Here is a 65667-nt window from a genome sequence, read left to right as displayed (position 1 = left end):
TTTCTTCTCCTGTGGAAACAAAAGCAAAACCCCTTCCCCAATGTAGAACATACCCAGGTTTCCATTCTGCGGTCAACACATGTTTGAAATAAACCAGTTGGTTTAGCTCAGGAGTTTTGTTTGTTGTCCAATGTCTCTCCAAAGCTGTTGTTCCTTTCTCATCAGCATTGAGAAAATTCAAGGTTAATAAAGCACTGTGCAAGCTATTTCTAGGAGTCATTGTTACCTGTTGCTATTTATTTAGCATATCCTTTAAAGTTCGATTGGATCTTTCTATGACTGCTTGGCCTGTAGGATTGTATGGTATACCTGTAACATGCTTTATATTATAATAAGCAAAGAACTGTCACATTTTATTGGAGACATATGCTGGGGCATTGTCTGTCTTAATTTGTACAGGTATTCCCATGATACCCAATAAGTTGGAAATGCTTCCTAACAACTTTTGAAAATCATTAAGAGTCTTCAAACGATCTCTCCTCAGTTGTACCTTTTGGGGTCTAATTTTTTGTAGCTCTATCTTATATCCTAAATAATTAATAGAATCTCCTCTTTGTATTTTTTCAGGAGCAATTCACAGTCCCCAGTGAGGCAAAACTTTTTTTACTTCTTCAAACATGCTTTCTAATGTGTCTAACTTTGGATCAGCTAATAGGATATCATCCATATAGTGATAAATTATGGATTGTGGAAACTTTACACAAATTATCTCCATTGGTTTTTGCACAAAGTATTGGCATAAGGTAGAGCTGTTTAACATTCCTTGTGGGAGGACCTTCCATTGATATCCCTTGACTGGCTGAGAATTGTTATAATTAGGAACTGTGAAGGCAAATTTTTCTCTATCATTTTCTTGTAAGGGTATGGTAAAGAAACAGTCTTTTAAGTCAATAACTATTATAGGCCATTCTTTGGGTAGCAGAGAGGGCAAGGGCATCCCAGTCTGTAGGGAGCCCATCGGCTGAATTACTTTATTAATAGCTCTCAGATCTGTCAGCATTCTCTAATTACCAGACTTTTTTTTAAATAACAAATATAGGAGAATTCCAAGGGCTGGTAGATTCTTCAATGTGTTGAGCATTTAGCTGCTCTTGAACCAGTTGTTCTAAAGCTTGTAGTTTCTCTTTTGTCAAAGGCCACTGTCCAACCCAGACAGGTTTATTAGTTAGCCATTTTAAAGGTAAGGCAGTTGGTACTTGTGAGAGTTCAACAGCAGTTGTGCTCTGTTTGTGTACAGCCTGAATGGTTGGTGACTGTTTTTTATAGCATGTTATGATATTATTCCTAGAAACATGCATTGGCCTGTATTCCTTTTCTGAGAGTGTAGGAATTTTAATCTGGGTATTCCATTGTTGTAACAGATCTCGGCCCCATAGATTTACTGCTACATTTGCTACATATGGCTTCAGCCTTCCTCTCTGTTCTTCTGGCCCTATGCATTCAACCCATCTCAAACTCTATTTTATCTGAGATAGGGTGCCAATTCCTAAAAGTTGGACATCTACTTCTTGAAGAGACCAATTTGGATGCCATGATTTTGGTGTAATTATAGTCACATCCGCACCTCCAGAACCAAGCCATTAATTCGAATTCTAAGCTTTGGTCTTTGTTCATTTATGGAAGTCTGCCAAAATATTTGTTTTATTGTGTTCTTTGTAAACTGTGATTCATCTATCAGAGCTGTTTTATCATCCATTGCAGTATCAGTTTTTACATTAGGCATTGGTTTATTCAGTTGTCCTAGAGAGGAATGTCTTCCACAGTGGCTGGGAATGTTCTTACCACATTTGAATTGGGGGCCTGCAAGAGGCCCCCTGAGGTGTTTCCCGCCAGTGAAGGGTTGCCTTGTATATCTATTTTTGATCTGCACTCACTGGTCCAATGTCGGCCTTTGCCACATCTTCTACATAATCCAGGAGGTGGTTGGGGTCTCCTGTTCAGGCTATTCCTAGAAGGAGTATTACTTCTAGGATTATCCCATGTACAGTTTTTTACTTATATGACCTGGTGTACCACATTTAAAACATTTGGTACCACAGGGCCTTCTTTCACCTCTGGGATCTGTCTCTCCTATCCAAGCCTCATTACTGTAGTTAAGAGACTCAACACCATTAGTATATTGAATCCATTCTTCCAAAGGAGCTGCCCTGATCTTTAATGGTGTAAGTATTCTTTTGCACTCTGCATTAGCATTGCTAAATGCCAAGGGCTCAGTTAATACTTTTCTTAATTCTTTATCTGACACAGCTTTTGTTATAGCTGTGTTCAGCCTTTGAAAAAAAAAAATCAGTGAAGGGTTCGTGTGGTCCCTGAAATATCTTTGTGTATACCTTAGTTGCTTTTCCAGTTTCTGGAATTTTTTCCCCAAGCATTTAGAGCTGCTGTATGGCATAGGGATATTGTATGCTCATCATAAATGGCTTGTACATTCCTGTCAGCGAAACATCCCTCACCAAGCATTTGATCTTGGGAGATCACAAAACCTCTGAGTTTACCTTGTTGCTCTAAATTTCTTGCCTCTTCTCTCAACCAGCTTTTCCACTGTAACTGCTGGCTATATTCTAGAACAGCTGAAATTAACTGATGCCAGTCATCTGGAACGATTCTATGTGAGGCAGACCACGAATTTAACATCTGTTATATGGAGTGTAACTACTGCTTCCTTTATATTTTTAAAGTCCCTTGTTGAAATTGGTTATAATGCATATGTCATATATGGCTTGGGGTGTGTGTCATCTGCTGGCTTCTCATGGATGATAACAGGATAAGCCATTGTATGAGAGCCATTTGGAGATGTTACAACCTGTATGGTCTTGCCCTTCTGCTTATTAGGTCCCTTGTCATGTTTACTGAGAGTTTCCTCCATGGCTTGTAAACGAGCACCTAGGAGTAAACCTCCTCTCTTGTAAGGGATTCCAGATTTCTCATGGAATCATGGAAGTTTTTATGTTCTTCTGAAACACATAATTCCATGGATTTTATCTTACCAATTAATGATAATTTTTCTTCCTTATATAGTGTCTGAGTAGCTACAACTTCACTCTGGAGAGTTAGTGTTCTATCCATTAAATATTCATATTTATTATCAATAAAAGCAATTTTAGGTACAAGCTTGTTTTGTAAATTCTGGTTAGCAGATCCCAGAGTGAGAATATTTTTATGTAAGTTCTGGTCAGCAGATTCCAGAGAAAGAATCTTTTTCTGTATGCCTTCATTGTTATCTTTGAAAGCCTGTATCAGTCCCAAAAATGACTCATCTTTGTTCTTATTATTAAGCCAGTGTTTGAACACTGTGTGAATTATTACAATGAATGCCAAAATGGTACAGGCCAGATATGACTTAGGGAGGTTGTATATTTCCAGAAAAATGTCATCCATCATACAGGCAAAAAGGTTTTTAAATTCTTGTGAGGTAATGTTGTCAGCCATATTACAAGAATTACTCAAAATTTGTTAGTCAGTTTTAAGGTGTAAAATGATCAAGTACTTTTACTTGAAATAAGCTTGCCTTTCCGTGGTTTGGGGGGGTGCAGTAGCGCTTTTCAGCCAGCAGGAGGCGTTGGTATAGCTCCAAAGCAGGGCCTGCTGGCGACCTTGGCTGGTGGCAGCTGAAGGCAGGAGCCAAAATGGCGGGGAGCCAACACTCAGGGAGGAGTGGGAACACCTCACTCACAGAGGTTTTCTCTGGTTTGGGGGCTAAGCTAGGGAACTGAGACTGGACTAGCTGCTCCCTTTTTCGGGAATGGAACCATGTAGGTGTTCCCTGGTTAAATGGAACTTTGCAGGCGGGTTTAGGTACAGGCCAGCCAGGGAGGAGGCTGAGGGTGGGAGCTGCCTAGGCTTTTGGAATTTGCCCCATGTGAGCACCAGATATTGGTGAAATTATTAAGGCCACTCCACGTAGTAAAAAGGGAGGTTTATTTTGTGGGGTAACTTACAAATGAAGGGATAGGTTGCAGGGTCTGGGAAAGGTATGGCGCAGTCCGGCGGTGTTCTCTAGAGAACTCTGCTTTGTCTACCTCCAGTGTCCAGGGTCCCAGAACCAAGAGAGACCTCTCCTCTTGATCCTGGGTCTTCAGCTTCCTCCCTCAGCCCTGCCTTGTGGGCATGACCATTACCGAAGCCTCAATGGGGGTTGGAACTTCCAGGCCAAGGCTGGGATGGCTACACACTATACTTTTCCTGGTTAAAAGAAACACACACACACACACACACACACACACACACACACACACACACAAACAACAACAAAAAAAAACCCAAAACAAAAAAACAAACAAACAACAACAAAAACCTCTCATCCATAATGAGGGATCCCAGATGTTCTCAGGAGAGATCCAGGGTGCTAGAGCAGAGGTGTCGTCACAAAAACTGACTGGGTGAGAGTGTTTGATGCAAATATCTCTGGTCTGTACAAGAGTTTTAAGTACCAATATCTGAGGCTCCTTTGCAGAAGAAGGGAAGTTACCTATTACCTGTGAAAGAGGCAAGGGTAAAAGTGTGCTTTCCTGGGAGTGGTCAGGTGCATTTGGGGTCCAGCGCTTGTGCGGGTGACAGTGGGAGTGGAAACCTGCAGTAGCTGGGTGAGGGCAAGCAACCCCACTCCTGATCACTGCCGTAGCCTGAGAGTGAGGAGCAAAGAGGAGCATGCAGGTCTTGGCCACCTCACCTTGTAGTGAGTGGGCATTTGGGCACAGGCTGAATGAGGGGCTACTGCAGCCCAAGGCTGACCAAGGCATCCCACTATAGGGAATAGGTTCCAAAAAGCCAGCTCATGTTCTAGGAACAGGTCCTGGTCCTACTGCTAGGGGCACTATAAACAGGCCAACCTACACAACAGTTACCCACATGCAGAGGGTCTAGATAGGTCCCATTAGGCTCCCTAGCTGTTGGTCTAGAGTATGCGAGCTCCCACAAGCTTAGGTCAGCTGTCCTCTGTGGGTTTCTCCATCATGATCTTGACACCCCTTGCTCATATAATCCTTCCTCCATCTCTTCAACTGGACTCCTGGAGCTCAGCCCAGTGCATGGCTGTGGACCTCTGCATCTGCTTTCATCAATTACTGGATAAAGGCTCTTTGATGACAATTATGGTAGTCACCAATCTGATAATAGAAGGCTAGTTCAGGCACCCTCTCCACTATTTCTAGGAGTCTTGACTGGGGTCATCCTTGTAGATTACTGGGAGTTTCCCTGGCACCAGGTTTCTCTCTAACCCTATAATGGCCCCCTCTATCAAGATATATCTTTCATTGCTCTCCCTCTCCATCCCTCCCTCAACTCAACCATCTGGATCCCTCACATTTCCATCCCCCATCCCTTCCCTCCCCCCCCCATTTACTCAGGAGATCTCATCTATTTCCCCTTCCCAAAGTGATCCATTCGTCTCTCTTAGGATCCTCCTTGTTACCTAGTTTCTCTGAGGTTGTGGATTGTAGCCTGGTTATCCTTTGCTCTACATCTAATATCCATTATGAGTGAGTACACACTGTGTTTGTCTTTCTGCATCTGGGTTGTCTCACTCAGGAAGATTTTTCTAGTTCCATCCATTTGCCTGCAAATTTCATGATGTCATTGTTTTTTTTTAACAGCTGAGTGATACCCTATTGTGTAAATATACCACATTTTCTTTATCCATCCTTCAGTTGAGGGATATCTAGATTGTTTCTACATTCTGTCTATTACATATAATGCTGCTATGAACATAGTTGAGCAAGTGTCCTTGTGGTATGATTGAGCATCATTTGGGTATATGCCCAAGGGTGGTATTGCTGGGTCAGAAGAATGATTCCCAATTTTCTGAGATATCACCATACTGATTTCCAAAGTGGCTATACAAATTTGCACTCTCACCAGCAGTGGAGGAGTGTTTCCCTTACTCCACATCCTCTTCAACATAGGCTGTCATTTGCATTTTTTATCTTAGCCATTCTGACAGGTGTAAGATGGTATCTCAGAGTCATTTGGATTTGCATTTCCCTGATGGCTAAGATTGTTGAACAATTCTTTAAGTGTATCTCAGTCATTTAAAATTCTGTTGAAAATTCTGTTTAAATCTGTACCCTATTTTTAATTGGATTATTTGGTATTTGATGTTTAGATTCTTAAGTTCTTTATATATTTTGGAGATCAGCCTTCTGTCAGATGTGAGGTTGAGGAATATCTTTTCCCATTCTATAGGCTTCTATTTTGTCTTATTGACAATTTACCCTACAGAAGTTTCTCAGTTTTAGGAGGTCCCATTTATTAAATGTCAATCTCAGTGACTGTGCCACTAGTCTTATATTCTTCTGAGAAGTGGTCTTCTCAGATATTATTAAGGACCAGCCTTATTAATCTTCTTCCTAGGGGCCCAGAAGAGAAGTTACAAATGGTGAGAATTATTTGGGGGGAAAAGAATCTAAGTGCACCAAGCTCTTTTGTCCATCTATTTTATTCCTCTGGGATAAAATTCTATCTACATAGTTTCAGATCTCTCTCTTCATTTATCTGCTGTCCCCTCTTGGTCTTCCTCATCTTAGTTCTATCTTAATTCTCTCATCTTAGTTCTGTCCCATCTTGGTCTTCCTCATCTCATCCTTACCCATCTCATTCTTCCCCATCTGGCTGTTCTTCATCTTCCATCTCATTCTTCTAGTTCTCCAGTAAAAATCCTCTCCACTCAAAGTCCTCAAAATCCTCTCTAAATCTCTGAGATTTACAGGTATATACCCATACAATAGCAGTGCTCTAACTAAAGCAAGGTCACCAGGCTTGAATTCTTACAGGGCCATAAAGGCAGACAAGAGTTTTCCTCAGGCAGTGACTGTCAGGTTTTATTTTACAACTCAAAGGGGGAGTAGTTAAAGGAGGAGGTCGACTGAGAGCTAAGATTGGTTAATATATCAAAAAGAGAATTTATGTGCTCAATCTACTTTTCTAGAGGTGGTTAGGTAAATGTTAGGAGTCTATAATGTTATTATAAATACCACTAAGGCTGTATAAGAAGGGAGGGTCTGAGCACTTGGGAGGCAGAAGCAGGCAGATCTTTGTGAGTTCGAAGCCACCTTGGTATACAGAGCGAGATCCAGGAAAGGCACAAAGCTACACAGAGAAACCCCATCTCAAAAATCAAAAAAAAAAAAAAAAAAAAAAAAGAGGGTCTGAGCTTAATTTACCTTAATTCAGGAGATTTCTTGGCCTTGGATGCTTGAAAGGTATTTCAGATAAAATACACTGTTATGAGTTCTTGGAAGTGTATATAGCATACAAGGAAATTGCTGTAGCAATTGGCTAATATATATACAAAAGCTAAAATATCACCAAGACTTCTTAAGCCATGGCTTGACCTTCAGAAAAGTCCTTGACTATTCCAAGTAGTAGCTTTTGTGATAGTAGCTGAGTTCCGTTACATTTTCCTGCTGCTTGCAGCATAGTCTCCTGTGCCAATGTGTTCAAGGCTACTTCCCACTTTCTCTTCTATCAGGTTCAGTGTAACTGAATTTATGTTGAGGTTTTTGATACACTTCAATTTGAGTTGTATGAATGGAGATAGATAGGGATCTATTTGCATTCTTCTATATTTTGTCATCCAGTTATGCCAGCACCATTTGTCAAGATGCTTTCTTTTTTTCCATTGTACAATTTAGGCTTCTTTGTGAAAAATCAGGATTTCATAGGTATGTGGATTTATGTCAAGGTCTTCTATTTGATTCCATTGATCCATGTGTCTGTTTTTATGCCAATACCAAAATGCTTTTATTAATACAGCTCTATAGTATAATTTGATGTCAGAGATGGTGATACCTCTGGAAGTTCCTTTATTGTACAGGATTTTTTTGGCTTTTTTTTTTTTTTACTAGGTTTTTTGTTTTTCTATATGAAGTTAAGTACTGTTCTTTCAAAATCAGTGAAGAACTGCATTGGGATTTTGATGAGGATTGCATTCAATCTGTAGATTGCTTTTGGTAAGGTTGCCATTTTTACTGTTAATCCTACTTGTCCCAGAACATGGGAGATCTTTCCATTTTCTGACATCTTCTTCAATTTCTTTCTTCAAATACTTAAAGTTCTTGTCATACAGATCTTTCACTTGTTTGGTTTGAATTACCCCCACGATATTTTATATTATTCATGGCTATTGTAAAGTGTGTTATTTCTCCGATTTCTGTCTCAGCCCACTTATCATTTGTATATAGGAGGGCTACTGACTTTTTTTTTTTAGTTAATCTTGTATCCTGCCACATTACTGAAGGTGTTTATCAGCTGTAGGAGTTCCCTGGTAGAATTTTTGAGATCACTTATCTATATTATCATATCATATTCTTCTGACTGGTATTGGTGGTGCTTGTGCCTATAGGGTCTGTTGATGTTGCAGGGGAGGGCTGGCCATGGGGAAGATGCTGGGGTAGGAAGGGTTGGGCAGTAGAGTAGGTCTTGCAGGTTGTGGAGGCCCATAAAAGTTTCCTAGTGATATCTGAGCTACATTAGAGTGCTACATTAGAGGATTGCCTGACCACATGCATGGTTATAAGGTAATTGGAAGGGTCTATATTTAGCTTAGCTAGATGGAGGTCTTTTGCTCCACCCCTTGGCCTTCCTATAAATAGCTCTTTAGAAGAGACAAGAGGCATCAGTGGATAAGAATCCAGGCCCCCCTGAGGTTATCCTGTGTTTCTATCTGTTTCTCTCCCCTCTAGCCAGCTATCTAAATTTCTTATCCCTCACTTCTCAACAGTACCCTGCGGTAAAATGTGAGAGCTGGTTTCCCAGCTAGCCTCCCATGGTAGGTTACAGAGTCCAATGAGTAGAGGTAGTGATGGAGTGGCCTGCCTACAGGACTCTTACTTTCTGGCCAGCTGCTGGGGCTGAGATAATGTGCCCTTGAGTTTAGGGCCTAGAGATTGGGGCAGTTTAGCTGGAAGACCAGTAACTTACCTCTTCTTCCAATTGGTGCAGGTGGTGCTTATGCCTCCAGGGGCTGCTGATGTTATGGGGAATTGGTTGGTGAGGGGGAAGATGATGAGTTCAGTGGGTATGGGTGGCATGTGGGTCTTGTAGGTTACAGAGTATAATGGGTGGTAGCAGTGGTAGATCGGCTTCCCCACAGGACTCTTACCTGCTGGCCAGCTGCTAGGGCTCAAGTTACCCTTTAATGGGGCAAAATGCCCCCTCCTAAACACTATTTGCTATCAATTTTTTAAAAAAAAAAAAAAACCTGCCAGGAATGGGTTATCTTTTTTGAAGTTTTTGGTCAGTGGGGTTCCATAGACTCACAAACATTACAAGCTATTTCCATTGTTTTGGTTATCCTCCAGAACTTCACAGTGAGACCCTATTGCTGAAAACATCATATACTTGAGTCATAGAACATGGAAAAATCAAGTTGTCACTACTAGCTATTTTTCATAGTGCTGGAATGTGGTGATATTTTATTTGTGCCTTAATAAATAAAGCTTGCCTGGAGTACAGAAGAAAAAGGCCAGCCATTATATGTAAACAAAAGTCAGGCAGCAGTAGCACACACCTTTAATCCTATCACTTAGCAGGCAGAATCTCTGTGTGGTGACACATGCCTTTAATCCCAATACCAACCATAGAAGTCTGGAGGTCTGGACAGATAGACAGAAAGTGACAGAGCTGTGTAGGAAGAGGAAGTGATGTAGCTGGGATAAGAGAGCCAATGAGAGAACAGAGAAGAAAAGGCATATAAATGTGAGTATATAGGAAGAAGCCCTCTTTGGAAGCTGTGGAGTTGGTACGGTAAGGTTATCTCATGGTCTGTGCCATTCCTCTGATCTTTCTTTCAGGCTTTAACCCAAATTTCTGGCTCCTTATTTTTTATTTATTAAGACCATTTAGAAATTCATCTACAATCAGCATCCAACTTATGGGGCAGGAATTCACACAAAAAGCCACTTGCCTGTAGCCTTGTGGGCCCTAGCTTGGCCAGAGCTGCATGCAGCTGGACCTGCATGTGGCCAGACCTGCATGCTGCCAGTCTTTTTGGCTTTTTTTCTCCTGGAGGGTGGTGGGCTTTCTTTGGATTCCCATTTTGGACTGCCACCACACTAGAAACAATGTTTATTCAAGGAACAATGGCAACAGAATGCCCCTCCCTTCTGGATTATAAAGAAGGTGTGGTAAGGGTAAACATTGAAACAATGAATGTGATCAACAAGGGACAGACAAGGTAATCCTTTGCCTCTGCCATTGGGAAACTCTCAGAGGGGCCTCATGCAGGTCCCCATGGCAAATTCAGTTCAGACTTTTCCTGCCATCATAGAAGAAACCCCTACTCAGAGCAATTAAATAACTAAATGTCTATTGGAATAAATCAGGCTGCTCAGGGTGATAGAACAGCTGTAGCAGAGAGAATAGGAAATTCAGGAGAAACCATAAAGCAATTTTTTGGCAAACTTCTATAAATGAACAAAGACCAAAATTAAAAATACGAATAAATGATGTTTTCTTGGAAGGTTTGGTAGACATAGGTGCAGATGTTACAATAATTGCATCACAATTTTGGCATCCAAATTGGTCTTTTCAGGAGGTAAATGTTCAGCTGTTAGGGACTGGAACATTATCTCAAGTGAAATAGAGCACAAGATGGCTCAAATGTATAGGGACAGAGAGGAAAATTAAAGCCATATGTGGCTAATATAGCTATGGATTTATGTGGTCATGATCTATTACAACAATGGAATACCCAGATTAACATTTCTCCAATCTCAGAAACAAACCATAAACTAACATGTTTCTGAGAGAAATATTAGGAGGTATTATTATAAAGAACAGTCACTGGCCATCCAGATTATACAAGAACAGGGCACAACAACTGCTGATTTTTCAAAGACACCAACAGCTCTACTTTTGAAATGGTTAACAGACAAGCTTGTATGGGTTCAGCAATGGCCTTTAACAACAGAGAAATGCCAGGCTTTAGAAGATCTGGTATAAGAGCAGTTAAATGCTCAGCATATTGAAGAATCAACCAGCCTTTGGAATTCTCCTGTATTTGTTATTAAAAAGAAATCTGGTAAATGGAGAATGGTGACAAACCTAAGAGCAATTAACAGGGTAGTTCAGCCAATGGGCTCTCTACAATCTGGAGTTCCTTTGCCTACTCTGTTACCTAAAGGATGGCCTCTCATAGTTATCAATTTAAAAGTCTGTTTATTCTCAATACCCTTACCAAAAAAAAGACAAAGATTTGCCTTCACCATGACTACTTATAATAATTCTCAGCCAGTCAAGAGATATCAATGGAGGATTCTCCCACAGGGAATGTTAAATAGCCCAACCCTGTGCCAATATTTTGTATGGTCACCATTGGAAGTAATTCATAAACAATTTCCTAAATATATAATTTATCATTACATGGATGATATTTTACTAGCTGATTCAAATGCAGATACTTTAGAATGTTTGAAGAAGTAAAGAAATTTTGCCTTGTTGAGGATTACAAATTGCTCTTGAAAAGATACAAAGAAGAAATTTAATTATTTAGGGTATAAATTAGGCCTACAAAAAATTAGACCCCAAAAGGTGCAAATTAGGAGAGATCGATTATGAACTGTTTTTTTTAAGTTTTATTCATTTATTATGTGTAGGGAAAAGGGGCTGGCTAGAGAAACCCACCCTGACCCTGGAGCCCAGAATTAGGGAAGGATGGCTCAGATAAAGCCAGTGAAAGAAACACAGTTTAGTTCAGATCAGAGCCATCTCTGCCCTTCCAACTGACTTGTGAAATCAACCAATCACAGAGCAGGACAGTAGAATCCTGGCCCTAGGGCCCAGGACCAGGGAAAGAAACACAGCCTGTGGTTGAGACCTGAGCCAGAGAAATGAATACTTTATCCCCAAACCCAGGAAATATGCCCTGTCTCTGAAACTAGTACCAAAATAACACTCTTGGCCCCTAGAATCAGAGCAGTGAAAGAAATGTGCCCTGGCCTTAGAGGCAGTGTCAAAAAGCCAAGAAAGGCCAGTGAAAGAAATACAGTTTGGCCCTGAAATCAGGGCCATCTCTGCCCCTTGCTCACAAAACTGGCCAATCCCTGGGCAGAAAATAAACTAACCAATCACAGTTTACTCCGCCCCCTAGACATTCTATATAAACTGCCCTGCCTGGTCAGTTGTGAGCTGTTCTCTCTACCCTGGTAGAGGCAGCTATTCTCCTGGACTCCTCCTTCCCAAATAAACCTCTTTCTCAAAAGAGTATTGGGTGAAGACCTTAATTGACTGGTGAGCAGAAGAACCTTGCTGGGACATCTCATAGTGGACTGAGCAAGGGGGAGCTGAGCAGAAGAACCTTGCTGGGACGTCCCATAGTGGACTGAGCAGGGGGAGCTGAGCAGAAGAACCTTGCTGGGACGTCCCATAGTGGACTGAGCAAGGGGGAGCTGAGCAGAAGAACCTTGCTGGGACGTCCCATAGTGGACTGAGCAGGGGGAGCTGAGCAGAAGAACCTTGCTGGGACATCCCATAGTGGACTGAGCAAGGGGGAGCTGAGCAGAAGAACCTTGCTGGGACATCTCATAGTGGACTGAGCAAGGGGGAGCTGAGCAGAAGAACCTTGCTGGGATGTCCCATAGTGGACTGAGCAAGGGGGAGCTGAGCAGAAGAACCTTGCTGGGACGTCCCATAGTGGACTGAGCAGGGGGAGCTGAACAGAAGAACCTTGCTGGGACGTCCCATAGTGGACTGAGCAGGGGGGGCTGAACAGAAGAACCTTGCTGGGACGTCCCATAGTGGACTGAGCAAGGGGGAGCTGAGCAGAAGAACCTTGCTGGGACGTCCCATAGTGGACTGAGCAAGGGGGAGCTGAACAGAAGAACCTTGCTAGAATGTCCCATAGTGGACTGAGCAAGGGGGAGCTGAACAGAAGAACCTGGCTAGGACCTCCCATAGTGGACTGAGCAAGGGGGAGCTGAGCAGAAGAACCTTGCTGGGACGTCCCATAGTGGACTGAGCAAGGGGGAGCTGAACAGAAGAACCTGGCTAGGACCTCCCATAGTGGACTGAGCAAGGGGGAGCTGAGCAGAAAAACCTTGCTGGGACATCCCATAGTGGACTGAGCAAGGGGGAGCTGAACAGAAGAACCTTGCTAGAATGTCCCATAGTGGACTGAGCAAGGGGGAGCTGAACAGAAGAACCTTGCTGGGACGTCCCCTAGTGGACTGAGTGAGAAAGTACTGGTAACACTGAGCTAGAGACTGTGGCTCTCCAGGAGAGGAGCAGGATTGCTGTGTCCTGTGGGGAGACCATCCCCCATCGCACCAGGTATACCCTGACTTTCCTGAAGAGTCAGGATACCCTGACTTTCCCAAAGAGTCAGGATACCCTTCCTTGCTGAAGCAATTCCAGGCCTGACTCTCCAGAGAAGTCAGAAAAACCTTCCTTTCCAAGGCTGGGCTATTTCTTTGCAGTCCCAGCCATCACAGCTGTGCTAAACAGCTCCAGGTGTCTGGGACACCTTCAGGGCAGAGCTCTTGTTCTGAGTAGCTTGAGGTGTCCGGAATACCTCACCTTCTAGGGCTGAATTATCTCCTTGCAGTTTCAGCCATCAATTTACTAACATTTTGGTGTTGAAACCCGGGACACCAAACCCAGAGTTTTTGCAGTTTACTTACATTATGTATACAGTGCTCTGTCTGCATGTATGCATGCAGGCCAGAAGAGGGCACCAGATCTCATTACTGATGGCTGAACTCAGGACTTCTGGAAGAATAGCTAGTGCTCTTAACCATTGAACCATCTCTCCAGCTCCCTGATTATGAACTCGTAATGATTTTCAAAGATTATTCAGAGACATTTCCCATCTATAAACTGTTGTTGGGGTAAAATATGATGAACTGAGTAATTTGTTTAAAACCTTAGAAGATGATAAGGATGTAACCAAAATGGTACTCAGAGGAATGAAATCTGGCAGATGGATGTGTTTCACTTTGCAGAACTTGGAAAATTGAAATATGTACACCACATCATTGATACTTCTTCAGGATTTCAATGGATGACTGCTCTGAGTTCTGAAAAACTGATTCAGTAATCACACATTTGCTAGTAGTTATGGCCATCATGGGTATACCTGCACAAATTAAAACTGACAATGCTCCAGCATATGTCTGTTAAAATGAAACAGTTTTTTGCTTATTACAATATAAAGCATATTACAGGTATAAGACATAAGCCTACAGACTAAGCAGTCATAGAAAGATCAAATAGAACTCTAAAGGATATGCTAAATAAACAGAAAGGGGTAACAAAATCCCCCAGAAATACACTACATAATGCTCTATTAACTTTGAATTTTCTCAATGCTAATGAGAAAGGAACAACAGCTGTGGAGAGATGTTGGGTAATAGGAAAAAAACTACAGAATTAAATCAGCCTATATACTTTAAAGATGTGCTGACCTCAGAATGGAAACCAGGATATGTGGTTACATTGGGGATGAAGTTGCTTTTGTTTCTACAGGAGAAGAAAAACTATGGATACCATCAAAATTGATAAAGGTTCAATTTGAACAAGAGAGACCTCTTTTTAAATTTTTTTAAATTAATTTCTATTCTCTCACCCCCAGTCCTCTTTCCCAAGCCACCCCACATCCCCACATCCCCCAAATTGAGGTCTCCCATGGGAAGTCAGCAGAGCCCAGCACACTGAGCCTAGGAAGGTCCAAGCTCCTTCCCACTGCACCAAGGCTGTGCAAGGTGTCACACCACAGGCACAGGGTTCCAGAAGCCTTCTCATACACCAGGGACAGATTCTGATCCCCCTACCTGGGTGTCCCCCAAACAGTTCAAGCCAAACAACTGTCTTCTGTACCCAGAGGGCCTAGTCCAGTCCGGGGGGGGGGGGGCTCCACAGCCACCAGTCCACAGTTCATAGGCTTCCACTAGTGTGGCCAGTCATCTCTGCATGTCCTCCCATCATGATCTCAATGTCCTTCGCCTGCAGTATCTCTCCTGTCTCTCATCAATTGGATTCTCAGAGCTCAGCCTGGTGCCTGGCCATGGATCTCTGTATCTGCCTCCATCAGTCACTGGACAAAGGCTCTATGATGACAGCTAGGTTATTTGCTAGGCTGGTCACTAGAGTAGACCGGTCCAGGAACCCTATGGATCACTGACAGTGGACCAAGGTGGGGTCAGCCTTATGGATTCCTGAGAGCCTCCCCAGCACCCTGCCTCTTCTTATTCCCATGATGTCCTCATCTATCATGGTATCTTCCTCCTTGCCCTCCCACTCTATCCCTGTTCCAGCTTGACCCTCCCATTTCCCTATGTTTTCATGCTCCATTCCTCGCTCTTAAGAGACCTCTTAATTAGAAGAGGTGATAGTTCATTGACCAGCATGACCATCCAATTTAAACTAACTTATACCACTAACAAATGCTTTTTATTTAATCAGATATAACTTGCCAAAAGGGAACCTCCCCCAAAGTTAGGCTTGGGGAAAGGTTTTTGGTTTTGTCTTTCAGGAGAAAGAAGGCTAAGGAATCTGAAGAACATTGGACAAATGAAACATCTGAAGAAAAAAGACAAATCATCTAGAAAACTGTCCCAAGAAAAAGAGCAAATTGGCCTATTGGTATAGAACATATAAAATTTCCTAAGTCTTCCTAAATATTTGTTTCTGCTCTTCTCTATAGACACTTAACACAAATGGTCTTTATTGTAGTCCCAGTTCAATTAAAAATTAAAGCTGGCTTTGGAGTTGGAGAATGGCTCTCTCCTTCTCTAAACCCAAGCATGTTTGTTAAAAGGGAAATGCAAAATCTCTCTGTATCATGTCAGAAGAAAGAGCGATCTGCCATGGGGCAGAAGAAAACCAAAATTAAAGGACTATTCTATTGCCACTATTCTCAATTCTTTGATTCTATTTTGATACTTTAAAATTTTTTTAAGGTATGAATTTTATATAAACATTTGTAAGATTAATACATATTTTTCAAACTTTTGTTATGATATTAATGGTCATACAGAGTACTAACTAATTCTAGAAAAAGAGCTTTATTTAGCTGCCTATAAATGTTTTTGTGTTGGAGTCTTTATCAGTTTTCTGCAGGGAATCATGACCACGCCTAACATTGAGATTGAAGTCTCCAGAACGATGATGGGGCCCCACAATGATGATTCCACATAGATAATAATAATACCACTAAGCTGACAAACATCACCCAAGGATCAGCTTTGTACTACAAACTGCACAGGACAATTCAAGATGGCTAGGTGAGATGATCCAGCTCCACAGACTTCTCAAGTGAGGACTTGAGATAAGCCTTGCACTTTCACATTGTGCAGAGACTGGACAACAAATGATACAGCTACCTCTCCTGGAACTTGACAATTAACCCAAACTTTTTCTTTTCAGAATTTCCTAAAGATGCCTTTGCCCACAAACAGCAGGAAGCAATTTAAAGAACATGATGCCCATATTCCCAAGAGACATGTCTGCTCCTGGCAGCATCAATCTACTTCAGAGAAGATATGGGCATTGAAGAAAATGCATATGGAATTAACTTTCATTGTGGCAAAAGTTAGCCACTGAGCAACAAAGTGCTCTTGCATCAACTGCTGACCATAAGTTATCCAAAATGGACAATCAGGATGCAAAACAAAGGACTGTCAATCCTTGCCAAGAGAAGTGTGGTTGCAGCTTTGGCAACAAGCTCCTCTGAGGCCAGAAGAATATGGCACCATCACCGAAGTGGCTTTACAATCCAGAAAAGGTACTGTGCTCCTTTATTTGAAGACAGCTGGACAGGCAGTAGACCAATGGCTTCTGGTGTGTAATGGAACAGTATCTGAGACAGTTATTCTTGAAGAAGTAACTAGGCTGATGGAGTCTAACCTCTCAATGGTAGAATGGCATTTAATAAAGGAAATGAAGCCACCCACAAGCCAAGAAGAATGGGAAGCTGAATTCCAAAAACACCAGCAATTTCCAGAATTTAAAATCCTGAATAATAACAAGACACTGGCAGAATTCAAGTTTATATGGGACATGGAATACTCGCACCAAATGTGAGGTCAAGCTGTAGGCCTTGCATACATCCTACTTCACAAATGAGTCTCAGATATGCTAAGCCTGTAGGCCAAAGATGATGCCCCAACATGCAGAGAAACCTCCAGTGACTGTCCAGGAAGCTGGCTGTTTCTATCATAACTCATTTTTTGGAAGTCACCTGTTTGCACTTCCTATTTTAGTAGGTAATATTATTTCCTTCTCAGGTCCCTGAGGAAATTGAAGATTAGATAGTTATAGTTACAGTTTTCCTTGTTAAGAAATTCAGAAAAGAAACTCACTAATAGGTGTTAAGTGTATAAGTTTGAAAGACATCATAAGATAGTTTTCTGTTGGTAATATAGTTAGGATAGAAAGTGAATTAGGTACATTTTGGATTCACCAAAATAGGACAGATAATGGAATATTTTCACTGTTCTATTTAACAGAGAGAGAACAGAACAGAAAAGGCATATAAATGTGAGTATACAGGAAGAAGCCCTCTTTGGAAGCTGCAGAGTTGGTGAGATGGGGTTAGCTTGTGGTCTATGCTATTCCTCCGATTTTTCTCGTAGACTTTAATCCAAATTTCTGACACCTTGTTTTTTGGGGTTTTTTTTTGGGGGGGGTGGGTTTTTTCGAGACAGGGTTTCTCTGTATAGCTTTGGAAGCTGTCCTAAATCTTGCTCTATAGACTAGGCTGGCCTTGAACTCACAGAGATCTGCCTGGCTCTGCCTCCTGAGTGCTGGGATTAAAGGTGTGTGCCACCACCACCCAGCTTTTTGAGTTTTTCTTTTTTTGGAGCTGAGGATCAAACCCAGGGCCTTGCGCTTGCTAGGCAAGCACTCTACCACTGAGCTAAATCCCCAACCCCTTGTTTTTCTATTTATTAAGACCATTTAGAAATTCCTGAACTCTGGAAGGTGCTCTGCATGCTAATGGAGAAGAAAAGTAATTGGAAAACTCTAAAAGTTACAACATTGACCAGCCTAACAGGATAGGCTCACTGGTGCAAAAATGACATGAATCTTATAGGAGTAGTCAATCTCTGTCTGATTGGATTTAGGGCCCACTGCACAAGAGGGAGTACATGCTTGGTACTATTATTGAGGCCAATAACTCATGGCTAAATAGGTCATAGGCCCTAGGGGAGAATTACAGCTATTATTCTGCTATATGGATATAGTATTAAATTGACTCCTCATGTCTTATCTATTGTTATAACTGCTAGAGTATGTCTTTCTGTATGCTGTGAATATATATTGTTCACATTGGTTAATAAATAAGCTGCTTTTGCTTATAGCAAGGCAGCTTAGAGGCAGGTGGGAAATCCAAGGAGAGAGACAGGAAATACAAAGGCAGAGTCTGGGAAGACACCAGCCTGCTGCCCAAGGAGCATCATGCCAGCAGACCAGTAAAGCCACAGAACACATGGCGATACATAGATTAATAGTTATAGGTTGAGTTAAACTATAAGAGATACCTAGTAAAAAGCCTGCAATAAGCTTTACAGTTGATAATTAATATTAAGCCTCTGGATGATTATTGTGTAAGCAGCTGAGGGACCATAGGCCCTGGCAGGACCAGAGGAACATGGGACCCTGGTGCTGGGCAGGACCTGAGAAAGCTTACAGCTACATTTGGTGCTCAATGTGGGGCTTGAGTTTCCACCTAAAACCTGAGAGAACTTAATAAGGGATTCTAAAATGGAACCAAAAAGAGCTTCCTACTTCATGTCTCATGCAAGCTACAAGGTGCTGCAGCATTCAGGCTTGAGCACAGGATGGTGCATTCCCGCTTCGGTACACAGAGGTGTCTCCAAGCTGCACAGCACACTGCATAATGGATTTAGCCTTTACTCATATAGACAAAAAGGGTTTACGGGACAGATGTATGCTATCTGATGGCAGCATGGACCCCAGAGTTGGTGGGGTAAGAATGACTCTCCTGGGTACCTCTGCCATATTGGAAAGCTGACATGGGCAGAGTCAGCAGCCAGGGCTGCCGCTTCAATCTTAGTCATGTTGCAGTTTGCAATGATCAGAAAAGGATTATACATACACAGAAGACAGATTCAGGTGGAATAAACCTCTAAATGTCTTACGTTTAGTGTAAAAATGTACATAGGCTTGAAAGAGAGAGGAAAAGAAGGATAGATAGTTAAATAAAGAAATAGATAATTTTAAAAAATAGAGTCTATAAGGAGACAATAAAAGTAATATAAAAAATAAGCCACATAAGGATGAAAATCACACAGAGATTTTATATTTATATTGTCTTTGGGATTTTTAATTGCAGAAAGACATTTGATTGTAAAGGATACTCAGTTAAACCAATATGTATATTTTAAAGGTATCTTGACTTCAAAATTTGTGTCTAAGGATATGTTGCTTTGGAAAAGAGGTTCTGCTTTTGTTTCCACAGAAGATGAGAACCTATGGGCTGCTTCCAGATTAATATGGTTCCATCAAGGAAGACCCTCTCCCCCAAGAAGTCTCCATATAATCCAACATCCAGGACAGCTTCAATTAGGTAGGTAATCTTAAAACACTTCAAAGACCTACAGGATATGGCATTTAAAATGTTTTAAAAACTTAGACTTTCTGGGCAGTGAGACACAGCTGCTCCTAGCAGTACCATTTACATCAAAGAGGATGATGGGTATCAAAGAAACTCCATATGGAGTTTGCTTTCTTTATGACAAAAACAGCCATTTGGGCAAGAAACTGCTCTTGCCTAGACTGCTTGATAATATGTTGTATAAACTGGACATACAGGACCCATAGGAAAAATGACCACTAAATTATGCCAAAACAAAGTGAAGATAGTTCTTCAGGTCCCTGCTTTGCAGAGGAGACTGCCAGATATTCTGCAGGACACAGGGAGAAGTAACTAAAAAAACTCTAGGACTATAGGATGAAGATGAATGCTCCAATATTGCAGAGGAACTTTGGGTGACTGTCTAGGCAGCCAGCTGCCTCTGTCATTCTAGATATTTGGAAGTTACTTACAATGCTCTTCCTGTTTACTTAGGCAATATTATATACTTCTGGGGTCTTTGGTGTAGTTGAAGACTAGATAGTTATAACTTTCCTTGGTTATGATAAAAGATAAATTAGACATGAGACTTTAGACTCAGAAATATAGGATAGATAATAAACTATTTTCTTTAATTGCCAAATACAAATAGATTAGATATTGTAATGGTAATTCTTGCTTGATAACTATTTGTTATATATAATTTTACTATATTAAAGCTAAAACCTTCCTTTTTGATTAGATAGAAAAGGGGAAATTCTGGGGGATGTCTTTCTGTATGCTGTGAATATATGTTGTTCCCATTGGTTAATAAATAAGTTGCTTTGTCCTACAGCAAGGCAGCTTAGAGGCAGGCAGGAGATCTAATGAGAGAGACAGGAAAGACAAAGGCAGACAAAGACTAGCCTGCTGCCCCAGGAGCAACATGCCAGCAGACCAATAAAGCCACAGAACACATGGCGATACACAGATTAATAGTTATGGGTTTTTCAAAATGTGGTTTAAATTGTATGCAGATCATTTTTAAAAATTATTTTTAAATATGAATAATATAAACTATCACTATAGACATGTAAAAAAAATAGTTATAGGTTGAGTTAAACTATAAGAGCTAGCTAGTTAGAAGCCTGCCATAGGCCATACAGTTGATAATTAATATTAAGCCTCTGAATGATTATTTTATAAGCAGCTGAGGGACCACAGGGCCAGATGGGACCAGAGGAATGCGGGACCCTGAAGCTAGGTGGGACCTGAGAAAACTTATGGCTACATATAACCCTAGATTACTGTGTCTCTCAGTCTTCATCAAAGAAACTTCTTTTAGCAGAAAATGCCAGTTAGTACAGAGACAAACAACTGGTCTGAGTGCAGAGAATAAGTCACTATAGAATGTTCAGTACTAATTGGGACATCTATACCACATCTCCTTTCCACTTGGGCTCAGGGATTATCACAGAAGATGGGATGGAAAGATTATAAGATACCCATAGTCAAGACTAATCCAAGTAAGCACACAGAGACTTATATTGTTTACAAACTGTATGGCCATGGCAGGCTTCTTGCTATCTAGTTCTTTTATCTTAAATTAACCCATTTCTGTTAGTCTATAAGTTGCCACGTGGCTTGTGGCTTACCAGTACCTTACATCTTCCTTTTCATAGCAGTGGCTGTCAGTGTCTCCCTGCCCTAGCCTTCCACCTCCCAGAATTCTCTTCTCTCTTGTCCCGCCTATACTTCCTGCCTGGCCACTGGCCAAACAGCATTTTATTTATACAGAGCGATATCCACAGCAGACAACTGCAACAAAACAGAATTTTCAAGACACAAGAAAGTTGGACACATGGACTCACATGGGTTGTGACAGTATGTATAAAACCAGTACAAATTTAATTCAAAGTACCATCATGGATGGGATGTGGCTATGAAATCCCACCCCTAGCTGAGGAGATACAATTGATGGCTTCTGCAAGAAGAAGAGGCAGCCTTCTTCAAAGATGTGGCCCCTGAGATGCTTGCTACCCATCCTCCAGTAGATGGTCTTACATCCATACACACATTAGCAATGATGGAGGTTAGAAGAACACATTAAATTGGGAAGGAATAGTGAGGGTAAGTTGGGGGTAGAAGAATTAGTACAGAGGGACTGTATTGGAGGTATGAACTGAATCAAAACACATTATATGGATATAAGATTTTCATATAATTTTTAAAGGTCCAAGAAAGAAATAATCACAAAATTATCACAAATAATTCTCATGGCTCAACTTTCTTTCATGCCAAGTAAGATAAAAATAGAAACATTCAGTGGTTTTATGTATGGGAAGGCAGATAGATGATTGTATTAATATTTTAATGGGAAACATTACTTATATTAATGAAGCAACAACCAGAGAGAGGGATCTTTTTGCAAACCAAAACTTACTTGGATTTGGAAGAAGTGGTAACTATTCTTTAAATGTTATTGTAAACAGAAAAAGTGAGGTGATGCTGGAGCTTTGAAATTAAACTCAATAGAGGATTCTTAGATCGGGTATGGTGGTACATTCCTATAATACCTGCACTTGGTAGGTAGAATAGGAAGATCAAGGGTTCAAATTTATCTTCAGTTACATGGAAAGTTCTAGACTATCCTGAGCTAAATGAAATTCTGTACCAAAACAAAGAGAGAGAAAAGAGTGATATTTCTCTTCAAGTTGAAATCTTATGTAATGCTGGAGACTTGAAGATTTCACTTGAAATCAGAAATATGAAGTTATGAGACATTACAGACAAGAAAAGTCATGAGTTTTGGAATATAACTTATGAAATAGGGTAGATATGAACACTGAGATATTATTGAAAAGTAATCATAATAAGGATCAATATAAAAAACAAGTAAGCTTTATTGCATAAGCAGAGATAGTATGTTAAGTTATCCATTTCAGGCATGCACTTGCTACCTGACAACCAGAGTTAGAACCCCAGAACTCACATTTATGAAAGCAAAATCTAACTCATGCGAGTTGTCCTCTGACCTCCACATGCATACTGTGGCACACACATGCCTATGCTTGTGTACACACACATACACCTGTACACACCCAAATAAATAAATGTAATTTTTAAGTATCCATTTTACCTGTGAAATTCTATAAGCATGTCAGGAGGTTCAAGGTGCTCATAGAGCATTTAAAAATGATATAATTTGGCTGGGCAGTGGTGGCACATGCCTTTAATCCTAGCCTCTGGGAAGCAGAGGCAGGCGGATCTTTGTGAGTTCAAGGCCAGCCTAGTCTACAAAGTGAGTTCCAGGACAGCTAGGACTGTTACACAGAGAAACCCTGTCTCAAAAATTTAAAAAATTATATAATTTACTATGCATACTACTATTTCCAAACATATTCCAAAGTGATTCATACAGCAGTGAATGTAGATCTAGACCAGTAATAACCTAGTCACATGTACTTCAAAATTTATACCTTAAAGGATAGATGTTAGCATCACTAATTTTGGGTTCTTATTTAACAAATATGGTAACAGTTCAGAGGCCAAGTGTTGTAGAATATTAGTTTAATATGTGTTATATTTGTTTATATTGTGGAACATTTATTTAATGGTGCAAAGATGTGTTGCATTCTTTTATGTTGCATTTGTTTAATTCTATGAAGCTGTGTTACTTTGCCTGTTAAAAACACTTGGTTGGTCTAATAAAGAACTGAACAGCCAGTAGCAAGACAGGAGAAATGATAGGCTGGTCTGGCTGGCAAAGATAATAAACGGGAGGAGAAATCTGGGAAGAAGAGATCAAGGAGCAAGAAAAAAAAGGGCCACACACCCAGCCACACAGCCAGATGTGGAATAAGAAGTAAAGAAAAGATATACAGAAATAGAGAAAGGTAAAATTGAGAAGGGCTGGTTAGAAACAAGCCAAGCTAAGGCTGGGTATTCATAAGAATGAATAAGCCTCATGTGATTTATTTGGGAGCTGGGTGGCAGGACTCCCAAAGAGCAAAGCATAAAGAAAAAAAAAGAACCAACAACAGCCAAGACTGGGGACAGGGGCAAGTGATGAATTTAGGGCAAAGTTGTGTCAAGGATTACCTTCCATAGAAATCCTGCCCACCTGGCAGTTCCTGGTGTTCTACCATGATAGCATATTCCCATCTCTGACCATGGCAAAGTCTTTGGGAGAGATAAAGCTCTAGATTAGGAGGAGGAAGTCAAAGATAACACAGGGAAACAGGGGTGTACCTGAGGGCATCACTCTCACCTGGATTGGCCCCTGTCTGCCTCCTGTTCTCCCTCTCACTCTTTCTCTACTGTGACCCTCCTGCCACAGCTGGCACCATGGGAACCTATGAGACAGGGTGTGCTGACCAACCATAGATGGTGGGGATGATGAGCAAGCAGATCTAATCATTTAACAGTTATTCAACACATACCTATGCTAGGGCTGAAAACCCACAGCCTATAGGTACCTGCATTTATTTTCAGCATCACCTGCTTCACTAGTCTGTATCTGTTCTGCAGGGAAACTATTTCTCCCTCTTGTGCAAAGAGGGACCTTGGGGATAAGAGATGATGAAGCTTCATGGGCCAATATTCTTCAAATTTGAAGAGCTGTCTGAGATACCCACCCATAATCCTGGCTCTTGCACCTCTGACTCCTAGGTATAAGGAAAAGAAGGACTTTACCCAAAGACCACTGTCTCAACCATGCAAATGCAGCTCAGGATCTAGCTTCACTCAGATCTTTTGACTGGGATGGGCAGAGTATCCATCTGTATTGTAAGCCTTAGGCTATTTGCACAAGTACCTTGAGCTCAGCCTCTTATTGGCCCCACATTGAGCAACAAAGCCAAGCAGCTCTCATTTCACCAGCAGGATGCCATGAAACAGACAGCTACCTCCACAATCATGGCCAAACTAATATCCAAGGACCAAAATAGCAGTCAGATGACTACAAGAGCCAGTTTACCACTTTCTGTCTAGAGCCCAGAAGCAGCAGCAGCTAAAAATATACACAAAACCCACACGCTTTGGGAGGAACAGCAGGGACAGCACCATCCTGACCAGGGACACAATGAGGTCGCTCCGTTTTATTTCTGCTGAAGCCTTGGTGTCCCACCCCAAGTTGGCCGAGGAGAGCCTGGACCATGTAGCCTACAACCTCTACCCACTCCTATTCAAGGCCAGTTACCTGCTAGAGCAGGCAGAAGTAACCCGTGCTGTGCTGAGTCACTGGCCCCTAGAGGAGTTCCGGCTGGCTGTGCTGCTGGGGCCAAACACTGACCACCCTGAAGACCTACGTGATCGTGCCTGCAAGGCCTGCCTGGAGGCCTGTATGCAGGGCCTCGCTGACCATGTGCTGCAAAGTGGGAGTGACCGACTTCGAGTAGCTGATTTCACAGGCATTCAGGATGTACAGGTGCAGCAATGTCCTTGTGGGAGGGCACTAGGAAGGTGGGGCCGTACAAAGGTGCTGGCCAGGACCTGCTGCCAGCTCCAAGGACAGTCCTGTACAGCTAGGCACCCTATTGAAGTCTTTGCTGACCTCTTTGTCACAGAAGGTAACTTTGACATGGTGGTGCAGGCCCTGAAGCCAGCAGGCCCAGCCCCTCTGCAGGTCTGCTGCCCTTCACTCCGGGCAGATAGCCTGAGCCCTGGGCAGCTCCTACAAGTGCTTGGCCTAGCTGGGCCAAGCAAGCTAAGAAAGTTGGAGGTAGTACACAATGTACGGTTGCATGCTGGCCATGTACAGCAGCTACTGGCCCAGGTGGGCTTCCCTCAGCTGACCTCACTCACCTTACCCACCAAGGCCTTCGATGCACCCCCCACCTATACCCTAACTCCAGAGGGTGAGGATCCCCTCCTCACCTCTATTGCCTGGGAGCTCAGCCGGATGAACCAGCTCACCGAGCTAAGTGTAGCTTTCTCTACACTGACTGGGAAGATCCAAACATTGCTTAGGTAAGTCTCAGATAACTGGGCACAAGTAGAGTAGAACTGGAGTAGAGTAGAGCTGGAGTCGGTGAGGTAAAAGGATGGAGATGGGACCTGCTTACACAATGTGTTGGCCAGAGCCACAGGAGTTAAGAGGAAAGAACCTGAGCACTGAGCCAACTTGGAAGACTCCTTTCAAATAGCAAAAGCTAGGCATGGGGGCTTGCCCATTATCCCAGCAGTCAGGAGGCATAAGCAGTAGCACTGTAAGTTTGAAGCCAACTACTAAGAGAGGTCTTATCTCAAAAAAAAAAAAAAACAAGGGCTGAGCATATAGGGTAGTTTAGTAATAAAGCAGTAGCAGGATCCTAGTTTTAATTCCCAGCATCAGAGGAGGAGGGCAGAAGAGGAAGGAGGGTATTAATTAGAAAGTAAACAATGCAGGAGGCACAACTAGATCTTTTACTGACTATTGGTGTATAACAAATTGCTCAATATTTAATGTCTTAAAACATTTCCCCAGGTCAGGAATGGGAATTGTAGCTCAGCATAGTGAGAATGTTGTGTGAGCTATCAGGTGAACTGTTGTCTCATCTGAAATCCTGGCACTGCTATCTCTTCCTCAGCAACTGCTATGAAGAAGGGCAGGAGAGCAGCTGCCAGCTAGTGATAAAGTCAAGGTAGCTTCATGTGGAGAGTACTGTCCTAGTAGCAGGTTGTCATGTGGGACCATGTGTGGGCAGGCCATGGGGAGGCAGCAGCAAGAACAGGGTTGTAGGGACAGAGAACAAGACCCTAATACATACTGCCTTGTTTAACAAGAGTAATGATGGGGGTATTCCCAGAAAGGTCCAGGGTCCCAGAAAATGTATATGAGATGGCCTGAAAGTGTATATTCTCATGAATCCTGGGTGGGGATGTTGTTCCAGAGACACACCTCTCCCAGCTGATATAGGATGCCTAGTGAATTCAGGATATGGAGCCCAAATTCAGGGTGCTGGGCTTCCCTTCCCAGCCCTGAAATTGTATTGGTTCTATTATCAGCGTGACAGTACCTTCTTTCAAGCTAATTTCTGTCTTTTGCTGTCCCCAGTCAACACTCTGACTATTCTGAGATCATGGGCCTAACTTCCCTACCCAACATGAAAGATGATGTTGGTCGATTTTAGGTTCAATTATTTACTGTTCAGCAGGACCAGCAGCCATAGACTGCCAGAAGAAACATGTGACTTTCATATGTCACAAATTATTTTATTTTTTTCAATTGCTTAAAAATATCAGTCATTGGGGGCTGGAGAGATGATTCAGCAGTTAAGAGCACTGGCTTAACTTCCAGAGGTCCTGAGTTCAATTCCCAGCACCCACATGGTGGCTCATAACCATCTGTACTGAGATCTGACACCCTCTTCTGTGTATATAGTAAATAAATCTTTAAAAAAAAATCAGTCATTAACTCAGAAGCCATGTAAAATGAAGTGTCAGCTGGAGTTCCTGGCAGACTGCAGTCTGTGGTCCCTAAGATAGAAAAGTGGATGGATTGTCTTCCTCCACTAAAACTCCAGCTTACATGGGACCCTCATAACATTTTTGTGATGTTTTTGCCTACCTCACAGTCCCTTGAAGACCCCATTAAGAGTGCTGGACCTAGCCAACTGTGCCCTTAATCATGAAGACATATCCTTCTTAGCAGATTGTAAGCACACTGCCCACTTGGAGGTGCTGGACCTTAGTGGACACAACCTGGTACATCTGTACCCTTCTACCTTCTTCAGGCTGCTGAGCCAGGCTGCCCAAACACTGAGAGTACTCACCCTAGAGGAGTGCAACATCACAGACAACCATGTTGGCATGATGATTCTGGGCCTCAGCCCTTGCAACCAGCTTCAGGAGTTCAAGTTCCTTGGAAACCCACTGTCAGCCAGTGCTCTCCAGCGCCTTTTTGTTGCACTCTGTGAACTCCCTAGGCTGCGTCACATTGAATTCCCAGTGCCAAAGGACTGCTACCCTGAGGGTGCTACCTACCCCCAGGATGAGCTGTCAGTGTCCAAATTTGACCAACAGAAATATGACATGATTGCAGAGGACTTGCGAGCAGTACTGCTTCGAGCTAACCGGGAGGACATCCAAGCCTCCACCCCTCTTTTTGGAAGTTTTGACCCAGATATTCATGAAACCAGCAATGAACTTGGTACTTTTTTGCTGCAAGCTTTCAAAACTGCTTTGGAAAACTTTTCCAGAGCACTAGAACAAATGGAGTAGGTGCCAGAAGCATGCTATAAGAGGCTGTGCATTTCAACTAGCATGGTGCCCTGAGGTCAGTCCTGGATCAGATTTTGCTCCGCCATTTGTCACCAGCAACATCACTGCCACAGAATTCCTTAGTGAAAACTACAGGCATACTAATCACATGCTCTAAGAGGAAGCCCAGGTATATAAATGGGTGTGTGTCAGCACAGCAGGATCCTAAGCCGCCTAGAGTGAAGGACCTACCACCAAGGTAGGTGGAGGAGAATGTGGACACCAGGGAAGAATGTAGTGGGAGTAGGGTCAACTTGGCTCTGATGTAGTGAGGGGGTGGAAATGAAAAAACTCATCACAGAAAATGTATAGAAGCAGCAGCCCATAAAAAATAACCAGAGAAAGACACTGAAAATAAATGAACCTAACCTCTGAGTCTAGCAGAAACTTAGCTATGTTCTATCTGCTGTACTGTTTACCACATGACATCTGCCTACACAGAAAGGTGGGGGATGGGGATGGAGATCAATTTTCTGTCTGTAGCTATCTGTTTCCAATCTTGGCAGATTTGCACCATCTTTTGGTGAACGAGAACATCTAGCTGCTGAAATATACCCAGTATTTCTTGGAATATTCTGATCCTGTTTTCTGTTCTATGTCCAACATGAATAGCACAAGTGTCAGCCACAAGTGTCAGAGGAGAGCTATGAACAAAATTATAAACTTACTTAAGACACAGATTATTTTTATGAATTTTTTTTTCAAGACAGGGTTTCTCCATGTAGCTTTGCGCCTTTCCTAGAACTCTCTTTGTAGCCCAGGCGGGCCTCAAACTCACAAGAGATCCACCTGCTTCTGCCTCCCAAGTGCTGGGATTAAAGGCATGCGCTACCACCACCTGGCTTATTTTTATGAAATTTGTTGTGACTCAATTATACAGTTTTCAAGCACGAACTTTATAAATGACAACACCATGGCTATAATGCCCTCAAATCACTGCTCCTCAGAATGGCTGAAGCCTGGCGCTTTGCAACTCCTTTAAGGAACAAATCACCACTTGAGGAAGACCTCTTTGGACTTCATTTCCAGTATCTGCTCTGCAAAAGAATTAGTGTAATTAAATGCTAATAAAATAGTAGTGTGGCTTAACTTATGTAGTTTATTTCATTAACATTCTGAATTTTAAAATTTAGAATATGAAAATTATTTTCTTGTGACAGAAATAAAAGTTTAGCTCCATAACCACCCATGTGCCAGCAAAGGGTCTGCCATTAAATCTCCTCCCCCAAGTAAGTCCCCATACCTGGGTACTTCCATTTGACCACTGAACAGCAATAGAAATATGCCACTAACAATTTCAGTTTAAAAAACCAGAAAGCAGACTTAGGAAAGTGGCCATGTCAGAAACAGTTGATATGATTCTCATGGAAAATGTGTCCTCATTTTAAAAGATAAACCTTAGAGAAAGTCATGAAGTGGTCTGTCCAAGATCACATGACTGATCAGTGGTAACATACTAGAGACCATGTGGCTTTCTTCAAGGATCTAATGCATTAGGAAACAATCTGAGAAAACTGTTTTAGTACCACAACTAATAACTTCTCAGAGATAGTGCTGGTAATACAGAAGAAAGGCATGTAAGTATCCATTGAGAAGAGCTTTAACTGAAGCTGGAATCAGCTGGCTTTAGCTGAGAGAGCCTGCTGCCAACTCTGCCAAAATGATTCTGAGAAACTTTTTAAAATTTATTATATTTGTGTTTTAATTTTACACTTCAGCCATGGGTTTCCCTGTCCTCTCCCCTCCCACCCCCGCCCCCACCTTCCCCCCAGCCCCACCCCTCCATTCCCATGTCCTCCAGGGTCAAGACTCCCCTGGGGATTCAATTCAACCTGGTGGATTCAGTGCAGGCAGGTCCAGTCCCCTCCTTCCAGGCTGAGCAAAGTGTCCCTGTGTAAACCCAAGGTTCCAAACAGCCAGCTCATGGATTCTGAGAACTTAATGTGGAATAAAACATGAGCACCAGTGCTCCTCAATCATTCCATAACTGAAAAGTTTTCTGTATAAGTACTTTCAAGTTTGTCATATTTCTGTTGTTTTTTTGAGATAGGGTTTCTCTGTGTAGCTTTAGAGTCTGTACTAGAACTCACTCTGTAGACCAGGCTGGCCTTGAACTCACAGAAGTCCACCTGTCTCAGCCTCCTGAGTGCTGGGATTAAAGGTGTGCGCCACCACTACCTGGCATGTTTGTTATATGCACAGGGTAGACTATAGGATCTAAACACAAACTAACTACTTTATTCACTTCCTGCATGGCCACTGACAAATAACCACATATAGGTTCCTAGTTCTGGAAATCAAACACCCAGCTCAGACCCACTCCACAAAATACTACCCATGACCTAGGCAGATTACCGTCTCTCTATCATGGCTCCAGATCCTGTCCTCCAGAAAGTAAGGCTATGTGGAAGAGCTCACTTAACAGACTTCATACTGCATCCTCTCACAGCTAGTACCTAACAGCCTTGTGTCTGGGAAACTGGATGCTGGGAGTTCCTAGCACTGGTAGCTAGTGAGTAGCTCACCACACCTAAACTGCTTGCAGAGTATGAGTGATATCTACCATTTTTCCTTCCTGTGGGAATGGAACTGATATATATCAGAAAGATTACATAAATAGTCCTCAACCCATCAAATCTTGATAGTCACCAGTGAGCTTTCCTGGGAACCTGTCATATGTCACAGCTGCCCCTAAACTAAAAACATGTTCTCTGTGATTCCATAGTGTGATCCCTGGGGGCTCCATCTGGTTCCCTCTATACTTCATCTATTTGCCTTTTCTCTGCTGATTTTATCTTTCTTACTATAACAAATCCAAGCCCTGAGGGCAACCACAGGTATACTTTTAGAAAACTATGGCAAGTCATAAAACCTGGGTATCTTGGGAAATTACCATTTACAAGATAAATAATAGTACTTAGCTCATAAAACTGGAGTAAGGAGTACATGAGTTATGTACAAAGGATCAATTCATGTAAGATGTATATAAGTAAGTTATAAGTACTTTTAAAATAATGTTAAAAACTGAGACAATACATGTGAAATTATTAACCCAAGAATAGTGATACACATTTGTAATCCCAACACTTGGGAACCTGAAGCAGGAGGATTGCATATATGAGGCTTACCTGGACTATGCAGCAACACTGTCTCAAAAGAACAGTAAAGAGTCACACAAATAAAAAGTGACACTATTATTTTTAAATGACAAATATTATTGACTGCATATCATTGCTATTAAATATGCTTACTGAATATAAGAACAGCTCAATTCTAAGTATTCACTGGGGTACCAGCTGAGCATAAGTAACATTTGGTGTTTTTTCCTTTGTGAGGGAAAAAATGTTCCAAACAAGATAAATCTTGGTAATATAACTACATTACCCAATAACCTCTAGATGGAATCAGGGAAGGGAGAACAGTAATTGGAGGAGAGGTAAAAAAATTAACAGAACATTTCTTGGAATAAAAATAGTATATTTGAGTTTTAAATTTTTTCTTTATCCTAGAACTAAAATATAAGGTTGCACTTGTTTTGCTAAATATTAGCAGCTCAAAAATGCTTCAGAAAAACTGAATCTCTAATAACTGCAGAGCATTATAAAAAAAAAACTTATCTGCTAAGATCCTACTGCACTGCTCAAAGGGTGGGAAGACTTGAGTTCTCATAAGGGTAGCTGCACTGGGTCACATTTGGTGGCAAAGGAAAAGTACGTATCAGAGAGCCCAGAATGCAAACTACCATGGTGAATGATCCCATCTGGCCTTACGTTTCATTTCATTCTTATTATTTCACCTCACTTATTTATTTTTATTTTATATGCATTGGTGTTTTACCTGCATGTATGTCTTGTGTGAGGGTGTCAAACCTTGGAGTTACAGACAGTTGTGAGCTGCCATGCAGGTGCTTGGTCTCCTGGAAGAGCAGTAAGTGCTCTTAACCACTGAGCCATTTCTCCAGTCCCTCTTATTTTTCTAGTATGACTTTCTCTACTTTCTTAAACTTTTTAAGTTCAACAAGTAGTTCCCAATATTTGAGATACACCCACATGAGCCTCCCATTTTGGCGCTTGTTGGTGTTCCAGACATCTCCACAATGCTTATCGTGCTTAAATATGTCAGATAAGCCAGCTGCCATGTCTAGGTCAGCAGCCACAGGATCAACAGACGAGCGCACCAGTAAGTTCTTCTCCAGGTCTAGCCTTGTACTACGGGGGAGGATCAGGCTGCAGTAGATATTTTGGCGTTCCACGAGAGCTTCTGCCACCTCCTTCAGCACGAGCTGGGCTCTCCTCTGCCAGTTGCCCTCTTCTTCCAGGCACCTCAGATACATACTTCTCAGAGGCTGCAGCTGGCTTTTTTCTTGCATTACCTGAGCTCGTTCCTGTTCAAGAAGCTTCCTTTCTTCTGCCAACTTACGCCCCTGAGAGATAAGGGCTTCTCGAAAACTAGTTGTTCTATTTTGCTCCTTTTCCAATTCCAAAGACAGCTGGGCAACAGCTCGCCGATGTTCTGAGATCACAGCATGGTATTTAGCTTCAAGATCCCGTTGGAAAGCAGTTGTTCTCTGATGATACGCTTCTCTTGCTTTTTCTATTTCTTTTTGGGATTCCCTAGACCAAATCCAACCTGACATGAGGAAGAGATGAGGAAGACACATGAAAAGACACAACTAAAATCCTAAGACTACTTAGGGAAAATATATAAACAGTAATGATAGCATTTCAATAAAAGCGTAAGAATTCAAAAGTACCAAGCCATTGAAATTTTGCAGATAATAAAATAGGCAAAGTTCTTATCCTAAAGTCAGACCAGTGCTAGGTACATAAAGCAGTACATTCAATGTCTGTGTTCTGGTATCTAACTTCTATGGCTGGAAAAATTTATCACTGTTTTGTTTGTTTTTGAATCTATTATTTATGTGCTCTGCCTCACTGCTTCATGACTTACTGCCAATGTTTAAAAAATAAATATTGGTAGGCTTCAAATATTGTTGGAAGTCACACTTGGGTTTACCTAGTTATCATCTGTTTAAGTCTGGTGGGTTTGCTATAATGTTTTACAAAAATAAGGTGGGAAAGTTCAACTTAGGTTGGATTTGGTAGCAAGAACTTGTAATCCTGGTATTTGGGAGGCTAAGAGAGAGGAAGATTCCAAACTCAAGGCCAGCGTGCCCAAATGTGCAGGTTTCAAAGCAAAATAGTCATACCAAAGCCCAGGAAGATCAGATATTTTAGTGTTATCTGACAAAGACTTTAAGATAGTCACATAACTTCATACTTCCAGTTATATAGTATTATACATCAATTGGTTCCTAGCTGAGTGGTTATTAGGTTTCAGAGGAAACTGTGGCTATGAAACGATAGGTGTTCCTTCATAATGTGACGTAATCTTGCCTGTGCCAACCATAAGATCCTGAGTCCCACATGAGTCTGCATGAGGTAACCACTAGGGGAAACTGATTAAAGGTTGATCTCTTTGTGTTACTTTTTACAACTGTATGTGGTCTACAATGGTCTCAAAACTGTCTCTTTTGACTAAACTGAGTTGTACTAAGTGATTAAGCTCAGTATACCAGACACTTCACTTTTTAGATCTAAGACAGTTTCTTTTCTACTCAAGAGAAGGTGGGAGAGGGAGGAGGCAAAGGAAGAAGGGGAGAATGAACAGAGAAATAGGGACTAAGAAGACAAAACAGAGATGAGGAGCTCTAAGCCTGCCAAAGAGTGCCAAAGACAGGCACTCTTTAAGGTAAGAATTGTATTAAAAATTTGAGGCTATAGATGTAACTCAATGGTAGTGTTCTTGCCTAGTATACACAAAGCCTGGGGTTTGATCATCAGAACCACAAAAGAAAGGAAGAAGAAAGAAGAAGGGAGGGTTGGCCATGAAATTTAAATCATCAGAATATAAGTAGATTCTCATCCATCAGTGGTTGTTAGTCAAGTAAAGCATTCATTCACCTGCTGTTACTTCCAGATCATGATGAAGGCTAGTTTACATCTGCATGTTGCAATACATCTTCTCAAGTATGTAGTAACACATTTTAAGAGAATCCTTGTAAGAATACAAAGTTAAAAATTACCTCTAGTCTAGGCTGTCCTGGCACACACCTAAGCTGAGGCATGAGGATTGTGAATTTAAGGCCAGCATAGTGAGACTCCGATTTAAAGTAATAAAAACAAACAAACAAACAAAAAAACCACAACAGTTATCCCTGAATACATTATTTAACCAAGATAATTAATACAGAGACATAAAACATTCTTCAATCCTTCTCAGGACAAAAAGTATCAACTTGAACATCCAAAAAGGAAAAGCAAGAATTTGGGAGTTATGAGTTGGTATTAAAGCTACAGACAATTCTGAAAAATACAAGGAAAATGAAAGGGCCTCTCTCATTTTCAAAGCTAACTCACTCACTCAAAGTGACTAACGCCATTAATGGATGAGAATCTACTTATAATAATTTGATTTTAAGGCTTTCAAGTCACTCACAGAACCACAGTGATAGATGCCTTTTATGTTGAACAGTTAACTGAAAGAGGATGAAAGGCAGAAGCCTTTAAACAGCACCCTCTGGGATGGATCCGGACTGCCACCAGTCAAATCCCTCTTCTTCCTCCATGGCAAACTTTTGAACTGAGAAATTCAGGCACATAAAAAGCTACTGTATAAAAAATTATCACTATACATAGGGCACAGTATTTGCTTTTCATTTATTGAATCATCAGTTTCTCATATTCTTAGATGACAACCAGAACCACAAAACATGAAGAAAATATAAACCAGTTCTTCTACACCAGTGATCTTAGGTGAAGATAAAGTTAAGAGCCAGGGTTTTCTCAAATTTTCTTTCACTACATCCACAAACACATATGCCCATACCTACTGTAGTCTATAACTGGTAAGAGTCTCAATGGTGTTCAATCAATTTAAACATGAGGATTTCTAGCCTGCAAAGTAGTTTTCATGGGCAAACTCACCCAAATACCGGACTTTTAAAATACTAAACATACATCCTAGCTGGTTTTCTTTCAGGTCAGTTTTTCTGTCCATCCCAAAGAGAGCAACTAAGGCAAAGAAGTCCCCTTAGAACCATGAAGCAATGACAGAAAGCTAAAGTTTATTAAAATTTAACCCACACCAAATGCTTTAGTCTTATTTAATCCTCACAATGTACTGAGGCTTGATAAGCTACCTTCTAGAATAGGTAAACTAAGGGTCAGAAAAGCTAACCTGTTTTGGGATATTTGTTCACACTGTATGAAGATGTGTCATTGTGATTGGTTTAATAAAAAGCTGAATGGCCAATAGCTAGGAAGGAGAGGTTAGACAGGAATTCTGGGCAGAGAGAGGAACTCAGGGTATAAATCTAGGTGCAAGGATTTCACCAGCAAGATGTGGAGCACGTTGGATCTACAGAATGGAGGAGAAGTAAAGAGCCACAAGGCAAAACACAGATTAACAGAAACAGGTTCATTTAAGTTATAAGAGATACTTGGAAACAAGCCTAAGCTAGGGCCAAGCTTTCATAATTAATAATAAGTCTCTGTCATTATTTGGGGGCTGGCAGTCCAAAGAAAGTCTGACAAGAAAGTCCTATTACACTAACCCTGTCACAGAGTTGCTGTATAGGGAAAAACTGCACACTGTATTGGTCAAGTCTTAAAGCCAATCTTTAGGGTATCCAGCCCCTACAGCAACCTACCCCTGGCATAATTTTGGATCAGGAAACAGAGATGTCAAAAAAATCGTAACTTACGAAATGCTGCCAATCCCAGCATTGGCACCAACAGGGCATAATTCCACTTGCTTCCATCACCCCCATCAGCCCTGGAATTGGGCCGGATGTTCCAATTTGGAGGGTCGTTTAAGTTATTCATGGAGCTATACCTTGAAGAAAATAAAAAACATATTAATTATATAAAAGGAACAGAGTACAGCTGTTATGATTATATCATCTCTATAAACTTTTTAGTCAAGAAAATATTTTTTCAGCTCTAGGTGCTACACAATACTGCATTCTATGTGATTTCAAGAAGTCACAAAGTAGTGTGAGAGATATGTCTCAAAGTACAAGCAAAATGTGATAAGTTCTCCCTTCATTTTTAGATGTATGGTTGTAATGATTAATCTTATGTGTCAATATGACTGAGAGAAGGCACCACAGCATGCCTAGCTAACTGTCTAAACATAATTCTAGATGTGCTTTAAAAGTGTTTCTGTATGACTGGTAAGCATTTGAGTGCTTATACTGATTACTTATAATAAATCAAATGTTCACTTACTCTATACATACTATCATAAGCCCTAAAAAATTATGGTTGACTATGAACCACACATATGATAGTAGTTATATTGCCTAGTAATGTCATAGCAGGCTCAGCTTGGGTAAGTACACTCTGGCACTTACACATAGTTGGAATCTCCTATCAACACATTTCTCAATCTGTCTCCATTGTTAAGTAAAGCATTACTGTATATGTCTCTGTAAAACTCTAACACATACATAGACAACTCAATAAAAGTGAATCTACAATAGACATTTGCTTCATATGAGCTGGGTTTTGAAGAATGAGCAGCTTTCTACAGACAAAAATCAAAGGAAAACTACTTACATGCTTGTCATGATCAGGATTATAGAAATCCCTTGCTTCACTTCAGGGTATAACTCCCAAGCTAGGTGGGAGACCAAGGTTAATATGACTCTACTAGTTTACAAAATGCCTATACTTGCCAGGCATGGTAATGCATGCCTGTAACCCCAGCATTCAAGAAGCAAAGAGACCCTGTCTCAAATAAATAAAAATAAAATCACAAAGTACCCATACTAGACGGGTGTTTTCATAATGTAAAGTCGTAAGAACATTTAACTTGCTTATATGTACCCTCACAAATGTAATAATCACAAAACTGTTAACAGGGATGCATGTAAGAAATAAGGAATTCAATATGATAAAATAAAATTTTTTTAATGTTTTAACAAACCTTGTTTAACATATAAAGATATGAAGTATGATGAGCAATAAATATGACCATAAAATATGGCTCAGAACTTAATGGTTTACAGAAACCATAAAATTAAAAAGCTTGGTAGATGCCTAATTTAAAAAGATATATACTAACTTAAAGCACATAAATTTCAAAAACTTCCTAGTGAGTATAGCCATAGCCCCACCAGACATCAAGACTTGAAGACAACCAAGACTCCCATATAAACTGGTGTATTTGAATATAATCTGCTCAATACTTCAGACTATCTCTAAATCCTCAATACCTAATAAGGTATTAAGGTACTTAAGCAGTTGATATACTTTATTTCCCCCCTTGTTAAAAAAAAACTGTCTGTACATACTCAGAACAGACACAATTTTTCCCAAGTGTGTTTGGTTTTTGGTTGAACCCACCAATAATACAGAACTCTTGGAAGGTCAGCTGTCTTATTTATTCCCTCTACACCAATAACAGCCATATCTAGGTTACAAGGCTCAAGGAAATAATTCAAAATATAAAGTGTTACGCACAAATATGTTCTATTTCCTTATTTATTAGTAAAAAACAAATAAGGAGAAATAAAATGGTAACAACTCATTGTAAACTTAATGAAATAATTCAAAATTATGTTAATAAAGACTGTGCACCAAGAGGATGAACTTAATCTAATATTAAGTGAAAATTCAGGAAACAATTGCGATTTACTGTAAATTATTAGTTTACTTTTTATGCCATTTAATTCTACCAGAAACTTCAGCTATTTCACTAGAAAAACAGAAATACTGTCTGATTCTGACAAATCAGAGCACGTGTACAAGAAGGGACGGTAGTCCTAGCTGTTTGGATGGAAGCCCTACTGCCGTCTATATATACCCCAAAAGGTCTATCCTTTGGGGAAATCCAGCTAGGCACCCCCATGCCACGTTCTGGTCTCACTTCTCCCATTGCAAACCCTTCCCCTCAGAAAGCCGGCCATAGGAGGCTCCTTCCCCGACCACGCCTACAGGCTATTTAAGACCTGGCCCATAGAGCACCAAGTGTGCTCGCGTGTTCTGTCTCCCCCTTTCCCGAGGGCCACCCGGGAGTGCTCTGCTTTGCACTGCCCTGTTTATTAAATCTGGATTTATTAATTCGGTTTGATTTGGCTTATTGCATGGGGCAAAGGAACCCAGCAACCAGGGATTTAAAATTTAGCACGATCTAAGCAGCTATCAGGATGACAACAGGCTGGGACCTGAACTTCCCAGCAGCTGAAACGAAGCAGCTTTGGATATTGTTACTGGTTCAGTATCCTGTCTTCTGCGCTGCCCACTGCAGCTGCCCCTGGTCCAGCCACCAAGGGACCATCCCTACCCACTCCCAAAGTCCAGGGCGGTAGCTCCGGCCCATTCCGTGAGACTCAGAGCCCAACAAAATGGGCTCTTACGGGGCTGAGGTCGCTGCTCCTAGTATCTCACTTCAATCTGTCCGAATCCTCCGACTCTCTCAAAGAACCACCCGATAATCACTTTAAAGACATTAGTACCCACTTACCGCTGGAGCAGAGCCAGCCCATCAGCGAAGGGGACACCTTACCTCAGAGGTACAGCCACCACCGCGTTTGCAGAGCGCAGGCGTGGTGCGCAGGCGCAGAACTTTCCAAGCCGGACGCCGGCGTGGCGTGGTGCGCAAGCGCAGTCTGTCGCTGAGGCTTGCAGGACTGTGGAGACATGGCCGGCGTTGGAGCAGTTTCGCGGCTTCTTCGCGGGCGGCGCTTGGCGCTAGCTGGGGCGGTGAGTCAGTGCCACGGGATGGCGGGCACCAGGGTGCTCCAGAGCCGAGCGTGTTCCTGATCCCGCCATCCCACCCCAGTTGGGCTGGGACTGGGAAGGTGCAGTGGGACAGAGCCGACAGCTTTCCGGCGAAGGTCATGACCCCACGGTCGCGGGAGTGGAGTCCGGCCTTCCCTGTCTGGGCCCAGCTGAGTCCTCCAAGGTCAACGGGCGGCAACGGCCTGTGTCCCTCAGGTCTGCCAGTAACAGTTGGTAGCCTGGATGTTGACACTAAGACGTTGAAAGTGATGAGCTTATGCGTTTTGTGTAGTGGCCTCAGCTACTGTTTTTAAATATCGGGTGACACTTCTGTACCGTGTACATCAGTCTTGCGACTACTGTTTTGCATTGGAGTGGGATAGGGACACAGGGAGTGCTCCTGAGCTGCAAAGGACCGAGTTGGGTTTCCCAGATTGTCAGATTGTGTCTCAGTGTACTCTTGGACGATGATAGTATGCGTCGGATTTCTAGGGTTATATTAAAGCAAACTAAATGAACTGGCCCACCTACCTACTTAATAGTTTAATTACGAAATAAAAGCCTTAAGACATTGAACAGTATCGACTAGCATTATGCCTATAATTATTGGCTGCAATTGTCTCCTTTCTGAAATAGATGTTAAACATCAGGTTCAATTAAATGTTTAAGGGTTAGTTGGCAGTTATCCTTGCAAGACCAGAGGCATTTTCAAATATTGGTAATTTCTGTGATTTGTATTTACTGCCATAGACTTTTACCTCCACCTCTATCCCTTGGGTTCTTAAAACACTACAAGGAGGGTTTTAAGTACTGATCACTGAAGCCTTTTACAGGAAATAGCAGATTAATAACCTGTAATTATAACAGAATTGTAGCAGAAATATGTGAATACACTCCACCCCCAGGATTCAGTCTACACACTCAGGGAAAAATATGGAGAAAGCTTTTTAATGATAGTCTTAGTCCAGCTTTGGCTAATGCCCAAAAAGGAGCCAGTCAAGAACAGAAGATTTTACTAACTTGTATACACCTTAGGTTTATGCATTCCATATATGTTGTCATCCTTAAATCCCTTTCAGGTCCCAGATCCAGTTTCCACTTTGACCAATTTAGACAGAGACAGGAGACTGCATAAGTCTGGCCACTTATGCAGGTGGGAGATTTACACAGCAAAGATATTCCACCTTGCCTGAATTATTTTTAAGTACACCGTCATTGTTCTTTTCCATATAGTTGTTGCCTATTGCCATCTTGTCTAGCCAGTAGAATTCGGCTTTTCTTACTTAAAGATGGTTGTCACCCTGGGCTGCCTCCTAGAATTGCCTATTAGAGGAATGTTCTCTGATAGAGAAATGGGCCTAATGGTTGTAAGTTGGGTTGTCTCCTTTGTTATGGGAATGGAACCTAGTGGTTGGTCAATCCTGGTGAAGAAATATTTACATTCTAGGATCCTTAATTTTACTTATCTTTAACAGGACTGGCTAGTATACTCATATTTTGGGGGTATTTTGAAGGCAACACTTCCTTAGCTAAATACTGTTTTGTGTCATAATGTCTCTTAAGCAAGTCTATTAATAAGTCCTTTATAACATCAATTCTACCCCTTCAAGTTTCTTCTACATCAGCATGTCTTCACCCTAGGCTATGACTTTTATTCAGAATAGAATAGAATTACAGTTGAAAGTGAGAATAAAACTAAGCATGTGAGATCAGGCTGCATAACTCTTTCCTTTCATAGGTGCTTGATTGGAAGCCTTTTTTTTTTTTTTGTCCCCCAAATTTTAATTGAATCATGTTAGCTGCCAGCATTTTACCTTCTTTGTCATGGCTCTCGTTAACTTCTGTGGTTAAGTACTAGAAACAGGATAATAAGATAGAAAAAACAGAATTGACCCTCAAGTGAGGCCTCTCAGAATATGGTTTTAAAAAAGTCTTCATGAGGATGGCTGTTCCTATAGAAATTCTGCCCTCAAACTGAATATTTGTTGGCATTTAAAGCTGTTCTTTTTCATGAAGAATTTGAGTTTACAAAAGAACAGAATCAGGTTAGCAGAAAAAGAAATTTGTGACCACCAACTGAGAAATGCTGAAGAAAGAATTGTTTTGTTCTGTCTATTAATAATAATAGCTATTAGCTATTCTGTATTGACAAATGCTTTCAAGTTGTCAACTCATCAAATTTGTTTTGCCTTTGGTTGGCTGATATAACAAACACTTGAAATTGTTCTGTTCATAGGCAAAGTAAGAACAGGGACAGCTCCCTTCTATAAAGTTTTTTAAATTCTTAGGAAAAATATATGAAACATTATGGTAGAATAAATCTTTTCTTTAAATGAATTGTTTTGAATGTTTTAATGGTGTATGTAGAATTACATGAGTTAGGCTTCCATTTTGTTTGGCTTCTCAGGATCATCATAGAACCCATGACATTCAGTTCTGTATTTTGTTATTCCTGGCTCATTTGTAGACTTGTGACTTAGCATTTATTCACAACCAGAATTTTAATCTCAGTTTGGAGTTTCTCAGGTATTTTCCTCAAAGATCTTTAGATAGCAGAGTAAGTGCACGATATAGGTCCATAGTTCCCGCTGGCTTTCAGTTTTTCTGTGTGGTTTGTGAGAATTTTGTGGGACAACCTCTGAAAGTTTGAACTGTAATCATCTAAGTCAGGGATACCTATCCCTACAAACTGTATTTTAAGCATCTCTACTTAAAAAAATAATGAAAATTTAAAATCTTACTACATTTATTTGTGTATGTTCACACACACTGTATAGAAGTCAGCAGACAACTTGGAGGTATGGCTTCTCTCCTACAGTGTGGTTCCTGGGGAATCAAGCTTAGGTCCTCAGACTCAACAAGAAGCATCTTTGCCCCACTAAGTCATCTGACTGACCTTAAAAGCTAAAATTCTTAATGAAAATAATCTCACATGGTTATTTATTGTTTTAAATCATTGAGATTTAAAAAGATTTAAGCTGGTAGCACACACCCATAATCCCAGCACTCAAGAAGTAGAGCCAGGCAGATCTCTGTGAGTTCAAGGCCAGCCTGGTCTACAGAGTGAGATCTAGGACAGGCATCAGAACTACACAGAGAAACCCTGCTCAAAAAACCAAAAAAAAAAAAAAAAAAAAAAAAAAGATTTATAAAAAAAAAAGGAATAAACTTCTGTTTAGTAATGGAAACAATTTCTAAATTGTGTCATTATGTACTAGTATTTACCTCCATTTCTATGTTTTCTGAATGATAAGAGAGACTTCAATTCACTTTTTTATAATTGCAAGGGTTGTTCAGAAGATGATATGTAATCTTTAACTGATTAGACACTTAGCTTATTGAGTACTTTGCTTCTTGGGGATAATTGCTTCCACAACTTCCTTCATGAGAACATCTGTCCTACTGGACAAGGTATAAGTGGACTTTTTGTTACAGTGTAGTTAAATTTCCTCATTCATGTTCATGTTTCCAAATTAGAAAATGTCTCGGTGAATAAGAACACTTGCTGTGAAAGCAAGAGGACATGAGTTCTAATCTCCAGTACCCACATAAAAACCAGACATAGCCAGTTGTGTTTGAAACTCCCATTCTGGGACATGGAGACAAGTGTATCTTGGGAGTTCACTGGCCAGCCTACCTAAAATTGTGAGCTTCAGGTTAATTGAGACTGTCTCAAAAAATAAGGTGGAAACCCAGCAAGATGGTTCTGTGGATAAAGGTGCTTACTGCACAAGTCTGATGACCTAAAGTTTGATCCCTAGAACCCGTGGTAGACAGAAAGTAGAGCATGATCAAGAAAGACACAGCATCTTCCGATGGTTTTTGTGTACACACACACACACACACACACACACACACACACAGGCCACCTCTTAATCAACTATGAAATAATTTTTTTTTTAAAAAGTTAAAAAAAAAAGTGTCTTCCCTAGTAGTGCATTCCTTTAATATCAACACTCTTGAGACAGAAGCAGGTGGATCTCTGAGTTCAAGGCCAGCCAGGCTACACAGTAAGACCTTGTATCAAAAACTAAGTAAATAAGTGTAAATGTTAGGACCTACAATGACTTGAGGCCCTCCAACTTACAAAGAAGTTACTCATTTTATGTTGCCAGATTTTTTTCTTTTCTTTTTTTTTTTTTTTTTTTTTTTTTTTTTGGTTTTTCCAGACAGGGTTTCTCTGTGTAGCTTTGCGCCTTTCCTGGAACTCACTTGGTAGCCCAGGCGTGCCTCTGCCTCCCGAGTGCTGGGATTAAAAGCGTGCGCCACCACTGCCCAGCTACAGATGTTTTTCATGTCACATAATAATGTCTCTTCAAAACATGGAATTCTTAAGATCATTTGTGAGCTCCCCTTTTTTAATTCTTAACTGTACCTAACTACCTAGAACTGTTTCTTAGGATATGTCCAAGTCTCTTCACTATATTTTGGTCTATTAAAATAGAGCAAGTAGAATGGAAAATGTATTCCCTTAATGGCTGACTGGATTCACACTGGACTGATTTCACTGGCACTAGGTTTTCCGAGTATATGTTTATCTTAATATTGGAGAGTTAATAGAGGTTTTCAGAGAAGGCCAGGGACAACCAGTCAGGGAGAACAGGCCTGACCCATGAGAGGGGGTGTGGCTAAAGTCTTGGTATATAGGGTAAAGAAATAATTGATTCATTCCTAAGCTTAAAGCTTACCTTGTTTCAATAAGCAATAGTCTGTTCTAGAGTATAAGTCTCCCAGTACACCATCTAGTTCATTTTTTTAGAACCAAAATTCTTGAAGGACATTCAGAGAGCCAGTATGCAAAGGGTTAAGATGGAACCAGTAAAATACTTCACTATTTGCAAAATATAGCAATATAGGTTTCTTGCCATTCTTCATTGAGTTACATAGATTAATATAGTACAAAGCAAGTGTCATAGTAGTATTCTGTGGAGAAACAGGCTTTTTTGGAAGAGGCTTTCCCTAGAATGGCAAGTCAGAGTAGAGAGGATGAGACCCAAGTCCTTGCCCCTAGGTCTGTCTTTTAGGATTCAAGGTAAATTTTTAGAGGAATGAGAGCAACTGGGTACATAGGAAGTTTAGCAATTTAGAAAGAGAATTTTAATTCATTCCCCTCTGTTTGTATTTCTTCAAGACCCTAACAACATTTATATCTCTGCAGCGGCCAGCAACATTCCAGACACAGACCTGTAGCTTTCACTTCACTGTTGGTGAGAGTAAGAAAGCATCTGCCAAAGTTTCAGATGCGGTAAGTTCATTGCTCAATTGTAAACAACTCTTCTCTTTTGTTTTTGTTTTTTCAAGACAGCGGCTCACTAGGTAGCTCTGGCTGTCCTGGAACTCACTATGTAGACCAAGCTGGCCTTGAACTCACAGAGATCTGCCTGACTCTGCTAGGATTAAAGGTGTGTGCCATTATGTCCAGGTTGTAAACAACTTTTCTTTGCTTTGAACGATAATAATCTATGATCATTTTATATTTGAATATTGCCCATATTTAAAAAAAGGTTTTTTTGGGTATTGATTGCATGAGCAAATATGTGTAATGCAATACTTACAAAAATACTTACATAGATAGATACTGACATTTTTGCTGGCAAATCTTTATCTAAAATAAACTCTAAATACAAGTAAAGTAACAATATAAGAAAATACAAACAAACTGTATATGCTGTGATGGACAGTGGAATCCCTGCACAAAAAAAGACTGTATAGCTACAGGAGTTGAAGTTCCTTTGTATTTAGCCTGTTCTGCTTTCTGTCTTAAAAAACCTGAACATTGTTTACAAGTTTTTATCATATGAGCTAGCAGGAGTTACAGAATACTGCTTGACAATTTTTCAGTGATAAATCTTCCCACACAGACCCTGCCCCTAAATATAGGCCTGAAATATAGTTGTGGTCTGCCCCCAGGAAAACTGAAATGTGTTGATTTAAACAAAAACATTGTTTTCAAGAAAGATTTGTACACCACAGGTGGGCAAACATTATCTGTGCATGGTTAGTTTCCTGTAGATAAATGGATATGGCTGTGAACAGGAGTAAAAACATTGAGAAAAAGATATAATTAGAGCTCATTGATGTTTTCTTCTGCTTTTATACTTCCTTGCTTTGGTAGCAGAATAGAAAGAGTGGAATTTTAATAATTTTAAGTGTTCTCAAAATCTCTCTGGGTTTATTTGTTTGTTTGTTTGTTTGTTTGTTTTTAAAGCTAGGCGTTGGGGAGCAGAGGCAGGAAGATGGTGAATTTTGAGCAAGCCTGAGCAAGATGTCTGTCTTAGTTAGGGTTTCTTTGCTGCGACGAAACATCATGACCAAAGAGCAAGTTTATTAGGAAAGGGTTTATTAGGCTTACACCCCAGCATTGCTGTTCATCACTGAAGGAAGTCAGGACAGGAATTCAAAACAGGACAGGCTGTGAGTTCGAGGCCAGCCTAGTCTACAAAGCGAGTTCCAGGAAAGGCACAAAGCTACACAGAGAAACCCTGTCTCAAAAAACAAAAAAAACAAAAAACAAACAGAACAGGATCCTGGAAGCAAGAGCTGATGCAGAGGCCATGGAAAGGAGCTGCTTACTGACTTGCTTCTCCTGGCTTGCTCTGGCCACCTTTTTATAAAACCCAGGACCACCAGCCCAGAGATGGCACTACTCACCCTCCCTCATTAATCACTAATTGAGAAAATGCCTTACTTACAGCTGGATCTCAAGGCATTTCCTCAGCTGAGGCTCTTTCCTCTGATCACTCTAGCTTGTGTCAAGTTGACAGACAAAACCACCCAGTACAATGTCTCAAAACAAAACAAAAAATTAATTTTGTTGGGGTGGTGGGAACAGGCCTTCTTTTGTCAATAAAATCTGATTGCTGGTCCATTGTTCCTAACACACTTCAATACCAAGAATACATACTCATCCCAGAACAGGATTGAGGCTCTCTGCGTATAGCAGCTGTTTTTTCCTTTGATTATTTTGTAATTATAGTCTTAATATTTTATGAAGTTGAATATGTAATGAATAGCTGAATTTCCTTTTCAGATTTCTACTCAATACCCAGTTGTGGATCATGAATTTGATGCTGTGGTGGTAGGCGCCGGTGGGGCAGGCTTGCGAGCTGCATTTGGCCTTTCTGAGGCAGGGTTTAATACTGCCTGCCTTACAAAGCTCTTTCCTACCCGATCACACACTGTTGCAGCACAGGTAAGAAAAAAGCCTTTTTCAATGCCCACAGATCTTGCACACCACCACTCCTCCTGTAAGGTGAATTCTTGCCTTCTCCACAAGCTCCAGCCACAGTTGTTATCATCTAATCTATCATTCATTCTCATTTCACAGCTAGTAATCTCTTCCTCAGGACCATTCTGGGTCGGCACCTGATTGTTATTCTCACATGTGGGTCTTTTCTAGCTCTCCTGACTTCTGTTTCCTCCACAGTTCTTCCTGGTATCAAATATGTTTGCACAGGCCAGATCTTAAGGTTAGTCAGCTTTTTTATCACTGAGACAAAGACCTGAGATATAAGCTTAAAAGGAAGAGACTTATTTTGATATATAGTTTCAGAGATTTCAGCCATGATCATTTGGCTATGCTTTTTGGGCCTGTGGCAGCACCTTATATCACTGAAGGGGCATGTGCCTCATCTCAAGGCAGCCAGGAACTAAAAAGTGAGGAGAAGGCAGGGTGCTATATCCCCTTCAAGGGCATGCCCAGTGGCTTAAATTCTTTTCATTAGGCCCTGCCTCCTAAGAGTTCTCCCATCTACCAATAGCACCATCGTTCCTTTAGCACATGAGCCTTTTGGGGGACTTTCAAAATCCACACTATAGTACCTTGTTAAATGTGTATTACATCGAGCTTTGATGGTATGGATGTGAGGAATATTCTAGGATCACTAAGTAACACTAATCTTTCTATGGTTGGCAAATTCATGTTTGACTATCTTTCTTAGTATCTGGAGTGGTTTTTTTCTAAGCCAATAGCAAAGTTCGATGGCTTCCAGGAGCTGGGAAAAGCCACCTTACTCTCTGTTGTTGCTAACACAGCCTCTAATACATGCTTTGGGCACTGAGTTGAATAGGTGGTTTCTAAGCTCAAGAATTAAAACACATTGAGAGAAATTATCCAGAAGGAAAAGGAGACCTGAACAGAATTTGTAGTGTCGTGTTAAGGTAGTGTAGTAGTAACAGAATAGGAGAAAGGAGAAGTTTGGCTACTGGTTATAAGGAGAATTAGCTAGGGGTAGAGTTCTGGAGATTTCAAAAAATTTGAGAGTTCTCAGAGGACCAGCATTTGTGGCCCTGGTTTTCAGGTAGCAATAAAGTGATGACTACTATCAGTTATACATTTTTTTTCCCAAAGTAGTTGTTATATCCTGCTATAAATATGTAACTTAAAGTTTGTTATCAGGATCATCTTGGCTTTACAACTGGAGGTGTTGGATAAAAAAGAAAAGAAAGTAACTGTAACCTTTACTCGGTTACCACAAGGTTCTTAGTTCCTCCTGTGACTCCTCCAAACTGAAGGATCCCATAACTGGGAGTACCAAGGCACAGCAGTAGTCAGAAGGGAAGGAATTCAGCTTAGGTCAGCTGGCTCAAAACTTACTGAACAACAATTGGCAGAAGAGAAGGAAGTAAGATGTGTGTATTTATTTCCCCTTCCTATAAAACAGTGTCCAATGTTTGGTACCGTATTAAAAAAAAGAAATTTTTGAGTCCAAAATGCATTTGGTCTTCAGTGAGGGCTCCCTTGCCTACAACATAACGTGGTAGATTGCATTATGATGAGCTCTTATGAGAGGAAGAAGTCACGAGACCAGACAGACAGGAAACTAAAACATGGGAGGGGTTAGTTTTGCTTTTTTTTTTTTTTTTTAGATAGGAACTATCTAAAGTTCAGTAAAAACTACTTTAATTACTCTCAAGAGTACACATTCCCCAAAACCTAACATATTCTCAAAGGTTCCACCATTTTTTAATACCATTACACTGTGGATTGTGTGTCCCTCCAATACATGAACCATTGAGAAACCATCAAGTCATACCAGGGTGCCTTCCCTTGTAAAAAGAAGTTTATCTGAAAAGGATGAATTGAAATTTAAGTTGGGAGCTGGGTGTAGTGGCACATGCCTTTAATCTCAGCACCAAAGGAGGCAGAAACAGGCAGGCAGAACTCTGAGTTCAAGGCCAGCCTGGTCTACAAAGAAAATTCCAAGCTAGTAAGGGTTAAACAGTGAGACTCTGTTTCCAGAAAAAGAAATATAAGGTACAAGAAGAAGGAAGGATTTGTCCCAGTGCTACCATATTTTCTAAGGGATAAGATAGAGTGATACATAACAGCTAAAGAAACCAGAGTTCAGAATTATCTAACTGATTGAGAGGCACTTTACTTGATAGGGAGTATTTTAATTCACATACAAGTGCCATTTAGAGCATTTTATCATAAATTTCTAGACAGATAAGCAATAGATAAGGTATAAGGACCTTTTTCAGTCTTTACAGGCATTGAGATCAAGCAACATCCCCTTCACAGATATAAATTAAGTCACCTGTCTAGTCCATGTAGTCAAGAGAAGTTTCATGACTTGGGGCCTGTCTTATTATTCCTTAACCCTCACGAAGAGTCACCACATAAGAAGTTGACTTTCTCAGAGTCAGATCTCAGTGAGGAGATGAGCTGCAGAGGCAGTTGCGGGCTCACAGTTAAAGCATGAAAGCAATTCGCATGGTATTTCCAGGGAGGCATCAATGCTGCTTTGGGGAACATGGAAGAGGACAACTGGAGGTGGCATTTCTACGACACCGTGAAAGGATCTGACTGGCTGGGGGATCAGGATGCCATCCATTACATGACAGAGCAAGCCCCTGCCTCTGTGGTCGAGGTAACTGAAGGGAAACTCTTGGTTCATTGTGCATGTATTCTGCTTATAGTAAAAAAAGAACCAATGTAAAATAAAAGAAGGGGATGGGAATATGGCTGTTGGAGAGTTCAAATTGAGCTCTAGGGTCCCATCGCTGGTAATAAGGAAGTTTTTCCTATAACTATTCAGTTCATTTAACAAGATTTTTTTCCCACCAAATGGTTAATGTTTTCATAGAATATGCTAGTATGGAAGTTTTAGATTTCAGGTTTGGTGCAAATTAATCAGAATATTTTGACTTGTCTAAGGTAACATATCTTTGCTTTTTTTGTGTTTCACAGCTAGAGAATTATGGCATGCCATTTAGCAGAACTGAAGATGGGAAGATTTATCAACGTGCATTTGGTGGACAGAGCCTCAAGTTTGGGAAAGGCGGGCAGGCTCATCGGTGCTGCTGTGTGGCTGATCGAACAGGCCATTCTCTTTTGCACACCTTGTATGGAAGGGTGAGGCTGACTTGGGGCTGAAGGAATGGAACACATAGATGGTTTGGATTAGGGTTAACAGTGAGAATGTTATAGGACAGGAGGCAATCACTTAAAAAAAAAAAAAAAAAAAAAAACAAAACCCAAGACAATAAACAATGTTCTGCTTTGATTGCTGTGACAAAGAGCATAACCAAAAGCAACTTAAGGGAGGAAAGGGCTTATTTCACTTTATAGTTTTAGTCCATTATGAAGGGATGTCAGGGCAAGAACTTGAGACAGGAACTTCTGGGGAACCCTTGGAGGAACACTGCCTAATGGCTTGTTCCCTATGGCTTGCCCAGCCTACTTTTTTATACACCCCTGAACCACTTACACAGGCATGGCACCACACACAGTGGGCTGGGCTCCTTTATATCAGTAAAGAAAAAAAACCCACAGGCTTGCCTCCAGCACAGTCTGATGGGACCATTTTCTCAGTTGAGATTCCCTCTTTAATGATTCTAGCCTGTGCCAGATTGACAAAAAGCTTTCACAGATATTAAGTGTCCTAAGTAAATATTAATCTGAAGTATTGAATAGGTATTGTGAAAAGCTGTCTTTAAAACAGTATGTTATTCCTTGTGTCTGTTTTGGAAACTTGAATTGGTAGTCATTGCTTACCATCTTGCATTTGTGATCCATCACATGTCAAGAAGAGAGGAAGTATTTTTATCATCTCTCTGTTCCTCAACTGACTGGTATGTTTTAATATTTCACTGTTAAACTGGATGAAGTCTTGAGGGACAGGAGTCACTAGATCAGTGATTCTCAACCTGTGGGTCATGACCCACAAAAAGACCATTGGAAAACACATTTACATATTATTCATAACAGTAACAAAATTATAGTCATGAAGTAGCAACAAAAATAACTATGTTTGGGGTCACCATAACATGAGGAACTGTATTAAAGGGTTTCAGCATTAGGAAGATTGAGAACCAGTATAGTACTAGATAGTCAGCCTAGTTTGGCATATCCAGAAAATCAACAGAAAGCAATGACAAGTGGTTAACATGAGAATATTAGAACACTAGTAGCTTCCTTTAGGCTGAGTACACTGAAGAAAATGTAACAGTATATGCTTGTTTTTTGGTGGTTTTGACCATTTGCCTAAGCTCAAATCCACCCTTGGTGGGCATTGTCCAGGGCTGACTTCCCTATGTACATGGAAATGAGCTTACCTGCATTGCTTACTACCAGCCCTATGTGGCCACAGCAGGTACAGATGTAGAGGAGCTGGATGTTTATATTTTATTAATCAAATAGCCATGTGTAGGTAGCAGCTCTTCTAGGTCATGACTCTGTGATCCTTGGGTCTCATTGAGGGTACCAAATTCTTGAGAGTGTTCAGTATTAAATGGAGCCACCAGAGAGCCTAGAGTGCCACCTAAGATTTTGTAGAAATAAGAGTGGTGTTACTAAAATATGAGTAACCTAGAGCCTGTTACATTCTATTCTCTGCATTTTTTTTTGTTGTGAATGTACTGCTAAACATAGGGTGACTTTTTGTGCTTGTACTGCTATCAGTATTCATGCTAATATAAGCTCGTGTAACTTCATTACAAACCCTAGTATTCTTTAAACTTCCTTCCATTTGTTAACAGGACTGGATCAAGTCCTTCAAACTGTGTTCATTGTTTAACTGTTCACATTTTGAGTGTTGTTGGTTTAATCTTAATCTTACACAGTTTGAAATGGGCTCTTTTTCTTACAGTCTCTGCGATATGACACCAGCTATTTTGTGGAGTATTTTGCCTTGGATCTTTTGATGGAAAGTGGGGAGTGCCGTGGTGTCATTGCACTGTGCATAGAAGATGGGTCCATACACCGAATAAGAGCAAAGAACACTGTTATTGCTACTGGGTAGGAGCTGATTTTTCTTTCTTTATCTTTCTTTCTCCCTTCCTTTCTTTCTTTTTTTTTTTTAACTATTTAATTTCTTATAGAAAAATTGAGTTTCAACATTTAAGAGGAGGGTTTATTTGCTTTTTTCTTAAATAAAACTGGTTCAGAACAAAGGGTCAGACATAGGCCTTTATGTCACTTCATGTGGAAGGTAACCTTTCCCAGCCTTGGTACCTTCATCACAATATAGATGTTCTTTGAGCATTGTAGGACAAAATTGGGGATTATAAAGCATACCCTGCCTATTCTTACATAAAGAATAAGCCAGGAGATTCACATGACCTTTTCAGATAAACTTTCCTGCTTCTTGTTTACTGTGTATAATGATTCTTAGAATCACGAAATACTATCTGCTTGCATGATGAAAATAAGTAACTTTCACTTGATATGACTTTATTTTTACCATTTTAAAAATTAAGAGCTGAGGTTATATCTTAATTGTGGAGTATTTGCTTGTCTAGAATACATGTGGTCCTGGATTCAGTCTCTATTACCACCATCATCCTCCAAAAAAAAGAAAAGAAAGTTTAAATAAATGTTTTTAAATGGATATAGAACCTGAATAGATGTTTTTCTCAGGGCATAGGGGATGCACATGGTGTGCAGGTTTATAAAAGGTGCTCAGCACCATTAAACATCTGGGGAGTTCAAGTAACAGCCACACTTGTGAGGATGGTTAATGTAAAGATACAAACACTAGTGAGTGTAGATGAAGATGTAGTGAAAAGGAGGCCAACTGTCTTAGTTTTCTATTGCTTGATAAAACACCATGACCAAAGCAACTTATAAAAGAAAGTGGCCTCCAGTTTCAAAGGGCTAGAGTCCATGATGGTTGAATAAAGGAGCAGCTGGATATTCAATCTTGATCCACTACCATGAGGCAGAGAGAGTCCAGAGTCTTTTTTAACATCAAAGCCCACCCCCAGTGATACACCTTCCAATCCTTCTTAAACAGTTCCACCAATGGGGACCAAGCATTCAAATATATGAGCCTATAGAGGCCATTTTTATTTAAACCATCATACTAGGTAACAGCAGTTACCACACAAATGTGACAATCTACCTGAGTTCGAGCTATAGAACTTATAATAGAAGAACAGAACAGACTTCTTAAAGTTTTCATCTGACTCTCCACACATGTGCCATGGCAGTGCCTGTACCCACGCTTACCATATACACTCAATAATAATATATATTTTTTCTTTTTTTAACCAAAACAATGGGCTGGAGAGATGGCTCAGAATTAAGAGCTGTTACTCTTGCAGAGGACCTGAGTTCTGGTCCCAGCACTTGCTTCTATGAAGGCTCATAACTACCTGTAACTCTAGCTCTGGGGTGGCCTCTTTGGGAATTGGCACACATATTGTATAACTCACACAGACACAGACACACAGACACACACACATATGTGTGTGTGTGTGTGTGTTTTATATATATATATATATATATATATATATATATATATAAATCTTAAAAAAAAAAAAGATATAAAGTGGCCCAAAAGACTAAAGACTATTAAGAGTATAAATTGTTATTAGACATTGTGAAGGTTCCTCAGAAAACTAAAGAAGACTAAGGAGATAGCTTAGTAGACAAAGTACTTGCTGCTCACATGAGAATCAGACCTTAGATGGCCAGAACCCACATAAAGTGGAGCAAGTGTTGCCCATCTGTAATCCCATGACTTAAGAGGCAGAGTTGGGATTCCTGAGCAAAACTGGATAGCTAGACTAGCTAGTTGATGAGCTCTTGGCTTAGTTAAGAGACCTTGCTTCAATAAAATAGAGAGCAATCAAGAAAGAGATGTTGCTCAAGTTTTAAATTGTCTTATAATTAAAAAACCCAGAGCCAGATATTGGGGTAAATGCTGAAAGATCAGAGAGACAAAAGAAAAAGCCACTAAAGAAACTTCTCACCACTACAGAATCCTCAGGCCAAATGGAAGGCAAGATCCTATTTCTACAAATCCTCTGACTGAAAGCCTTTGAGTCTTCAGCTGAAAAAACCTCTAGTTCCTGTCTCCACACCTTATATGCCTTTATCTGCCCAGCCATAGCACTTGCTTCTTAGTGCTGGGATTAATGGCATATGTGCTTTCCCAAATATTGGTAGCAAAGGCATGAGATCTCAAGCACTGGGATTAAAGGTGTGTGCTACCACTGTCTGGCTCTGTTTCTCTCCTAGACTGAATCAATCTCGTAGTCCAGAGTGGATTTGAACTCACAGATATCCAGATGAATCTTTGTCTTCCAAGTGCTAGGATTAAAGGTGTGTGCCTGGCCTCTGTGTCTAATCCAGTGGCTGGCTCTGTCCTCTGATCCTCAGGCAAGCTTTATTTGATACACAATGTATCACCACAAAGATACCCAGTCTTAACATCAGGCGTACATACACACAAACACTCATAGACATGCAAACACATCACACTCATACCATTAAAAATAAAAATACCCTAAGAGTAAAACTAGCATGATGCATCAATCCCACCATGGCCACATATGTTAAGGGAGTAAAGTTAGCATAACAACATCATGAATATATCATCAATGCAAATGTTTGCTGCAGTATTATTCATAGTGGCCAAGATACAGGATTGAATTAGCCAGCTTGTCACTGTTACCAAACAGTTTATGCAAGGAAGGGTTTATTTTGACTTACGGTTTCAGTAGGCTCAGTGCATGGTGACATGGATTCATGCATTTAAGCAGGATATTTTAGTGACAAGTATGTGATTTGGCAAAGAGTGAAAGATATTAATCCAGGATTGTATATAGGATAAGACATACCCCCCAGAGATCTACTTCCTCTAGTAAAGTTCCGTGTCCTAAAGTTTTCACAGTCTCCCAAATAATGCAGCTAGCTATGGACTAAGCCTTTTCAATATATGAGCCTATGAGGGACATCTGTATTTAAACAAAAATAGTTTGAGTCATGAGATGAGTAATTTCTGAAACCTGATAGGTAGCATGTTGGCTATAATAATTAATGATTCAGTTGCTAAGAGTCTTAAATGTCAACACCACAAAGAAAGGATAATTATGTAAGGTTATGGATGTATTAATGAAATTGATTGTGGAAATCAGTTCCTAGTATACATTTATCAGATCATGTGTATGTCTTATAAATGTACAATAAGGCTGGGGAAGAAATAATAAAAGAAAAAAAACAAATCAATAAATATTTAAATTTTTTTCATTATAGAAGTAATATATCCTTATCAGGAAAATTCTTTGTAGGTAAAGCACAGAGTACCAAATTAAAAAAAAACGGGGCTGGAGAGATGGCTTAGCGGTTAAGAACGCTGGCTGTTCTTCCAGAGGTCCTGAGTTCAAGTCCCAGCACCCACATGGTGGCTTACAACCATCCGTAATAAGATCTGATGCCCTCTTCTGGCCTGCAAGCATGCATGTAGGCAGAACACTGTATACATAATAAATAAATAAATGTAAAAAAAAATAATAAACACAAAATTCCCCTTCTCTGTCTTCTAAATTCTATCCATCCCATGGTAGCAGCATCACAAATGTGGCCTCCCAGTATTGTGTGCCATGTACATACATGCATGGGTCAGAGTACAAGCAAGGAGTTGTTAGAGGTTCATGCTCTAGAGGCGACACTATATATTCTTCGATTTCGGAAGAAGAGGTTTGGTGTCAACTGATGCTCATAGTCACTGTTTTCTGTTTTCAGGGGCTATGGGCGAACCTACTTCAGCTGCACATCTGCCCATACCAGCACAGGGGATGGCACAGCCATGATCACCAGGGCTGGCTTGCCTTGCCAGGACTTAGAGTTTATTCAGTTCCACCCCACAGGTAGGATGGGGTACCTGTCTGGCTCTGAGTTCTTCTTTGTCTTATAAACATGCAATACCTATGCAGTTCTCCTGTCTTAAATCCTGGTTCCATCAAGGCAGTTCATATTTAGTTTTAGGCACCCATGGTTAGAGGGATATGAAGTTAGAACAGATCAGACTCCACCTGATGCCAGAGTTTGGGTTTGGATTTGGAAGAGGGAAAGAGCTAGTTTTGGGAGAAATTAGCTCTTACTGCCTATCAGAGCCTTGAGTCAGAGGAGAGAGATGGACAGAGATAGATAATGAAAAAATAAATGTGTTTGTTTTCTTACTGCAGTTTTTGTCCAGTGTCACTGATCCTCTGGATTTCCTGTGTTTAGTACTCCCATTTTTTATTCTTCCTTCACAATATATAAGAAATAAACTACCCAAAGGATGTTACTGAAGCTATAAAAAGTAAAAAGCAGGTGAAATGTAAGAACTTCTGTTCTTACTTGTAGAGCATGAGCCCTTTTGGCATATGAACAAAAATTCAGTTTAAAAATAACACTTATTTAGCCTCTTCTGTTAAAATTCAGTACATGACATTCCTTGTTTTTCCTTACATTGAGGGACACAGAGTTATATTAAAAACCCAGGCTACGTCATGCTCCTCAAGTTTGATTTTGGGCTCTGTGACTTAGACGGGTTACTAAGCTTCAACTTTCTTGTCTCTAAGGATAGCTTCTTATTACCCAGGGCCATCATAGAACTTAAGTGAGTGAATGTTTAAGATTGGTACAAACATAAATGTTAACCATTAAAATAATGTGTCAGTTTTGCTGTTTGTGTACTTCAGAAATTTTCCAAGCTTGTTTATTCCTGCCTAAACTTTTTACCACTTTTCTTGGTATAAAGGTATATTTTAAAAGTCTACTAGCCCAGTGGTGGTGCACTGCACGCCTTTAATCCCAGCATTCCAGAGGCAGAGGCAGGTGGATCTCTCTGAGTTCGAGGCTAGCCTGGGCTACAGAGCAAGTTCCAGGACAGGCTCAAAGCTACACAGAGAAACCCTGTCTCCAGAAAAAAAAAAAAAAAATTAAGTCTACTAAACACACATGATGTGTATTCAGATAGGGGTTAGAGCCTTGTGGGTGAGCTACCCTTCCTGGGTCTGTTGTGCTTTCTCATTTGTCTCTTTTCCCCAAAAAATGTTTTCTAAAAAAGGATTTAGCCATATGAAATAGCTACCTAGTCATCATTCATTTATAAGCATTTAATCACCTGACAGGTATATATGGTGCTGGCTGTCTCATCACAGAAGGATGCCGTGGAGAGGGAGGTATTCTCATCAACAGTCAAGGTGAAAGGTTCATGGAGAGATATGCCCCTGTTGCCAAGGACCTGGCATCTAGAGATGTTGTATCTCGATCCATGACTATGGAGATCCGTGAAGGAAGGTTTGTGATTCTCCTCGAGGGATGCATGAGTGTAGGCAGGCAGACAAATATGTGTTCTCTTCTTTTCTCTTTGGTAGCCATCAGGTCACATCTATGTATTTTAGCACTTTACCTTTGCAGACAGGCACCCCTGCACCTATCTACAAGGATAAAGCTACCCCATTATTTTCTGGCTAACATCTGTTAGTTTGTGATATTTCCCTAAAGACCTACATTTTGGGAATCTTCTTCACATTGGTGTGTGTGTCAAAGTAAGCATATCACGTTCTCATGGTATGGGAGAGAGACTCACACCCAGCTAATACTCATAAGCCTTAGGAGTTATGTTGTCTGTCACTACCTCCAGGTGTCTTGTCAGGTAACCTGGGCTTGTGTGTTGCTTGTCCTTTGGTGAAATTGCTTTAGGCTCTCAGGGCCCAACCCTGTTACTTAATGCAGGGACCTATGTGGGTTTGACACTTTGATTTAAAATAGAGGAGTCTGATGGGTTATGGAGACTTTGTAACACATTTACCAAGGAAAACATAGGAAATCATGATACCCAAGATGAGAATGTGACTTTGGTGAGTACAGGTTTCTATTTTTGCTTGTGTCCCTGTACAGAATTGTTCCTGACACACTATAGATGATTGAAAAATACTTGAAGGAAAAAAATAGTAATGAGATGCTGACCATAGATGAAGGTGAAATTTTCTTCAAGATCAAGGATTGTTGAGGCCCCCATACTTCAGTGATTTGAGTTGGCTCTTACTGGTCTTTACCTCATGGTACAGTGTTGTTTTGCAGAGGTTGTGGCCCGGAGAAAGATCATGTCTACCTGCAGTTGCACCATCTGCCCCCTGAGCAGCTGGCTACACGGCTGCCTGGAATTTCAGAGACGGCTATGATCTTCGCTGGTGTGGATGTCACTAAGGAGCCCATCCCTGTTCTCCCCACTGTGCATTACAACATGGGTGGGATTCCCACTAACTACAAGGGGCAGGTAATGGTGACAAGCCCACCTCACAGAAATCCTTCTGGGGCTTAAAGGCATAGAAGGAAAAACAGACATTTTCCCCTCCAAAGTACAGTGTGTTTAGTAGTTTAAATTATAAAATGCCAGAGGGTAGGTTATGTTCCTGGGTTTACTTCTACTTGGTAATAACCAATAAAATATTAATTCCCCTATAGCTATAATACTATACACTTTTCCATTTTATAATTGCTTTTCTATATAATTTGATACTTTTATGGTGACCTTATAAATAGGTGATTTATATATACAATTGATACTTGGGTTATGAGCAATTCACAAATGCTTATCAGCCGGTCCTTCTGCTTTGAACTTCTGTCAAGACAAAGGGTAGGAAATACTACCCTAGTTCATAGATGATCCTCAGTTTTTTCTCTTCCCTTTAATGTTCCATCACCTGCCATATTCCTTAGTCAAATCAGGTGGTGACTGAGACTCTGAGGAACCCCGACCATCTTTGATCTGCTTGTAACAAACACTAAGAGTTCAGGAGCAAAAGGAGAACTGGGGATATACTAAAAAGAGTGAAATAGAGAGGATGCAGTCTTTACTTTCTCTATGTCAGGTGTGGGAAGTATGCTAGGGAAGCAGGCACATGGAACCATAGGCATTTCTGAAGCCTCATCTAAAATATTCCTGCAGGTGCTGAAGCATGTGAATGGACAGGATCAGATTGTGCCTGGCCTGTATGCCTGTGGGGAGGCTGCCTGCGCTTCGGTGCATGGTGCCAACCGACTTGGAGCAAATTCCCTATTGGACCTCGTAGTCTTTGGTCGAGCCTGTGCCCTGAGCATTGAAGAATCTTGCAGACCTGGTATGTGTTCTCTTCAAGCCTTCAAGCTATTTTAGGAGATTCCATAGTTTTTGTTGCTGGAAATTTGCTTAGTGATCATAGAGGAACTCTGTTTTTTCTCATAGAAACAGATTGTGTAGTATTAATGTTGAGACTAGACTCTTGGGAATCTTAATAGTCAAGAAGGTAAGAAGGGATTGGGTCTTTTTTTTTTTTTAAGACATGGTTTTGCTATATAGCTCTGGTTAGTCCAGAACTCAGCTTATCAGCCAAGCTGGCCTTGAACTCATATCCAGCTGCCTCTGCTTCCTCAGTGCTGTGTACACGTTCATGTATGGCTTGGTTGCTTTTTTTTTTTTTTTTTTTTTTTTTTTTTTTTAAATAGTCATTGTGTCCTTAAAAGACACTATTAAGAAATTGGTATTTTGAGGGGAAGTTGATTACGTATTATTTACCTGTTATAAATTTCTTTTGCATTGAAATATTTTTAATAGTAAAAATAAATGTGTGACTTCTTGGTAATTACAGAAAAATGTTTGTCTGTTTCAAAAACAAGATATAATGGAATTTCATTAATAAAGGGATGACATAAGCCCCTGCCCCCCAAGGATAGAATGCATTTCAGTTGATGTCTTCTTACGGTAGCTTGAAACAATGTGTAAAAGGGAAGAATGCCTTGTGTTGGAGTGTAGTTCTGCTTACAGAGACAGAACCACAAGTTTAGTAGAGCTCCGCCCCAGAAGCCTTCCTTGGAGCTATTTTGTCTGTCTGCTCAGAAGAGCGGTGTGAGAGGACATCTCATGAGGAGGAAGATACTCTCCCCGTTACATCCATCACTCTTTCCTCTTGTTAATTGTAGGTGTAAATTGTACAGTTTATATATTGTATGTTTTATGGTGAACAGTAGTGATAACATAGAAACTATCACTTCCTTGCCTCACTGGTAAATAAAAGATGTGGGCCATCAGTTTTATATCTTGCATCTTCACACTTCTAGTCATGCCACAGTATAAGCTAGAATGTAAAGACAATTTCTGGTCCTTAGTACTGGCCAGCTGCACAGACAAGGTTCAGAGTATCTTCTCTGACACCAAAAGTAGGTTTTTGTTAGCCTTGTACTTAGCATTGAGGATCCAAATCACTTCTCCTAGAGCAATGTAGAGATTCAGGTGCCCTGCTTCTGCTTTGAGAATGAGAATGAGAAAAAGAAAGTTTTATAAGAATACCTTATGTATTTATATGCAGAGGTTCTACAAATCCATGTTAAGATTTGTTTTAAACTCAGTGATGAAAAGAACAAATGTCAATACTCAACAACATCTCAGACAGGGCACTTAGAGTAAGACTCAAAAGGCTGCACATGTGATTTTAATTCTGGAAATAGCAAACTGTAAGAAAGAAACAGTCCTAGTGCTGGTTGTACCTAAATACAATTCTGTTTGCCCCAACCTGAAAAACCCTACTGAAAAAATAAGAACAACAAAAGGCAGCAAATTCACTATTTCTTTAATTTAAAAAATGAAAAGGTTTGTAATATTTTACCCCAAAGGGTAACAGCCTAATTTTTAAAAGTGTAAGTCTGGGATATCCTGTTTATAGTAGTGTTGAAAGTTGTAAAAATGTATACCACAAGAAAAGTCAGTTCTACTGAGTGATTGGTTTTTTAAACACTAAAAAGGAACCAGGCACACACGCACCTGTAATTTGAATACTCAGAAGGCTGAGGTAAGAAGGTTGTTAGTTCAAGGCTGATCTGGACTGTATAGTGAGTTCCTGATTATCTCAAGACAAAGAAGGGAAATGAACTAGTTACATTCCTGGGAGGACACATAAGAACCAGTTCCCTACTTTCCTTGGAGAAGAGGTGGCTGAAAGCAGCTGTTGCCTGCTTTTCTTGAATAGAAAATGCCTCTGCCACCTAAAACAACTTTTTAAATACCTCAGAACTTTTTTTGGTGGGGGAGGACTTTGATTTTTGCAGGGGGCAGTGTAGTATAGGGCATCAAACCTGGGGCCTTACCAGTGCTAGCCAGTACTCTATTTCTAAGTTGTACCCCCTGCCTAAAAGTCATGATCTTTAGGTCTAGTTAAAAGGACACAAGAATCAAGACCAGCAGGCAGCTTTTTGAGTCACATAGGATAGCCACCTGTTCATCCTTTCATGGGAGAAAGTGGGAAGCTGACCCTCACTATGTCAAGGGTGTCCAGTTTGCTTACTAGAGTAACAACCATTCTGAGTACATAGAAGTCTCTTAGTTTCAAAAATGGTTACCTACTATATTGGAATATTTTTGTTTATGTGTTCTTAAAAATTGACTCTGGGAATAACCCATGCCTTTAATCCCAGCACTTGGGAGGCAGGGGTAGGCACAGCTCTGTAATTTTGAGGCTAGCCTGGCCTACAGGTGAGTTCCAGGAAAGCCAGGGTTATTACACAGAGACTCCCTGTCTAAAAAACAACAAAGACAACAAAATTGACTCTGGGTCAGTATCTTATACCTTAGCTTGGTGCCAAGACAATGTTGACTCAGATTACTTCTATGCTTTCCAGACTCCTGGAATGGCTATGGTGTAATTTGAGTGGTATTTTAATCTCTCCTTTTTCCCTAAGTGATTTTGAAAGTTAATTCTAGTTTTCTTTTAAGGAGATAAAGTTCCTCCAATTAAAGCAAATGCTGGAGAAGAGTCAGTTATGAATCTTGACAAGTTAAGATTTGCTGATGGAAGCATAAGAACATCAGAACTACGCCTCAGCATGCAGAAGGTAGGAGTAGACACAGCCACAGTCATCCTGTGTGGGTGCTTGGAGGTTGACAGCAGGAGGACCTGTTCCTCATTTTCCAAGTCAGAGTACAAAAGTGACCAGGAGCCTTAGATGTGTTTCTTTCCACATAGAACATTGGAGTTCTTAGTTCATGGCAGAAATAAGCAACAGCTTTAGCACCAGGGCTTTCCCTGGCACTCCTATATTTGAGTTTGGCATTCATCCTCAGACCTGTACTACCTGTCATGTGCCTTGCAGCCAATAGGAAGAACATCAGAAACTTGAGTCCCAGGTCACTGGGAAGCCAGCATGGCAACCCTGCTCACCTTTCATTGTTGTGTCATGTTATATAGCTTCTCTCAGCTTTGAGAAAGAGAACATCCCCAGACTGGTTCTTGTTGTACTGTAACAAAGTCAGAAAGTAGGGAGAGTAAAGTGGGTAGGAGCTAACCCCTAGTCCCTTAGACAGTGGAGCAGTGCCTGGTCACCAGGGTTCTCAGACCCTGGTCTCCTTTTAACTGCATGATCTCCCACTGCACCCACCACTATTAGCCCACTTGGACTTGGGGATAGTTGTGTTCCAGAAATGCTACCAGAGAAGTAAAATAAAACATAAGTGATATGTACAGATTTGTTGTGAGATACCTACATAATGGAGCACATAGAAACAATTTTTAAATTTAATCAAAATTTTATTTTTTCCAAGGTAAAGTGGCATACTTGGGAAACTATGGTAGGAGGATCATATGCATCTAAGACCCTTTCTCCAGGAAAAAAATTACCTTAAGTTTAAATTTAATTCATAGTCTGAATTTCCTAGTTTATTTAAATTGTGTAAATATATAAAATTCCGAAAAACTAAAGATCAGAGTTTTTGCATGTCTTCTTCTGTGCATTAAAAATGTATAATGGTATCTTATGATAGTCGATGCAGAGTCATGCTGCAGTGTTCCGAGAGGGAAGTGTATTGCAAGAAGGCTGTGAAAAAATTAGCAAGTTATATGGAGACTTGAAGCATCTAAAGACATTTGACAGAGGTGAGTCAGCGGTATTCTGAGGGGACACTGCTTTCTCTGGGGTAGGCTGGTATCTATCCCATTTACCATTACCTTATTCATGCCTGCTGTCAGCTGTCACTTCCCCACAGCTGTATGTTGCTGGTAAGTCCAGAGTATCATCTACATGACTGGATCCCATCTGTCTCTGATGGGGTTTTGTGTATTCCCAGGAATGATCTGGAACACAGACCTGGTGGAGACCCTGGAGCTGCAGAACCTGATGCTGTGTGCACTTCAGGCCATATATGGTGCAGAGGCACGGAAGGAGTCACGGGGAGCTCATGCCAGGGAAGATTATAAAGTATGACTTCAAGATATATCACATTGACCTAAAATTTTCTCATCTGCTTTTAATCATCCCTACTGATTTTCTCTGTTTCATTTTATTTTTCCCAAAAGTAAATCAAGGAAAACACTTTTACCTCCAATATTTTTTATTCTTATTCTCACTCTCAGAACCTTGCACCTTTTTCTTGCTTTGAGTCAGCCCATGCAGCATCTGTAAGCAGAACAGGCCTGGTTCTTAGCAGGGCTAAGGGTAAAATGCATCCAGTGACTATAACCAGTTAAACTATTCATGAGTCTTTAGCTCAGACACATCCTGAGGCTTGCAGAAGGAATTAGAGATCTGCCCTGACCATGGTTTTTATGCAGACTATTGTCTATACAGAGCACACATGTTGGATTCTACATGTAATGGTAGAGAACACAAGGAGAAGCTTGGGTGTAGCTCCAAGTTCAGGATGAATATATCAACCAGAGACTTCCCATGATGGGTACACAGGTTCTGGACAATGTAGAGTTGTGAGTAAACAGGAAAAGTGAGCTAAGCAGAAGTTTTCATTTGCTTTGAACCTGTATTGATTTAACCTGCAGAAATGCAAAGAAACATGAGCAAGCATATCCCCAATATGTACTAAAGGCTACAAGCTTCTTCAAAGGTAACTGTTAGGAGCTGAGATAAATAAAGCTTTGAAGATGTGAAGCAGATTTGGTTATTCTCAGCAGGCTTATGCTATAGTTAGAAATGTATAGCTAGGGCTGTGTTTTGACATTGGCTCAGGTAAGGAACATCCTATCTGCCACTTCTCCAGTATTTGCTTTTAGTAGAAACAGCAAGGTATCTGATCTTAGGGTTTTTTTAGAGTCTCTTGCTCATCTAATCTATTCCCACGTGCAAAGTTTTCTTTGTTAACAGTCAGTGTACTGACAAACTTTCATTAGTATAAATGCTAAACTTAGAAAACAGCTAAATTCAGCCAGGTATGGTAGTGCATGTCTAATCCTAGCACTTAGGAAGCAAAGGCAGGCGGATCTCTGTGAGTTCGAGGCAAGCCTGGTCTACATAGTAAGTTTCAAGACAGCCAGGGCTATGTAGAGAGACCTTGTCTCAAAACAAAACAAAAGCCCATTTAAATTAACAATGCTAAAGTGAAAAGTTGAAGAAATCTCAATGCATGAAGCCAAAAGAAAAACTGCATAAATGATAGTTATTTATAAAGTTGTAAGAGAAAAATGCAGAAATAGATGTACTATACTTATATGCCTGGCTCCAAAAGCCCTTTCTTTGCCAAGGCGCCCACCTCCTGGGAAGTCCCTGTGCATTTGTTAATATTTTCTGTGTTTTTTGATGTTGCTCTATGGTAAGAGAGGAGGTTTGTGTTTTACCTCAGGTTCGGGTTGATGAGTATGATTACTCCAAGCCCATCCAGGGACAGCAGAAGAGGCCATTTGAGGAACACTGGAGGAAGCACACCCTCTCGTATGTGGACGTCAAGACTGGGAAGGTATGTAGGCATGTTTCAGCCCAGGGATGCACTGAGCCACTCTATGTGGTCTTCAATGGTTGGCCAGTTTGGGAGGCAACCTAGTTTTAAACCAGCTTTTAACAGATCCGAGTTATCACCAAAAGAATAATGTAAGTTATGCTTCTTGCTAGAAACAGAATCCAGTGCCTAGGTAGTTAGGGGGACCTTAGTATAGGGTCAGCTCTCATCTTCTGTACCAGATAAAGAGTACTGAACAATGACTAGATGTCTGAGGCTTATGGTAGGGAAGAAGTGGTGACTGATTATTAATACGTTTATATCACTGTGATGAAATACCTGATGTCAATAACAAAGGATTAAAGATTTATTTTTTTCTCCCAGTTTCAGAAAGTTCATAGTTGCTTGGACTCATTCACTTAAGCAGAATGTTATAACAGAGGCAACTGTTCACCTCATAGCAGGAGGCTAAGGCAGGAGGAGCTTGAGTTGGAGGTCAGCATAGGCTGTAGAGGAAATGGGGAAGGAAGAGTTACCATAATTTACATAGCCAACTTGTGACTCCTTTGTCTTAAAGTTCTCATGCCTGTAAATCTACTTTGATGGCTTAATGTTATAGACGCACAGAAGAAATGACTAAATATCCATGCTTTGATTCACTCTGACCCTTTTCTCCAAGGTTACTTTGGAGTATAGACCTGTCATTGACAAGACCTTGAATGAAGCTGACTGTGCCACCGTACCCCCTGCTATCCGTTCCTACTGATAAAACCTGGCAGCTACCAGACCAGCTTATGTGATTATGTATAATAGCTTACATCGGTTTTCCTGTCATATGTGTCTTGTTAAAATTCTACTCATGAACAAGGAGTCACTTCATAGATTATTAGCCAACAGCTTGCTAGTACTTGATGTGAGGGACAACTACACTCGACTTTGTCCCTTTATTTTTGTGCAGTAATAAAACTGGCATAATTCTTAAATAAAATACAAATGTCTTTTATTTCTAAATAAAGTCATGTATTTGATTTTAGGCTTTTCTATTTGTCTAAAATAGCAAATGTAATTGTCTTCCCTGTCTAGCCCCAGCAGTTGTGTTTTTCAACTATAAAGTTTCTTGTGCTATATACTAAACTAGACTTTGTAGAATGTTAAGATGTACTGGTAAATAAAATTGAGAAGTAGGATGGGCCCTTAATACTTAAATAGAAAGTTTTGAATGTGATAAGTATAGAGCCAGTGTCTTTTTTAGGTGGGGAGAGGTATATGCATACATTCATGTATATGTGAAGGGGCGGTATGTGCAGGTAGCTTTGTCAACTTGACACAACTAGCATCACCTAGGAAGAGAGTCTCAATGAAGGACTACTTCAATTTAATTGGCCTGTGGGCATGTCTTTGAGGGATTGTCTTGATTATGCTAATTGATAGGGGAAGACAGCCCACTATGGGCACCACCATTCCCATGATCCAGTGGATCCTGGATTGTATAAGAGCAAGCTGAGCACTCACCATGCATGCATTCATTCATTGCTCTACTTTTCACTCTGTATGTAACTAGTTGCTTCAAGTTCCTGCCCTGACTTCCTCAAAATGAAGGACTTTAACCAGAAATTGTAAGCCAAATAAATCCTTTCTCAAAGATGCTTTTGGTCAGGGTGTTTTATCACAGCAAAATAAAATAAGAATGCACTATGCTGGTTTCATTTTTTTTTTTTTTTTTTTTTTTTAATGTGGAGACTAGAGCTTGATGTCAGGGTTGTCAGACCAGAAATAAAGGAAAGGTGATAGAATTCTAGCCACTGAAAATGACCTAGAAGTTTTGTATCTGTTATAGAAAGTAGCCACAGAAAAATTGCTTTGACTTGCAGGAAAGGATGATTGTATTGTGTCCACACATTGCTCATCACTATTAGAAAGGGATGGGCTGTTGGTGTACACAGCAGCATGGATGAATCCCAGTGTTATTGACAATAGTAAGTCAAAAAGGTGCACAGATTCCACTTGAAGTCTAGAAACTGCAAACTAACCTGTAGCAACAGCAGATCAGTAGTTCTGTGTAGACTTGGAGAAGAGGAGGAAAGTTTTATGTGCTGATTATATTTATATTCTTCTAATTATACCTCAAAACTTAAAAAAGAAAATAACCAAAAAATATAGAAAAGCTACACTAAAAATTTCACAAAGCTGGACATGACACTGCTTGCCTATTATCCCAGCA

At 40.6% G+C, this 65667-nt stretch overlaps 3 protein-coding genes across 5 annotated transcripts; 2 read left to right on the top strand and 1 right to left on the bottom strand.

Moving 5' to 3' along the window:
* Positions 1 to 19422: 19422 nt before the first annotated feature.
* Positions 19423 to 28475, top strand: Lrrc14b (leucine rich repeat containing 14B). 2 transcript variants are annotated; one of them, XM_036207325.1, is made up of 3 exons: positions 19423 to 19522; positions 24179 to 25477; positions 27064 to 28475. In XM_036207325.1, the coding sequence occupies exons 2-3, from the start codon at positions 24591 to 24593 to the stop codon at positions 27707 to 27709; spliced, it is 1533 nt and encodes a 510-aa protein (XP_036063218.1). In that variant the 5' UTR covers positions 19423 to 19522; positions 24179 to 24590; the 3' UTR covers positions 27710 to 28475. The 2 variants fall into 2 exon arrangements, with proteins under 2 accessions (XP_036063218.1, XP_036063217.1); XM_036207324.1 differs by having other exon boundaries at positions 24038 to 25477.
* A 3190-nt stretch (positions 28476 to 31665) lies between these two features.
* Positions 31666 to 38384, bottom strand: Ccdc127 (coiled-coil domain containing 127). 2 transcript variants are annotated; one of them, XM_036206973.1, is made up of 3 exons: positions 38321 to 38384; positions 35514 to 35644; positions 31666 to 32377 (listed from the first exon to the last, which is right to left on the bottom strand). In XM_036206973.1, exons 2-3 carry the CDS (start codon positions 35632 to 35634, stop codon positions 31716 to 31718), a joined length of 783 nt encoding a protein of 260 aa, XP_036062866.1. In that variant the 5' UTR covers positions 35635 to 35644; positions 38321 to 38384; the 3' UTR covers positions 31666 to 31715. The 2 variants fall into 2 exon arrangements, with proteins under 2 accessions (XP_036062866.1, XP_036062865.1); XM_036206972.1 differs by having other exon boundaries at positions 38279 to 38380.
* Positions 38385 to 38410: 26 nt separating this feature from the next.
* Positions 38411 to 64575, top strand: Sdha (succinate dehydrogenase complex flavoprotein subunit A). Its single transcript, XM_036206971.1, has 15 exons — positions 38411 to 38517; positions 43694 to 43780; positions 45566 to 45727; positions 48264 to 48407; positions 48728 to 48892; positions 50628 to 50776; positions 54509 to 54633; positions 55885 to 56053; positions 56840 to 57035; positions 57708 to 57879; positions 60504 to 60622; positions 61548 to 61659; positions 61851 to 61981; positions 63354 to 63467; positions 64126 to 64575. The coding sequence occupies exons 1-15, from the start codon at positions 38455 to 38457 to the stop codon at positions 64210 to 64212; spliced, it is 1995 nt and encodes a 664-aa protein (XP_036062864.1). The 5' UTR covers positions 38411 to 38454; the 3' UTR covers positions 64213 to 64575.
* The last annotated feature ends 1092 nt before the right edge of the window (positions 64576 to 65667 follow it).

The sequence above is a fragment of the Onychomys torridus genome, chromosome 15 (assembly GCF_903995425.1).
Source record: "Onychomys torridus chromosome 15, mOncTor1.1, whole genome shotgun sequence".
Classification (NCBI taxonomy): Eukaryota; Metazoa; Chordata; class Mammalia; order Rodentia; family Cricetidae; genus Onychomys; species Onychomys torridus.
This window is presented reverse-complemented; position numbering and strand designations above follow the sequence as displayed.

Bases quoted from the DNA above. Each gene is read 5' to 3' on its own strand.
- Lrrc14b (XM_036207325.1), top strand. From the start codon at position 24,591: ATGAGGTCGCTCCGTTTTATTTCTGCTGAAGCCTTGGTGTCCCACCCC. The intron at 25,478-27,063 runs GTAAGTCTCAGA...CCTACCTCACAG, and splicing joins AAGATCCAAACATTGCTTAG to TCCCTTGAAGACCCCATTAA.
- Sdha (XM_036206971.1), top strand. From the start codon at position 38,455: ATGGCCGGCGTTGGAGCAGTTTCGCGGCTTCTTCGCGGGCGGCGCTTG. The intron at 38,518-43,693 runs GTGAGTCAGTGC...ATATCTCTGCAG, and splicing joins GCTTGGCGCTAGCTGGGGCG to CGGCCAGCAACATTCCAGAC. The intron at 48,893-50,627 runs GTGAGGCTGACT...TTTTTCTTACAG, and splicing joins TGCACACCTTGTATGGAAGG to TCTCTGCGATATGACACCAG.
- Ccdc127 (XM_036206973.1), bottom strand. From the start codon at position 35,634: ATGAATAACTTAAACGACCCTCCAAATTGGAACATCCGGCCCAATTCC. The intron at 32,378-35,513 runs GTAAGTTACGAT...TCCTCATGTCAG, and splicing joins GCTGGGATTGGCAGCATTTC to GTTGGATTTGGTCTAGGGAA.